This window comes from Acinonyx jubatus, chromosome X (genome assembly GCF_027475565.1).
Source record: "Acinonyx jubatus isolate Ajub_Pintada_27869175 chromosome X, VMU_Ajub_asm_v1.0, whole genome shotgun sequence".
Taxonomy (NCBI): Eukaryota; Metazoa; Chordata; class Mammalia; order Carnivora; family Felidae; genus Acinonyx; species Acinonyx jubatus.
The window spans coordinates 112,585,903-112,657,991 of record NC_069389.1 but is presented as its reverse complement, the minus strand read 5'-3'; positions in this window follow the sequence as shown (position 1 = coordinate 112,657,991).

Below are 72,089 nucleotides of genomic sequence, written 5' to 3'. Positions count from 1 at the left end.
GGACCCTGGAGAACAGTCACATTTGCTGATGTTGGAGTGAGGACATTAAGGGTGAAGCCTGGTTCCAGGTGTGTGTTGTGATTTTCCACAATCCCTGAAACGCTGCCGCTCCACGACCGCATGAACTTTTTCTGGGGTGGGCTGGCACCCAGCCGCAGTCTCTGGGCATCGGCAGCAGCACAGTCCCGTGAACGTTCCTGGGTGTGGCTGGCACTCAGCCACTGCTCGGTGAGACCCTCCCGCAGAGGGTCTGAGCAGGTCAAAGCCGCAGTCCCTCAGAGGAGAGGTGCTGGGAAACACAGCTGCATCTGAAATAAAACTCAGGAGGCAGGTGCCACCTGGCAGCCTGATGGCTTGGTCACGGACAGTGTAAAAGCAGAGAGTGGACGGAAGCTAGAGACAAAGGATGGGTGCGAGACTACTGGTCAGGGAGAGTACAGAGTTCCAATACTAGAGACTGGGTAGCTGGGTGATGCCATTGTCATCCCTCCCACCCATGTGCATACACACCTACAAGCACCACAACGATCCACCCCAGTAAGCTAAGCAGCGCCATCTAGTGGATAAGGGAGGCTTTACACTAACCCTTGCCCAACTAGGCCAACCTCACTTTTCAGGAACACCACAAGTCTCTCCACCTGCTTAGTTTACAGACTATAAAGTGCATCACAGTTCGACTTCTAGGGGAAACCAATGTAATTCAATTGTACTTCAGTCTGTTTGCTGGTCCATCTATTCAATTTCTTTTTCTTTTTCTTTTCTTATTCTTGAATACAGAAAGAGAAAAAAGTTATTTTTATTTTCCATTTTGAGTAAAAAGATATTTCTTTTTTCTACTATAATTTTTACTTTTTTGTAAATTTTTTATATTCTATTTTACCTCCATCATTTCATTTATTCTATTTTATTGTATTCATTTTTTCAAATTTTCAAACATTTTCCTTTTTTTCTTTTCTTATCTTTCCCTTTTTTTTTGAATCGATAAGTTTCTTTCAAAACAAGACCAAAACACACCTAGGATCTAGCACCCTTTATTTGATTTTTCTGTGTTGTTTTTAATTTTTCAGTTTTATTTTACTTTATTAATTCCTTTTCTTCCTTCAAAATGATGAAATGAAGGAATTCACCCCAAAAGAAAGAACAGGAAGAAATGACAGCCAGAGAATTAATCAACAGAGATACAAGCAAGATGTCTGAACCAGAATTCAGAATCACGAAAATAAGAATACTAGCTGGGGTTGAAAATAGATTAGAATCCCTTTCTGCAGAGATAAAAGAAGTAAAAGCTACTCAGGATGAAATAAAAAAATGCTATAACTGAGTTGCAATCTCAAATGGATGCCACGGTGGCAAGGATGGATGAGGCAGAACAGTGAATCGGTGATATAGAGGACAAACCTATGGGGCAAAATGAAGCAGAAAAAAAGAGGGAGACTGAGGCAAAGAACATGATATAAGAATTAGACAACTCAGTGAGTCATTAACAAGGAATATCATCAGAATCATAGGGTTCCCAGAAGATGAAGAGACAGAAAAAGGGGTAGAAGGTTTATGTGAGCAAATCATAGTGGAAAACATTCCTAACCTGGGGAAAGACACAGACATCAAAATCCAGGAAACACAGAGGTCTCCCATTAGAGTCAACAAAAACTGACCATCAACAAGGCATATCATAGTCAAATTCACAAAATACTCAGGCAAGGGGAGAATCATGAAAGCAGCAAGAGGAAAAAAGTCCCTAACCTACAAGCGAAGACAGATCAGGTTTGCAGCAGACCTTTCCACAGAAACTCGGCAGGCCAGGAAGGAGTGGCAGGATGTATTCAATGTGCTGAATCAGAAAAATATGCAGCCAGAATTCTTTATCCAGCAAGGCTGTCATTCAAAATAGAAGGAGAGATTAAAAGTTTCCCAGGCAAACAAAATTAAAGGAGTTTGTGACCAATAAACCAGCCCTGCAAGAAATTTTAAGGGGGACTCTCTGAGGGGAGAAAAGGTGAAAAAAAAAATATACCAAAAGCAACAAAGACTAGAAAGGACCAGAGAACACCACCAGAACCTCCAACTCTAAGGTGACATAATGGAAATAAATTCATATCTTTCAATACTCACTGTAAACATCAACAGACTAGAGGCACCCTGGTGGCTCAGCTGGTTAAGCATCTGACCTCAGCTCAGATCATGATCTCATGGTTCATGGGTTTGAACCCCACATCAGGCTCTGTGCTGACATCCCAGGGCTTGGAGCCTGCTTTGGATTCTGTGTCTCCCTCTCTCTCTGCCCCTCTCCCGCTTGTGCTCTGTTTCTCTCTGTCTCTCAAAAATAAATAAATGTTAAAAATTACCAAAAAAATCGATGGATTAAATGCTCCAATCAAAAGACACAGGGTAACAGTGGACTAAATGCTCCAATCAAAAGACATAGGGTAACAGAATGGATAAGAAAACCAGATCCATCTATATGCTGTTTACAAGAGACCCACTTTATACCTAAAGACACCTTCAGATTGAAAATAAGGGGATGGAGAACCATCTATCATGCTAATGGTCAACAAAAGAAAGCCGGAGTAGCCATACTTATATCAGACAATCTAGACTCTAAAATAAAGACTATACCAAGAGATGCAGAAGGGCATTATATCATAACCAAGGGATCTATCCACCAAGAAGACCTAACAATTGTAAACATGTATGCGCCAAATGTGGGAGCACCCAAATATATAAACCAATTAATTACAAACATAAAGAAACTCATTGATAGTAATACCGTAATAGTAGGAGATTTCAACACCCCACTTACAGCAATGAACAGGTCATCTAAACAGAAAATCAACAAGGAAACAATGGCTTTGAATGACACACTGGACCAGATGGACTTAACAGATATATTCAGAACATTTCATCCTAAAGCAGCAGAATATACATTCTTCTCCAGTGCACATGGAACATTCTCCAGAATAGACCACATACTGGGACACAAATCAGCCCTCAGCAAGTACAAAAAGATCGAAATCATACTGTGCATATTTCAGACCATGCTATGAAACTCGAAAGCAACCACAAGAAAAAAATTGGAAAGGTAACAAATACTTGGAGACTGAAGAACATCCTACTAAAGAATGAATGGGCTAACCAAGCAGTTAAAGAGGAAATTAAAAAGCACATGGAAGCCAATGAAAATGATAATACTACAGCCCAAAACCTCTGGGATGCAGCAAAGGAGGTCATAAGAGGAAAGTACATAGCAATCCAGGCCTTCCTAAAGAAGGAAGAAAGATCTCAGATATAACCTAATCTTATGCCTTAAAGAGCTGGAAAAAAACAACAAATAAAACCCCAAACCAGCAGAAGACAGGAAATAATAAAGATTAGAGCAGAAATCAATGATATCGAAACCAAAAAAACAGCAGAACAGATCCGTGAAACCAGAAGGTGCTTCTTTGAAAGAATTAACAAAATTCATAAGCCCCTCGCCAGTTTGATCAAAAAGAAAAAGGAAATGACCCAAATATATAAAATCAAGAATGAAAGAGGAGAGATCACAACCAATACGGCATAAATACAAACATAATATGAGAATATTATGAGCAATTATATGCCAATAAAATGGGCCATCTGGAAGAAATGGACAAATTTCTAGATACATATAAACTACCAAAACTGAAACAGGAAGAAATAGAAAATTTGAACAGACCCACAACCAGGAAGGAAATCAAATGAGTAATCAACTCCCAAAAAATAAGAGTCCAGGGCTGGATAGCTTTCCAGGGGAATTCTAGCAAACATTTAAGGAAGAGTTAACACCTATTCTCTTGATGCTGCTCCAAAAAATAGAAATGGAAGGAAAACTTCCAAACTCTTTCTATGAATCCAGCATTACCTTGATTCCAAAGCCAGACAGAGATCCCACTAAAAAGGAGAACTACAGACCAATTTCCCTGATGAACATGGATACAAAAATCCTCAACAAGATACTAGCCGACCAGATTCAACAACACATTAAAAAAATTATTCACCACGACCAAGTGGGATTTATACCCGGGATGCAGGGCTGGTTCAATATCTACAAAACAATTAACGTGATTCATCACATCAATAAAAGAAAAGACAAGAGCCATATGATCCTCTCAATAGATGCAGAGAATGTATTTAACAAAATACAGCATCCTTTCTTGGTAAAAACCCTCAAGAAAGTAGGGATAGAAGGATCATACCTCAAGATCATAAAAGCCATGTATGAACAACCCACCATTAATATCATCCTCAAAGAGGAAAACCTGAGCGCTTTCCCCCTAAGGTCAGGAACGCCACAGGGATGTCCACTCTTGCCACTGTTATTCAACATAATATTGGAAGTCTTAGCCTCAGCAAACAGACAACACAAAGAAATAAAAGGCATCCAACTCAGAAAATAGGAATTCAAACTTTCACTCTTTGCAGATGACATGATACTCTATATGGAAAAACCAAAAGATTCTACCAAAAAACTGCTAGAACTGATCCATGAATTCAGCAAAGCCACAGGATATAAAATCAATGCACAGAAATCGGTTGCATTCCTATACATCAATAATGAAGCAACAGAAAGGGAAATCAAGGAATTGATCCCATTCACAATTGCACCAAAAACCATAAAATACCTAGGAATAAATCTAACCAAAGAAGTGAAAAATCTATACACTGAAAACTAGAAAGCTTAGGAAGGAAATTGAAGACACAAAAAAATGGAAAAATATTCCATGTTCCTGGATAGGAAGAACAAATATTGTTAAAATGTCAATACTACCCAAAGCAATCTACATATTCAATGCAATACCTATCAAAATAACACCAGCATTCTTCATGGAGCTAGAACAAACAATCCTAAAATTTGTATGGAACCAGAAAAGACCCCAGATAGCCAAAGCAATCTTGAAAAAGAAAACCAAAGCTGGAGGCATCACAATCCCGGACTTCAAGATGTATCACAAAGCTGTAATCATCAAGACAGTATGGTACTGGCACAAAAACAGACACTCAGATCAATGGAACAGAATAGAAAACCCAGAAATGGACCCATAAACATATAGCCAACTCATCTTTGACAAAGCAGGAAAGAATATTCAATGGAATAAAGACCGCAAAAGGTGCTGGAAAAACTGGACAGCAACATGCAGAAAAATGAACCTGGACCACTTTCTTACACCATATACAAAAATAAACTCAAAATGGATGAAATACCTAAAGGTAAGACAGGAAGCCATCGAAATCCTTGAGGAGAAAGCAGGCAAAAACCTCTTTCACCTCAGCCGCAGCAACTTCTTACTTAACACGTCTCCAGAAGCAAGGGAAAGAAAAGCAAAAATGAACTACTGGGACCTCATCAAAATAAAAAGCTTCTGCACAGCGAAGGAAACCATCAGCAAAACCAAAAGGCAACCGACAGAATGGGAGAAGATATTTGCAAATGACATATCAGATAAAGGGTTATATCCAAAATCTATAAAAAACTTATCAAACTCAACACCCAAAAAGCAAATAATCCAGTGAAGAAATGGTCAAAAGACATGAATAGACACTTGCCCAAAAAGGACATCCAGATGGCCAACAGACACAAGAAAAGATGCTCATCATCAGGGAAATACAAATCAAAACCACAACGAGATATCACCTCACACCTGTCAAAATGGCTAAAATTAACAACTCAGGCAACAACAGATGTTGGCAAGGATGCGGAGAAAGAGCATCTCTTTTGCATTGTTGGTGGGAATGCAAACTGGTGCAGCCACTCTAGAAAAAAGGATGGAGGTTCCTCAAAAAACTAAAAATAGAATACCCCACGGCCCAGAAATTGCACTACTAGGCATTTATCCAAGGGATACAGGTATGCTGTTTCGAAGGGACACATGCACCCCCATGTTTATAGCAGCACTATCAACAATAGTCAAAGTATGGAAAGATCCAAATGTCCATTGACGGCTGAAGGGATAAAGAAGATGTGGTATATATATACAGTGGAGTATTACTCAGCAATCAAAAAGAAGGAAATCTTGCCATTTGCAGCTACATGGATGGAACTAGAGGGTATTATGCTAAGTGAAATTAGTCAGAGAAAGACAAGTATCGTATGACTTCACTCATATGAGGACTTAAAGATACGAAACAGATGAACATGAGGGAAGGGAAGCAAAAATAATATAAAAAAAGGGAGGGGGACAAAACATAAAAGACTCTTAAATATACAGAACAAATGGAGGGTTGCTGGAGGGGTTGTGGGAGGGGGGATGGGCTAAATGGGGAAGGGGCATGAAGGAATGTACTCCTGAAATCACTGTTGCACTAGATGCTTAGATGAAAAATTTTTAATTAATTAATTTTTAAAAAAGAATATCAAAGCAAAAATAAAAGATGATGATTCCCAGTTAAAATTTATTCCCAAATCCATATATAGTAATGTAAAAGAGCCCAACTGGTTCTATCAAAATGTTAAAACACCATTATTGGTGGTGGAAAAAGATATCCAGGAAGACAAAGATGTGTTCTTTCAGGGAGTAAATCTACCAGTTTAATCTATCAGGTTCAGGTTTACATGAAAGCTAACCTAGCAATGACAATATGACTTTCAAGGACAATGCTAAATGGGATTTAATTCCATTAAAGATAATCAAGATGAATATCCAGGGCCAAAGCTACAGAAATAGGGCAGTTTTCATCAAATTATACTGAGGGTCAAACAGCTTATTTGGTTGCTTCAATTTGCAGGGAAATTCTAAGCATCTAAAACACGGTTCTGTGAACAAACTGTTTTCTTAGACAAAACATGTCCCATAAACATACATATGGAACCTGTGTTATTCCAACACACAGAAATACACAGACAGGGATCTCTTCCACCCATGCCAACTGCTTTGATCTGATGAAGAAATGTGACCCACACCCACTTAATTGTGTCCCTAACATCAGAGAATGTTAGGGAAAAAGTTCACCCCAGTGAAAGATCCCTATTTTAGAGGCGTGTCTATAATAAAAGTATTCTGCATTATACTAATAATAGGAATGCAACATATATGATCATATAAACCTGATTTTGTAAAGTTCTAAGATTTCTGGTTACTTCTTTTCTTTTTTTTTTTTTTTTTTTTGAGAGAGAGGGAGGGAGGGAGAGAGAGAATGAATAGGGAAGGGGGGGGGAGAGAGAGAAAGAATCCCAAGAATCCCAATCAGGCTGCACGCTCAGCACAGAGCCCAGTGTGGGGCTCAGTCCCACGACCCTGGGATCATGGCCTGAGCAGAAATGAAGAGTCGGGCATTCAACCCACTGAGAAGTCCAGGAGCCCCTGCTTACCTGCTTAAGAAAATACAAAGCGAAAACATTTAGGTAGTAGTTATGTACAGGTTGCCTCTGACGATTCAAGGCATACACAGAAAGGCATTCAAAAGGACTAAGGGGCCCAAGAGACATAGAGATAATGGACAGTTACTACAGTAGATGGGCAGCGTCATACTCTATGGAAAACAAAACTTTAATATTATTTCTAGCAGAGGTTAAAAACTTCTCTATATTCTTTATAAACTTTAAGGGGTGTGGGAAAACAATTTTAAACTGCAATTTTCAGCATCCTTTTGTGGCAACTAGCATATATCCCCTTGGAATTCCACTGTTCCCACTTTTATCTTCCCATACTTTTTTCTGACTCTTTTTGCTTCTACTTTTACTCTTCAACAATTAGGAACTCAATGACACCTTGCCTAAATATGAATTATGAAATGCAGAGGGAGATTAGTATTGGAAAGAAGAGACTAAGGAAAAATGAAAATCTGGAAAAGCTGTTTCAGGGAAGACACAGAATGAATGTCAGTAGTCACGAAATCTCTCTTTACTGGGCCTTTCAGAACTCCCGACACTCAGGAGTACATTTCCCTGATGGGCCCAGCGGCTGCGCTCTGTGATCTATCCCTGAATTTACACCGAAGCCACGCTTCCCATGAGCTGCTCATAGGCAGTGACTGAACAAGGCCAGGATGGTGACGCAGGCCCGTTCCTGCCTGACGCAGAACACCTCTGCAGCCAGCTTCAGTTCAGAGACCCCCGGCCCTGCCCATTGGCCTTGCCACACTTGCTCAGAATGGCTCTTAGTCTAAGATTCTTTCACGCATCCCTCCCACTCCATTTCCTTCATAAGGATTAAACTGCATTGTGATCTTTCAGCTCTCCCAGCCTCCTCTGGCAACCTTCACGTTTTCCCAGAAAGCATTCTTCCTAATAATTCTCGGCACGTCTGAACCCACCTGAGCATCTGCTTCTTGGGGACCAGAACTTGCACAAAAGGTACTGAGCGTGGGCCGAGAAAACAGGCAAGAAGAATCATATCTGGGGACTGGCTCACCCACGACCCAGTAGAGGAAGAGGACGGCATCCTGGTTGGTAGACGGAACACGGATGGTCTCTGGCACCCAGTGGTTGTAGAAGTGCTGAGGGTTCCCCAGTGCTGACCTGAGGAATGTCCCTAGTGGAGGGAAATGCTGTTGCAGGCGTGACGGTTGAGGCATTTGAGAGACGAGGGTGTAATAGTGCCTCCAAAAACAGAGAAGTTGGCCAGTTGCCGGTAAGTTGTACTGATGCCCTTGAGAGGGATAAGGAGACTCTGTGGGCCTCTAACGAGTAGTTCATGGCCAAGTGTGAGAGCAAAGCGTCAGGGTAGCTCACAAAGAGGCTGTTATCTCCCGCAGTGAAGAGCAAACACAACTAAAACCTTAACTGTTAAAGATGCAGGGTTAGAGATGCTTGGCCAAGGTAAGATGAGTTATAGAAATCTTAGGGCCCTGGTGGAGGAAACGTGGGACACCGAACGATGAAAACAGAACATCTATCTGAATGAAAGTCCCTGAAGATGGTAGTTCTGCAGCCCCTGCCTTGAACACACAGGATCCCAGAAGTGGCCCAACCTTCCCTAGTAAGTACAAGCACTTCCCCTATACTAGAAAATGCTGCCAGATAACAGACGCCAGGGCAAGGAGCTGCCTTAACCCCCTCTCCCGAGTACCTCCTAAGACCAATAGCTGAGGTGAAACTCCAGCGTAACCCAGATGATGATGTGCTGGGCCTGATAAGTGAGGAATGTGACCGTATGCCGAAAAAACTGTAAACATTACCCTGTGTGTGTCTGTAGGATCCACAGGATCCATGGGAGCATTCTTGAGATGGGATTCTGAGGCTATTCGCTGCAGGGGGCTGGAACATAAGACTTAATAATCAGGAGCTCATTGACTTGGGAGTACTTTCTTCAGACACAAGATTTAACACCCTAGTGAGGACCTCGTGGGTGCACATATGTCACTGGGGGTATTTTAGTAGCCTGGAGAAAGCTATGGCCAATATTCACCAAGAAAAAAATATTCAGGACGGTAGAAAAAGGAATAAAGGGGCTGTCAGAGGGAGCAGGAGTGTGGGAATAGTACAGCGGAGAGTCCGGCAAATCCTCTCCCCAAAGGAAATGAGAAAACCGGCCAAAGTTGTCAAAAACAGTTATTTCAGAACTCTGTAAATTGACCAAAGGCACACAACAGATTGAAAAGCTTTTATACAAGAGAATGCACTGAACTTGTGTGTCTTTGATGTTGAGCTCCTATCCCCAAACTGCTCTGGTAGAATTATTGCCCTGTGGCCAGAGGGCCCTGACTCGAGAAAAAGCCCAAAGCCAAGGGGCAGCAACAAAAACAACAGACCTCAGTGTTAAACAACTGGGAAAGGCTGTTGTCACAGCTGCTTGGAGCTGCAGTCCTACATGGGACAAGCAACATACCAGCCAGAAATTTAAAGAGAAACAAAATAGCCATAGTGAGCCCTGACAGGCTACCAGATATTTCTGGTGTCCTGGAAGGCTTTACACACACATGAGGCTGCTTGCCCTCAGAAGATGCATATCCACAAAGCTCAGCAAACTCCAAAGAGATAAACGCAGAGATTTATGCCTAAATGCTTCGTAATCTAAGTGTTAAAAGCAGTTAAAAAAAAAAAACAGACTCATCACATATAGGGAAACGCAGAAAACTAACAGTCGAATTCTCGTCAAAAGCAATGGAGGCCAGGAAGCATTGGGAGACATACCAAATTATAGAAAAAGGGAAAAAAATCATCAATCAATAATCCTATATCTAGAAAAACTATCCTTCAAAAATGAAGGGGAAATCGTTCTAGAAAAACAGACTGAGAGAATCCATCACTAGCACACCTGCCCTAGAAGAAATAATTAAGAGAAATCCTTCAAGTTTAAAGAAGGGACACCAGATGGTAACTTGAATTCACATGAAGAAAACTATTATCTGGTAAAGGTAATGACATAGTTAATTATAAACATGGTATACACTTCACTTTTATCCTCTTACCTTAAGATACAACTGCATAAAATAATAATTATAAAATTGAATGACTGGACTTATATAAAGATGGAATATACATGAAAAAATAGCACAAAGGAGAGATGAGGGAATGGAACAATATTAAAGAAAATTTTTATATTTTACCAGAATTAAGTTAGCATTCACTAAAGTAGGTTGTGATATGTTAAGATACGTGCCGTAAGGACACCTGGATGGCTCAGTCAGTTAAGCATCCAACTTCAGCTCAGGTCATGATCTCACAGTTCATGGGTTCGAGCCCTGCATCAGGCTCTCTGCTGTCAGTGTAGAGCCTGCTTCTGATCCTCTGTCCCTCCATCTCTCTCTGCCCCTGCCCTGCTTGCTCGCTCTCTCTCTCTCTCTCAAAAATAAACATTAAAAAAAAAAAGATGTATACTGTAATCCCCAGAGAAACTATTAAGAAAATAATATAGTAAAAAATCAATAAATGAAGTAAAATGGTATATTAGAAAATATTTAACACAAAAAATTAGTAAAGGAGGAACAGAAGAACAAAAAAGATATGTAACATATGGAAAATAGTAGCGCAATGGCAGTGGTAAATCCAATCATATGAATAATTACGTTAAATGCAGAATGATTAAAAACAAATTAAAAGGCATATTCTCAGACTGAATTTTAAAAATATAGTCCAGGGATGCCTGGGTGGCTCAGTCGGTTAAGCGACAGACTCTTGACTTTGGCTCAAATCATGATCTCATGGTTCACGAGACCAAACTCCACACTGGGTTCTGCACTGACAACATGGGGCCTGCTTGGGATTCTTTCTCTCCCGCTCTGTCTCTGCCCCTCCCCAACTAGTACACATGCATGTGCTCACTCTGTCTCTCAAAATAAAAATAAATAAACTTTAAAAAATAAAAATACAGTCCAATTGTATTCTATCTATAAGACATGCACTTTAGATTCAAAGACACAAACAGATTGAAAGTAAAAGATAGAAAAAGATATACCATATATAGAGTAACCAAAAAAGAACTGGAGTGGCTATTCTAATATCATACAAAAGCAACTTTAAGACAAAATTTGGTAGAAATAAAGAAGAATGTCTTACAATAATAAAATGTCCATTTATCAGGAAGCTATAACAATTAAACGTAATACACAACCCAAAATATATGACAGAATTGAAGGGAAAAATAGACAATTCAATAGTAATAGAGACTTCAATACCTTCCTCTCCTCTCCATAATTGATAGAAAATTAGCAAGGATAAAGAAGACTAGAAAAACACTATCAACAAACTCGACCTGATTATCTATAGAACACCACATCTAATGATAGCAGTATATTCGAATGAAATGAAAACCTCATTTTCAAGTGCACACAGTACATTCTCAAGAACAGTTCATATTCTAGGCCATGACACAAATCTCAATAAATTTAAAAAGACTGAAATTTAACAAAGTATGTTCTCCATCCAAATTTAATTTAAATTAAATTAAAAACCAACAACAGAAGGAAATTCGGGAAAACAAGAAAAATTTGGAAATTAGATAATACACTTAAAAATAACCCATGGGTCACAAGCACTGCGTGTTATATGTAAGTGATCACTAAATTCCACTCCTAAAACCAATATTATACTATAGGTTAACTTATATTTTTTCAATTTTTTATGTTTATTTCTTTGAGAAAGAGAAAGCATGCACATGTGTGTGTGCACGTGTGCACACGCGTGCACACAAAACACACACACACGAGCGGGGGAGGGGCAGTGAGAAGGAGAGACAGAATCCCAAGTATCAGTACAGAGCCCAATGTGGGGCTCAAACTCCCAAACTGACCTGAGCCAAGATCAAGACTCAGACATTTAACCAACTGTGCCACCCAGGCACCCCCTAACTTGGATTTAAAAAAAAAACAAAAAAACACAGGTTAAATGTCAAATAATAAATCCTAAGGGAACATGGGATATATTTTTAATTGAGCAAGAACAAAAACACAACATAACAAAATGTGTGGGATTTGGGCAAAAAAGTGCTTAGAGGAACATTTATAGCTTTAAACACTCATATTAGAAAAGGAGAAATCTCAAAACATTAACCTAAGCTTCCACCCTGACAAATTAGAAGAATAGGGCAGAGAACCTGGACAGACATTTCTCCAAAGAAAACATACAAATGGCCAAGAGACACATCAAAAGAGGTTCAACATCAGTCATCATCAGGGAAATGCAAAAAATTTACAATGAGATATCACCTCACACCTGCCAGAATGGCCAAAATCAAAAACACAAGAAACAACAAGTGTTGGCAAGGATGTGGAGAAAAAGGAACCTTTGCACTGTTGGTGGGAATGCAAACTGGTACAGCCACTGTGGAAAACTGTAGAGGTTCCTCAAAAAATTAAATAGAGAATTACCATAGGACCCAGTAATTCCAATACTGGGCATTTACCCAAAGAAAACAAAAACACTAATTCAAAAAGGTATATGTACCCCTATATTCACTGCAGCATTATTTACAATAACCAACATATGGAAGCAACTAAGTGTCTATCCATAGATGAATAGATCAAGATGTGGTATATACATACACAATGGAATATTAGTTGGCCCTTAAAAAGAATGAGATCTTGCCATTTGCAAAAACATGGATGGACCTAGAAGGTATAATGCTGAATGAAATAAGTCATTCAGAGAAAGACAAATACCGTATGATCTCACTCATACATGGGATTTAAGAAACAAAACAAATGAGAAAAAAAAAGAGAGAGAGACAAGAAAACAGACTCCAGAAGGGAGGTAAGTGGGAATGGGTGAAATAGGTGAAGGGGATCAAGAGTACATTCATCATGATGAGCACTGACTAATGTATAGGATCGATGAACCATTATGTTGTACACCTCAAACTAATATAACACTGTATGTTAATTATACTTCACTTAAAAAAAGAGAGAAGAGAAAACCAAACTCAAAGGATGCAGAAAGAAGGAAATAATAAGGAGGAAAGTGGAAATCAATGAAATAGAAAACAGAAAAACAATAGAGAAAATCAGTGTCACCAAAACTGGTTCTTTGAGATGATGAACAATAATTGGCCACCATTAGCAAGACTAAACACGGAATGAAAGAGAGGCCATCACCTGTGACCTTATAGAAATTACAAGGATTATGAGAAAATATTATAAGAAACTATATGTAATCAAATTAGAAAATTTAGATGGAATGGAAAAATTCCTAGAAAGATGCAAAATACTGAAATTGACTAAGGAACGAATAGGACGTTTGAATCAACCTATAACTAGCAAAGAGATTGAATCAGTAATTCCAAAACTTCCCACAAAAGAAGTCCAGTCCCAAATGGCTTCACCTGTGAATTTCACCAAACATTTGAAAAGAATTAACACTGATTCTGCACAAACTTCCAAAAAATAGAAGAGGAGGAAACACTTCCTAACTCATTCTACAAGGCCAATATTACTCTGAAACCAAAACCAAAGACATCGTAAGAAAAGAATACAACAGACCAATACCCTTTATAAATATGCGTGCAAAAATCCTCAACAAAATACTCGCAAACTGAATCTAGAAGCATACAAAAAGGACTATACACCATGGCCATGGGATTTATCCCAGATATGAAAACTGGTTGAAAATACAAAAATCAGTCAATGTAATATACTGCATTAGTTGAATAAAGGGGAAAAAAACTGGGACGCCTGGGTGGCTCAGTTGGTTAAGTGTCTGACTCTTGATTTCGGCTCAGGTCATGATCTCACGGGTTCATCAGGTCGAGCTCTGCATCCGGGCTCCGTGCTGACAGCGTGGAGCCTGCTTGGGGATTCTCCCTCCTCTCTCTCTGACCCTCCCCCACTTGCACTCTCTCCCTCCCTCTTTCAAAATAAATAAATATTTTTTAAAAATCACATCATGTCAACAGACATAAGAAAAACATCTAACGAAATCCAAAACACTTTCATGACCATAAAAAACCTCATGATAAAAACACTTGTACAAACATAAGACCTGCAAGTTAAAAACTACAAAAGACTGCTGAGAGAAATTACAGAAGATCTAAATAAATGGAGTAACATTCAATCTTCATGGATTGGAAGACACAATATCATTAAATGGAAATTCTCCCCAAATTGACTAATAGATTCAATGCGCTATCAAAATGTCAGTAGGGTTTTTTTTAATACAGAAATTGACAAGCTGACCCTAAAATTTATATGAAAATGCAACAGACCCATAATGGGCAAAGCAGTCTTGAACAAAACTGGAGAACTTCTACTTCTCAATTTAAACATTGACTAAGAAGCTACACTTACTAAGTAGAAAAATAACTTGACCAGTTGACATTAGCTATCCATTGTCACCAGCCAGCCCAGAACCATCAGGATGGGCACAGAAATGAAATGACCACAGTGCAAAGATAGAGTCTGTATATGGGCCCAGCAGCATGAACTCCCACTTACAAAGGCCAAACTAGCTATCACTGCCTCTCAATATCCACATTGTCAGCAACAGAGACCAACCCTGCGCTCCTGATATGACACTGTTCTTCAAAGAGAGCAACTAGCCACTTGTTTTTAAATAGACTATAACCTGACCCTCCCATTCTGGATGGGCTGACAATTCACATTCACAGGGATAGATACTTATTCTGGCAATGAGTTTTCCTTTCCTGGTAGCAGAACCTCAGCCAGCACCACTATCCTGGGGCCTACAGAAGGCACAAGCATGGACAGAAGACCCAATTCACAATGAAGGAGGTGTGGGAGTGGACTCCTAACCATGGGACCTACCAGTTATATAGCTGCAGCCAGCCCAGAGAGCGCTGGAATCACTTTCTAAAGGGCATTTTTAAAGTGTTTATTTATTTATTTTGAGAGGGAGGTGGAGAGAGGGAGAGAAAGGGGGGGAGAGAGAGAGAGAGGGAGAGAGGGAGAGAGGGAAAGAGAGAAAGAGAGAAGGGGGGGGAGAGAGAGAATCCCAATCAGGATCCATGCTGTCAATGCAGAGCCCGACATGGGGCTCAATCCCACAAACTGTGAGATCATGACCTGAGCTGAAATCAAGAGTTGGATGCTTAACTGACTGAGCCACCAGGTGCCCCTGGAATGGCTTTCTAAAGACACAGCTGAAACACTAGCTTGGAGACAACACTCTGAAAGGATAGGAAGCCACCCAGAGAAACGCAGTGTATGTGTTCATTAAAGACCTCAATACAGTGCTGTGTCCTCAACTAGGAAGAATAAATGGATCAAGAACTGAGGAAGCAGGTCTGGCCCCACTGAATATGACTGCCAGTGATCAACTAGGGAATACAGTCCTTTCTGTCCCCTCAACTCTGAACTCTGCAGGGATGGGGGTCCTGTTTCCCAAAGGGGACACACTCCAGGGAACATAGCAAAGGTTCTGTTGAACTCCAATGAGGGCTGATGCCCCAGCACTTTGGTCCCTTGTGCCAAAGGACCAGAAGACAAGAGGAGTCATGATACTAGCAGAGATAACTGCCCCTTATTGGCGGGAAAAAAAGGTAGGACTACTTTTACACAAGGGGGCCCGGAGGAATTATGTGTGGAACTCGCCTGATCCACTTGGGTACCCATGCCCATGGTAACTGTGAATGGACAAGTGCAGATTAAGAAGGGATGATTTCTAAGGTTTCGGTGCACTCATGAGTGTAGCTTTGGGTCATACCACCAGGCAAGCCACCTGTTGAGGAGATAACTTAGGATGGATAGCGGAGGAGGGAGAAGATGTGCGACAGTTATGGCCACAACATCAACTGCAATGTGTAGGGCTGAAGGTCATCCCACTAACCTCCCTCTTCTGCGTTCCCAGACAAAAGTACATGGGAACCATGGAGCAGGTGCTCCCTAAACCTGTGAGGAGAAAAACAGATCTGTGCAAAGCAACAGGAGGACTCCAACAGTCATGGAAATAAATCATTCGGAGCTCCAGGGAGTGAAACTGACCAATGGCCCCAGATGCTATGCTCTGAAGCCAATGCTACATTTAGGCTAAGAATACACTCCCAATGACTGAGAGCAGCAGGCATACTAAGACCCATTCCTGGAAGATGTAGACCTCCTTAAGGAAAACCTGTGAATAGCCTAAAAAATATACTAGGTCCTTGATGCTCAAAGCGCTGTGTAGACCCACTGCACTGAGCCACAGTGCCTAAGTCTTTTAGGGGTTACAATTGGGCCAGCTTTCAGAACACCCAGAAACCAGCCCTACTTCTCCCTCTCACGCTCAGAAAACACCCCCAACACATACACACATAAATTATTTAAATTCCTCAGAGATGACATCAAAATTACATAAAGATATATCTCTGAGATTTAAAATTATAATAATTTTATTTTAGATCCCTTTTTCCTACAAGTGTAGGAAATCAGCAAAAGGAACATGATATAGTAAAAAGAGTAACAGGTCAGAAAAACTGATCCCAGCTCTGTCACTAGGCAGCTGTGTGAGCTTAGGCGGAGCCCCTTCTCTCTCTGGGCTTCACTTTTTCTCATGTGTAAAACAAGAAAATTGGATTAGATTACCTCTAAACCTCTCCTTTAGCTCTAAATGTGATTCTGTGGACGATCCATGTGCCTTCAATTCCACCAACGGAATTACAACATCACACATACCCCTAAATGACCACAAGGTGTCAGAATGTGCTCATCTAACACTTCAATAGTCCTCAATTAACAATTCTGCTAATTTTTCATTAGACTAGAAGACTAATTTTTATGTACCTCAAGAACCTTCATAAATGCCGTATCAAGGAGGTAAGAGAAGTATTATCAGTAAAACCTATCCTGGAGATAATAGGGACCCACCCATATAGCTGCTACCATCCAATAATTAACCCTTAACTTCTCCCAGTCACTACATGCTTATTTTCTTCACTAAGCCTTCAGTTATGCTAGTTTCGTTTCCCAAATCCAAATTTTACCCATCATCCAAAAGCTATCTCTACCTATTCACAATAGCGATAATAATCTTCTCTAGAAATAAACCTAACACAAAATGCGTAAGATTCACATGAATGCAACAATAATACTTTACTGAAGGATATGAATGATGAGGACAGATGAAGCCATCTACCACAGTCTGGAAAAGTCCGTTCTCCACAAATTAATTTAATCCAATGCATTTTTTCCCGTTAAACATGAACATCTCAGACTTATTTATCCAGAAGGGAAAATGGGCAAAAATGGTGTGAATTTTTTAACCTCTAGAAGTGTTAAGAAAAAATAAGGAAATTACACATGCCTTACAAAGTATCAAAACATCTTAAGCCAGTCATTGAAACAGTGAAATGCCACAGGACTATGATGACAGATCAATGGACCAGTAGAGTCCAGAAGCAGATCCTGTATATATAGGAATTTAAGCATATGATAAACGTTGACTTTAATAATTATTAGTTTTTTAATGTTTACTTTTTGAGAGAGAGAGACACACAGAGCACAAGCAGAGAAGGGGCAGAGAGAGAGGGGGACACAGAATCCGAGGCAGGCACCAGGCTCTGAGCTGTCAGCACAGAACTGGACTCAGGGCTCGAACTCACAAGCCATGAGATCATGACTGAGCCGAAGTCAGACACTTAACAGACCGAGCCACCCAGGTGTCCTAAGGTTGACTTTAAAATAAGTTATAAAAGGATTCAGTCAACAGTAATCACAAAGTCAGTTTTACTTGGGGCCGCCTGGGTGGCTCATCGGTTGAGTGTCCGACTCTTGATTTCAGCTCAGGTCATGATCTCACAGTTCATGAGACTGAGCCCTGTGTCGAGGCTCTGTGCTGATAGCAGGGATTCTCTTTCTCTCTCTCTCTCTCTTTCTCTCTCTCTCCCCGCCCCCTCTGCCTCCCCACCCCCCAGTTCGTACAAGTGCACACGTGCGTGTACAGGCTCTTTTTCTCTCTCAAAATAAATAAATAAACATTTTAAAATAAATAAATAAATAAATAAATAAAATAATAGGGAAGAACCAATACCTTCTCTATGTACCTCTTTTTCCTTTTCTGAAAGAAGACGTAACAGTACCTACCTTACAGGCCACTAAGAATGTTAAAAAGGCTGATAAATGACATATTGATATGTTAGCAGTATAACAGAATCTCAATAAATATTAATAATGAATTGTTTTAATTAGACTGGGAAAACACAGGACTAGAGAACAACTCACTTGTTCCAAATCACTCAGTATATAATGGATCCAGAATTTATAATTGAGCCACAATTAGAACCCAAGTCCTGTAAACTCCAGGTCAGTTCTTTTTGCTATAGATTATCTATCTATCTATCTATCTATCTATCTATCTATCTACCTATCTCTTAATATTGGGATACTATTTTAATATTGAAATGTTTCATTGTCTCCCACATAATAGTAGCATTGGTTCATTTAGAAACTTTTAACTCATAAAGTGCTACTATAAGGTCAATAATATTTTAAAGTCAATTTGCATTAAGCATAACAGTACTTACATACATTTAAAAAAACTACAATATATTTGTTTTCTGAGATATTATTTATTCAGTCCACAGTAAATGCCTGGTATAACTCAGAGGGTAAGAACCACTGACCTACTGACAGTGCTCTGGTTTATTACTGCAGAGAAAGTACGCAATCAGCAGAATCAAAAAACTGCAACATGTCGAGGCACAACCTAAGAGCCTACATTCCTATGCCACCTCTCAATAGAGATCTTAATCCTGCAGGTAGAGAGGAAGCTGAGAGCCATTAGGCAAAGGGGGCTAAATTTTACAGACAAAAGTAGTTTTGCTTACGGCACCAGCAGAGCAATTTAATTATCAAGAGAGTCATTTGTCGGGGCGCCTGGGTGGCTCAGTCGGTTAAGCGTCTGACTTCAGCCAGGTCACGATCTCGCGGTCCGTGAGTTTGAGCCCTGCGTTGGGCTCTGGGCTGATGGCTCAGAGCCTGGAGCCTGTTTCGGATTCTGTGTCTCCCTCTCTCTGACCCTCCCCTGTTCATGCTCTGTCTCTCTCTGTCTCAAAAATAAATAAACGTTGAAAAAAAAAATTAAAAAAATAAAATAAAAGGAGAGTCATTTGTCATAGGATAAGCAAGTCCTTGAATTTCCCCCTCAGAAGAGGAAGAGTATGGACCCAAACCTGGAAGGGGCATGTCGTGGCTCCTTGGGCTTTGAGTAGTTAGAGTCAAGGCAAGAACTGGTGGTGGCTGCCACAGGAGAAGCAGGATGAAAGGCACTGGCCAGGAATTTGGGGGACAGGGTAGCAGGGTGGTAAGGGAAGAACGGAAGGAAGGGATTGGGGATGCCAGGGAAAGAGACGGTGTTAGTGCATGATGTGCATTTCACGAGGATTGCTGTGTTTTTAATCTTTATTTATTTTTGAGAGAGAGACAGAGTGTGAGTGGGGGTGGGGCAGACAGAGGGGGGACACAGAATCCGAAGCAGGCTCCAGGCTCCGAGCGGTCGGCACAGACCCTGATGCGGAGCTTGAACTCACGAACTGTGAGATCATGACCTGAGCCGAAGTCGGACGCTTAACCGACTGAGCCACCCAGGCGCCCCTTTTTAAAATTTTCTCTAATGTTTATTTAGTTTTGAGAGAGAGACACAGAGTGTGAGCAGGGAAGGGGCAGAGAGAGAGACGGACACAGAATCTGAAGCAGGCTCCAGGCTCTGAGCTGTCAGCACAGAGCCTGACACGGGGCTCAAACCCATGAGCCGTGAGATCATGGCCTGAGCCGAAGTCGGACGCTCAACCGACTGAGCCACCCAGGCGCTCCTCACAAGGATTTCTTCTTTCAGAATCCTGCCAGGGCTAAATGCTTTTTTGAAACCTTCGAAGTCAGGAGTTCAGGTTCTATTCTATGTCTATCATGGTTTACATCTAGTGACTTTTACCCATGTCGTGCAATTTCCATACCTGTTTGCTCACCTGTGAAATAGGCAAATAATAACTGCTGCCAACAACTGTTGGCAGTCTCCCCGGGTTATTTGGGAGACCTAGAATATCACTCCAATAGAAGGGACTGCTGTGATTCAAGGCATTTTTCCAGCTTGGGTTAGGTAGAAACAGGAAACAGAACCACACCCATCTATACCCTATGAGAGGATTGCTTTTGTGGATAAGAAAAATTAACAACTGTCCTTAGTCCTACTTCTTGGTATCTGGAAATGTGGGGATACTGACATGATGGAGGCTACAGAGAGTTCATCTAAGAACAATGCCTTGACTTTCCATCACCCCAATTTAGGATTGCTTCTGAGTTTCACAAGCAGGTAGACGACAGCCAGAAAAAAACTTCACCCGGAGAATTTTGGAGAGAAAGGAAAATACAATTTCCTGGGATCATAAATATAAGGAAATATACTTTTCACCTTTGTCAGATGAAAATCAGAAGTCTCCTGGGGCGCCTGGGTGGCTCAGTCAGTTAAGCAATCAACTCTTGATTTCGGCTCGGGTCATGATCTCATGGTTCGTGAGTTCGAGCCCCATATCAGGCTCTGCACTGCCAGTATGGAGCCTGCTTGGGATTCTCTCTGTCCCTCCCCTGCTTGTGCACACTTGCTGGCTCTCTCTCTCTCTCTCTCTCTCTCTCTCTCTTTCTCTCTCTCTCAAAGTCGATAAAAATAAAACATTTTAAAAAATAGGAGGGGCACCTGGGTGGCTCAGTCGGTTGAGCATCCAACTTTGGCTCAGATCATGATCTTGCGGTTCATGAGTCCAAGCCCCATGTCAGGCTTGCTGCTGTCAGCCAGGAGCCTGCTTCGGATCCTCTGTCCCTCCCTCATTTGCACTCTCTCAAAAATAAACAAACATTTTTTTAAAAAAGAAATTGGAAGTCTCCCATTCACCCAGCTAGTCTATCCGAATAATCACCCAAACCACTCCCACAACTTATACTTCTATTTCCACCTGTTCTCTTTGAGAGTTACTTTTACCAGGAGGACCCTCTCATCATAAAACCATCCCGGCATATATATTATTTTTAAACCAATGAGCTATTAGGACATTTTCTGACAAAGATTTTGAAAAAAAAAAATGCAACAAAAAGATAACATTGCATGCATGAAAATTCCTGGCTGCAAATTTTGAGTGATATTTGTTAAAGGTGTATGGGCTTGGCTCTCAAGTGAGACAGGCACAGACCATATCCTTTTGGTACACACACTTGCTATCCCAACAGCACTTTTTCATTTCCACTGCTCCCCACGCTGTGATCAGCAGCCTCTCTGTACAATGAGACACCCAACAGTGCCTCGAAACAACTCTGCAGCAAGAAAACCCACCGTTGCCTTTTAAAACAGACAGCAGAGGTCAGCAAAGCCCAGTCCACTCATCTACTCCTGGGAAGACTTGCAGACTCTGACATTCATATTGCAAATTTCAGGTCCGTTAGCAACCAAACCGCTCTTATAAGGATCCACAAGATAATCGAGAGGTTTTCCTAGATGTATAAAGTGAACACTACTGATTGTTTCAGTATTGGTATAATGAGGATGAACAAAGCCATGGCTCTCGTGATGATGCAGTAAACACAAACAACATAACGGGCTTCAGGAGACATTATTTTCAAATGAATAGGCTCCGCTCAGAATTGGTCAGGAGCAGGTGATATAATATACAAATAAACACAAAGCATACATATGATATGTATCACAGTTGAATAAGAAGGCTGCAATTAAGGAAAGCCATTTAAAACTATAATTGATCATTTTTAAGTAAATATACCCTTGTAACCGAATGCAGATGGCAAACCCACTATACAGCTGACCCCTGGGCATGAAGAAGAAATAAACAGGAGGTGCATTACATGCTATTAATTATTTTCACTGCTACAGTTGTTTGCTATATAATACAGGTCAAGGGGTTAGCCTGAAGCTTCTCCTAATATATTAGTAAATAAATTTGAACAGATTTTAATTTGCTAATGGAAAGGTCTGGGCCAGTTGCAAATAAGAGTGAGGCTACTTTGTCTCCCTCATTAGCATGCAACCAGGCTTATCCTCCCCATTCACACAAAATGTTACATTTCCATAAAGTGTAGTGTAATTTGTCAGGAAAAAAACTCTGTAAACTATATTAGAATAAAGATAAATTTCTATCATGTGGTCATCCTCCTCATAGAGTCTTTATGATAATTGCACGTCTAACACCTGCCTCCAAATAATGCCACTCTGAATCTTCACAGTATGGAAAAAATGACAGGGAACAGAGTAGCCTCTGCTCTAACTTATTTCTAAGCGTCTACGCTTATAGCTATGGCCTTTCTTGCTGTTCCACGAGAGCGTCCCGGGTTATGTTTGTTGTGTTGTGTTGTTCAGAAGGTTCTCCCTGCTTAGCAATTTTGAATAGGTAGTCAACACTGTGGATTTACGATGTTTTCAGAAAGCTGACATGAAAATAACGACACAGATCATTGTCTGCTACGTGACGAAAGCCACAGTCTGAAATGAAATGACTGTGTCAAGTTATGTATTGTAGGCAATTTGATCTAGTCGTAGTTCATACTTTTCAGTGCCTCAATGCCCACACGCCCCAATCCTTTATCTGACCCCCTGAAAACAAGCACTGAAATCTGTGGGATTTAAGTCCCAAATAAGGAAGAACCCAAATCTGCAGTTTTAATTCTCCACTCTCATTTTCAGTGGGGTGGAGTCTCTGCCACTGTTACTCAAGAATGATTAGGAGTTCCAGCCCCCCTTTGGGACCTATGCGTCCCTGGTGCCCCACTGTGCTGTGCATGTCCTTTGAGTCATCAGGGCAGAGGAGGCCAACTGGGCTAACTGGTTCCTCAGCTTAACTTTGGAGGCTCAAGAAGAGATATCTCATGCAGTAAAAGGACAGAGTGGCAGGGCTTAACAGCAGAAGTCTCTTTTTGAACAGATAAATGTAGAGTCTCCCAGCCAGGATTATGGCTTTGTAAAGAAAGGGTCCAAATTCACCGTCAAGGGGAAAGACTCTTAAGAAAAAGGTCAACAACACGAGAAGCAAAATTGATAGGAGAAATCTGGCTTTATAAAAAATGATCATCTAAAGCACGGAAATGGACAAACAAAAGCTCTGGTTTTTCTTTCTTACATTTGTATTCATGGCTCAAATCAACACTTCCAGTCCTAAGCTCTCACACAAAAAAACTATATTGGTTTAGTGTTTTGTGGTTTTAGAAAATGTGTTGAGGGGGTGGCTGGCTGGCTCAGTCAGTAGAGCGCGCAACTCTTGATCTCGAGCCCCGCGACGGGTGTAGAGATCACTGAAAAATAAAATCTTTAAAAAATGCGTTTGAGGTTTATTGTTGGGTTAGGTGTTCACCACAGCCCACGGGGTGAGCAGGGTGCAGACAGAAGCAGTGACTTGCTTCAGGTGACCCAGGAGGGATTCAGACACTGGCCCGGTGACCCCAGATCCCAAGCCCTTTCCACAACCCCATGTGGCTTTCCCCCAACCGTAAGTGCGTAAGGGCTGTGGCCACGCTCCACACCGAGTGCCAGGGGAGCGGCCTGGCCGAGTGCAGGGTGACTTATTGAAATCCTTCACTGCGTTTTCCCCCGCGCCTTCCTCCCTCTTCTCAGGATCCTTGGCTGAGTCTTGAAACAGAATGCTCGGGTAATCTTGACCCAGGCATGACCTCCCGCCCCCACCACTCACTCTCTCTCAGGTAGTGCCGAGTGTCTTTGGCACCCGGGATGGGACGGGGCACTGTTGTTCACAGGGCTTGAGTGTGGGAAGCAGACTGTAGGCTGGCAGGTAGCGATCTGACTGATTGATCCCTCACCTTTTGGGACTAGAGCTATGTAGACACGGCCAATGCTAAGAAAGCATTCTACGCTCACGCTCCAGAGTTACTTACGGCCGAAGTGAGTTCAACTCATTTCGAGACTTGGATGGCACAACAGACCACAAGATTCCCTGCTACAGATCGGGCAACCCACCCTCCCTCGCCCCGTCAAAGTGAAGAGAAAGGAAATCGTGACTGAAGTCCGTGTCTGGAATCTCCTAATGGGATGCGGAAGTTCCGGACAAGCCACCTCACCCACCTCACTCTACAGTTCAGGTGTCTGAATTAGGGACAAAGCAGATTTTGCCCAAAATATTTGGACTAAATTTGGGTGGGGTGAGAAAGAAAAAATAACACAATGACTCTACCGGGTAATAATTGCAACAGAGACAGAAAAATTACACCAGTCCAGGTAACAAGATGCTATTCTGCTCAACAAGCACAGGGCCCGTTCATCCCTGAACACCCATCTCCTCACTTGATATTCCACACAAGGATAGAGGCCCTTATGCTGAATACTCTCCACATCTTTCCAGGAACACCGTCATCTTCATATGGAAACAGTACCATCCCCTTTAAAAAGAAATGATGACAAGGCTACCTCTGTTTGCAGTACTGGAATCCCTCAGTGGCAGTCCCTTCTCTATTCTCGACTGTCACTCGTGACATTTCAAATTAAAACAACACGAGGAAGGGCGCCTGGGTGGCTCAGTCGGTTGAGTGTCTGACTTCAGCTCAGGTCGTGATCTCGCGGTTTGTGAGTTCGAGCCCAGCCTTGGACTCGCTGCTGTCAGCACAGTGCCCGCTTCGGATCCTCTGTTCTTGTTCTCTCTCTCTCTCTTTCAAAAATAAACAAACATTTTTTAAAAATTAAAAAAATAAAAAATAACATGAGGAAATACTTCTCAGACAGCATGAGCTGATAGCTCTGTTCCCAAAGCTACTGACTGTGTGTAGAATGGACTCTTCCATGCTTCATACTTCACTTTAGAGTTCAGAAGAAGTATACTTGGCCTTGATCAAGGGAGCCCAGATCATGAAGCTCAAGGAAGGAAGTTAGCCAGCCTTTCAACAAAACAACTGAGGTAAATACGGGACTTCCACACGCTTAAATAGTTGTCTCAACTCCACCTCACTTTACGTAGAAAGATGAAAGTTATGTCATCATTTAAAAAAAATTTTTAATGTTTATTCATTTTTGAGAGACAGAGCGTGAGCAGGGGAGGGGAGAGAGAGAGGGAGACACAGAATCCGAAGCAGGCTTCAGGCTATGAGCTGTCAGCGCAGAGCCCGACGTGGGGCTCGAACCTACAGACCGCGAGATCATGACCTGAGCTGAAGTCGGACACCTCACTGACTGAGCCACCCAGGCGCCCCATATGCCATCATTTTAATAACCAGCACATGGAGTTCTAAGTCTCCACCCCATTTTTTTGCCTTTGTAAACTATGGATGAATTCTCTGCCTTTTATTGTCTCCCTTGCAAGAGCTATGGAAAGTTTGAAAATCCAAGAAGTTCTCGGTCTGGAAGGAAAAAAAAATACAGGGTCACATAGTCAATTTGACACCTTGGTTGTTCATTTACATTATTCAAAACCTAAAGAATTGCTCTCAAATCCAATAAAATTAAAGATAGTTGGAATGTAAGCCAAGTGAATTTTGCCAGTAGTTTGCCTAATACAATTCAGTAATGATACAAAAACACAGAGAATAGGTTGTGATTCAAAATACCACACATAACCGGGGTGCCTGGGTGGCTCCGTCAGTTAAGCGTCCACTTCAGGACGCTCAGGTCATGATCTCATGGTTCGTGAGTTCAAGCCCTACATCGGGCTCTGCGCTGACAGCTTGGAGCCTGGAGCCTGCTTCGGATTCTGTGTCTCCCTCTCTCTCTCCCCTTCCCTGCTCGCACTCTGTCTCTCTCTCTCTCTCAAAAATAGATAAAGATTTAAAAAAAACTTTTTTAATACCACACATAACCAAACAACATTCTAACTGCTTTTATTAGGAGGAGAGAAAAAAAGCTTAGAAAACTCTATTGCTGGAAAAAGTGAGAAGATAAACCCTCCTAAGGTCACTCTTGTCAAAACGTCCTTGTGCCCACTTCCACTTTAAATGTAATCTGCTGTTGGGGCACCTGGGTGGCTCAGTTGGTTAAGTGTCCGACTTCAGCTCAGGTCATGATCTCGTGGTTCGTGAGTTCGAGCCCCATGTAGGGCTCTGTGCTGACAGCTCACAGCCTGGAACCTGCTTCAGATTCTGTGTCTCCCTCTCTCTGCCCCTCCCTCACTCGTGCTGTTTCTCTCTCTTTCTCTCTCTCTCTCTCTCAAAAAAATGTTAAATTTTTTTCAAAAATAAAAAATAAAAATAAATGTTATCTGCCATATAAATCCAAAGGGGCATATTTACCAACTGTCTTTCTAGATCTAACAACTATTTGCCAGCAAAGGAAATTTACAGATATTAGTGACAAGGTAGGCCTAATGGTTCTTCTATTTTACTGTAGCATGTCAGAAGTTGTGGGTTTTATACAACTCCCAGCACACTAGCTGCTACCCCACTCTTTATCTTCCCCTGATGCTCGGCATTTCCAAAGTGACAACTCTTGACTTATTCAACAAATGCCTCTAGACCTTCTAGAGATATTTTCAACATTTAGCCAGTTGAATGGAATGCCTACTTTTTAAGGGGAAAATGCATTCTGTGTGCTCTCTTTCTTGAGGCTTTTTAAATTGGGAAAAATATGGGCATGTTATTTTCTTTTCAAAATACAAATATTAAATATAAGGTTCTTGGTTAATGGAAACCATCAAAATTATGGTCATCGTTTCCACTAATTTTTCTTTTTTCTTTTTTTTTAAATATGAAATTTACTGTCAAGTTGGTTTCCATACAACACCCAGTGCTCATCCCAACAGGTGCCCCCCTCAATGCCTGTCACCCACTTTCCCCTCCCTCCCACCCCCCATCAACCCTCAGTTTATTCTCAGTTTTTAAGTCTCTTATGGTTTGCCTCCTTCCCTCTCTGTAACTTTTTTTTCCCCTTCCCCTCCCCCATGGTCTTCTGTTAAGTTTCTCAGGATCCACCTAAGAGTGAAAACATATGGTATCTGCCTTTCTCTCTCTGACTTATTTCACTTAGCATAACACTCTCCGGTTCCATCCATGTTGCTACAAAAGGCCATATTTCATTCTTTCTCATTGCCAAGTAGTATTCCATTGTGTATATAAACCACAATTTCTCTATCCATTCATCAGTTGATGGACATTTAGGCTCTTTCCATACTTTGGCTATTGTTGAAAGTGCTGCTATACACACTGGGGTCCAAGTGCCCCTCTGCATGAGCACTCCTGGATCCCTTGTGTAAATTCCTAGCAGTGCTATTGCTGGGTCATAGGGTAGATCTGTTTTTAATTTTTTGAGGAGCCTCCACACTGTTTTCCAGCGCGGCTGCACCAGTTTGCATTCCCACCAACAGTGCAAGAGGGTTCCCGTTTCTCCACATCCTCGCCAGCATCTATAGGCTCCTGATTTGCTCATTTTAGCCACTCTGGCGTGAGGTGATATTCTTTTTTCTTCTTTTTATTTCTTTAACGTTTTTATTTTTGAGAGACAGAGAAAGACAGAGCATGAGTGGGGGAGGGGCAGAGAGAGAGGGAGACACAGAATCTGACGCAGGTTCCAGGCTGTGAGCTGTCAGCACAGAGCCCGACGTGGAGCTTGAACCCACAATTGTGAGATCATGACCTGAGCCAAAGTCAGATACTTAACCGACTGAGCCACCCACGTGCCCCTCCACTAATTTTTCTTATCCCTATACTTACTCTTAAAATAAAAAACAAAACTTGAACAGGCCAGTGTCCAGTGCGGCATGGGGTTAAAGCTGAATATTTATGTAACCTCACAGTTTAGAGAAAGATACAGAAAAATTCCCTTACAGCACTGGTCATCAGGGACAAGATTCCCTTCTTAGAGCTTAAACGAAATAAAAATTATTTTAAATAATAACAATAATTACATCACCACTAGTTATAATTTATTGAGAAGAGCTAAAGATATTGGGTGCTTACCAAGTTCCAGGTACCGTACTAAGGACATATACATATTATATCATTTTAGCCTCTCACTAACATAGGTGGGTATTTTATTATCCCCATTTTACAGATAAAGGAACTAAAGCTTAAAGCTAAATAGGCTAAGATCACACATCCTGCTGTGCTCTACAACCTGTCTGATAACAAACACGCACACAGCACTTGTAAAGTATGTTATACATTTAGCAAGTGTTTCACATGCACTCCGTCAATACTCACATCACCTCTGCCTGCCAAGAGGTAACTAGCCTGTTTGAGTGCTTCTGGAGACACAGAAACAAGGGTGGTGCACTGCAGAGCCCCTGGGTCTGGAGTGGGACGTACCAGAACTCACATCCCTGTTCCAGGATTTATTGGCTGTGTGACCTCAAGCAAATGGCTTAACCTCTCTGAGCTGCCTTTTCTTCACCTGCACAATGGGTTTCACTGTCCGGCTTTATTTCCCCCACAGTGTTACTACTCCTAAGATAATGTATGTGAAGGTGTTTTGTTAACTGCAAAGTGATAGAAATGGGATTCTTGATGTAGGGTCCACAAACAGGCCGCGGCACGTTTATTCAATGCCTTGAAAATATCTGCAAGCTTTGCTTGTGTGTGTGTGTGTGTGTGTGTGTGTGCGCGCGCGTGCATTTTTTTCTGGGAAGACTGACCACAGTTTTCATCGGATTGCCCCCACAAACGGTTAAAACCTGCTACAGTATACAAATATCATTTTGTCTTTAGGTGACTGAGAAGGTAAGAATTCTTTTTACTGAAGACAGCTCTGTCTCCCTATACTTTCTTTCTCCATCTATTCGGCCCTGCCTTATGATGGCCACCAGAGGGGACGAGCACATTGCCACTTTCACACCCCAGCCTTCCCAAGATTCAACAGTGGTTTTCTCTCCTCATCTACACCTCCAACCCCCCGGCTCTCATTCCCTCACTCATTCATTCAACACACATTACAGGCCAAATTTAAGCACAAGCAGTGTGCTGGGATAGAGCAGGAGACAGAACGTCCTACCTCATGAAACTTAAGAGTCTCGTGGAGAGGACAGATAAAACTCGGGTCTTGAGAGTGGAAAGAGCCTGCTAGGGGTAGATGGAGTGTGGAGTGCATGGGAGCACAGCTGATCCCTGCCTCCTTTTCATCCAGGAAATGCTGGAGTCCTTCTCTAGCCTCGCCACTTTTCTCCCACTGCACTTACTTTAGCTGGAGGGTCCTTTTGAACCAGAAAAAAACACACGGGTGTATCATGACCCGCCAAGCAAGAAACATCTCAATCCTTACAGGTAACCCTACACTTCAATTAATTCGCCCTAACATCAAGTCACATATTTCCTCAATTCCGAGGGTCACCGTTTTTACATTTTAATATGTCCGCAAGCGTGAAGTAACTGTGTACTACATTTAAGCCAGAGCACTTTATCTTTTCCAAACAGAGATCTTTCTGGATCCGTGATGCAAGCTGTCAGCAACCGACAGCATCTTTAAACAGTGGAAATATGATCAATTCTTGGGCAATCACTTCTTGCACTCTTGACTCACGTATGATGGAGTGTGAGCTCTTTAAAATGTTGGACAAGGCCCTCAACGATCAAGCCTCTGCCCATGGCCCATCTCAATTCTCACCACATGCCGTTTTGACCCCTATGCACCAGGTCTTCCTAATTGCTTTCCAGTGACAAGTGATATTTCCTACCTCTAACACCTAGCTATTAGCTTATCTTCCCCAACTAAACGGTGAGCATCCCCAGGGCACTACTATGCCTAATTCAGCTCCCCATCTCCAGGACAGTTCCCCCAATACGTGTACGGCAAAGTGTTAAGGAATAAATTAACCCCTCGGCCTCTTTTCACATGGGTTGCTAAGCCCATCTCCTCGATCCTGTACTTGTGCAATGGGTTTCAAGATGTAGCCCAGATCCCAGCCTATGAAGCCTTTCCTAATTATCCCAGCCAGAAAACACCTCTCTCGTCTCTGAATTCACTCCTGACAGTCCGTGAGGCCTCAACAGGAGTTCATCAGGCTGCAGAAGCAAGTTTCACTAGAATAGTGTTTCCCTGAGGTTCTGAGAACAGGGCACACACAAATACTATATTTTATACACACAAAGCGATAAAAAGATTCAAAACAGCCCAAAGCAGGCAGATGGTAATGACCTTACAAATCACTATTTCTCTGCATAGGAAGACATCCACAGCTACTGCCCACCCACGTAGCTGTTTGACTCAAACTATTTACTTCCCTGATCGCATATGCTCTCTCTAACACTCTCTAAGCCCAATTTGTACTTTTGGAGGAGTTTCTCCCTCCTTTGACGTTTTAAGCATTTGGGGTGCTCTGCAGAGTTCAGCAATGATGAGACACTATGCCTTGTTTTGCTCCAAGTCTTGTCAATTCCTACATTTACAAATTCAAATATAGGCATCACAATCGTTAAACGCCACAGTCTTGAAGGGTCTTCCTACTTTAGACAGTCTGTGAGCCTATGGCAGAGACCCGTGCCCTTCATCTTCTAGATCCCCATGCCTCAGCTGAGGTCTGGGGCCAAACACGTGTATGGTAAATAAATGAAGTGATTTATTTTGTATTTGACCTTGTTTTGCTTTATAAGATATGTGTGTTTAGCATTAATAACTGATCGATACAATCTTCCTTTATGAAAGTATCAGGAATAAAGGAATCATTCAAGGCCAGCTTCATTAGGTTCAGGCCTCATGAAGGATTCACACGACTCAGCTGATTTGTGAGGAAGTCATCCCATCACTGCTGAAGAAAGCCTATTCCTCCTGAAGGTCACAAGAGAACAGCGGGTGTTCAGGGAGAGCCCTGAACAGGTGCAGGGGATTCCACCTTACATTTACAGGCTCACAAATCTGTGGTTTAAGTAGCTTACTCTGAAATAGGAAGTTATTTTAAAATAACAAAAAGTTCTCTGGGACTTCAGTAACCCTAAGTGGGAATGTAGAAAGCAAAAAGGAGACTCTAGAACACTGAAGAACAAACTAAGTCTTCTTCTGACCTTATCTTCAGCCAGATATCAGCCTGACGTTATTGGGGAAGAGTTTTAATTGTATAATAGCTAGAATGGGACTTTCAGTTTTACTCAATTAAGAAAAAAATGTGTTGGTTTTTGGAAAACAATGCAGAGTGGTCCAACTTATCTACCCCTCTCTGAAAAATAGTCCTGGGCTGGAATTCAAGGGCACTCCTGGTTCAAGGCCATTGTGCTTGGGCAGAGGTAACGGATCATGCTCCAAAATGGCTAAGTCACTGAACTAGGAGAGCAGAGACAGGAGCCTCTTCCTGGCAGTGTTACCTGCCCTCCCCCGACCACCCACCCCAACAATGCGATGATGCTCCTTCTTCTAGGAGAATGTGAAAATCGATGATCCCTCCCTTGGATTACAAGGACTTTGTGATATAGGATCGGACAAGAGAAGCACTTAGACTCCTTGAAGATGTGCCCTGACTTCCTGGTAAAATGAAATGACAACACCCACAGCATCGCAGAAGGCCAGTTTCAAATACAGAATTCTCAAATTCCTGGGAGTGCTGAGTCAGAATGTGGCAGTGAGAGGAGCACCAGCACCTGGTCCCCAGACCACCGCCCTCTTCACTGCCCACTCTACCCAGGCTGCCCCACTTACATGAGGATCCTCATGTCCTCCCATGTGGGGAACTCGGACTGAATGTTGAAGCTCCAGCCGTAATGATCCAGCAATCCTATTTCTAAGTATATACGTGTTGACAACATATGTCCACACAAAAATGTATATGCACGTGTCCACAGCATTACCATTCACAATAGTCAAAAGGTGGAAACAACCCAAATGTCCCTCAACCGATCGTTGGATAAACATCCAATGAATTACTGGGGCACCTGGGTGGCTCTGTCAGTTAAGCATCCGACTTCCGCTTGGGTCATGATCTCGCGGTTCGTGAGTTCGAGCCCCGCATCGGGCTCTGTGCTGACAGCTCAGAGCCTGCAGCCTACTTTGGACTCTGTCTCTCCATTTCTCTCTCTACCCCACTCACTCTCTCTCTCTCTCTCTCAAAAATAAGCCAACATTTAAAAATGTTTAAAAAATAAATAAAATAAAAGGAATGAAGTACTGATACATGCTATGACAAGAATTAGCCTTGATAACACACTAAGTGAAAGAAGACAGTCATAAAAGACCACAATATTGTATGATCCCACTTATATGAAATATCCAGAACAGGTAAATCCACAGAGACACAAACCAGATTCGTGGTTGCCAGGGATTGGGGGAAGGAGGGATTAGGAAGTGACTCGCTTAGTCAGTATGGGGTTTCCACTGGTGGCCATGAAATAGTTCTGGAATTAGATAGTGGTGATGGACGCACAACACTGTGAATGTACTAAATGCTTATCTTAGTCCATTCGGGCCGCTATGAGAAAATGCCACTGACTGGGTAACTCATAAACAACAGAAATTTATTTCTCACAGTTCTGGAGACTGGAAGGCTGAGATCAAGGCACCAGCATGGTCACGTCATCACGAGGGTCCTCTTCCTGGTTCACAGCCAATGCCTTCTCACTGTGTCCTTACACGGCAGAAGGGACTAGGGATCTCTCTGGAACCTCTTTTATGAGAGCACTGATCCCATTCAGGAAGGCTCCACCCACATGCCTGAAAACATCTCCTAAAGGCCCCGCTGCCTTATACCATCATCTTTGTGGGGTTGGGATTTCAACATCTGAATTTTGGGAGACATACTCAACACAGCAATGCCACCGAATTTTCCTCTTTAAAATGGTTAAAATAGTAAGTTTTATGTTAGGTGTGTTTTTATCACAATTAAAAAAAATAATCCCAAACTCATTTATGCAAAAGTACTGATGACTGCTATCAGCTTACATGTTAAAAATTTTAACATATGGTGAAAGCAGCTAACATTTGCTGAGTTTGAACCATATGTTAATTACTTTATAGCTCTATGAATTCTCATGACTACTTTGCAAGGTAGGGTTTTTTTTCAATTTTTTAAATGTTTATTTATTTTTGAGAGAGACAGACAGACGAGTGAGCGAGCATGAGCGGGGGAGGGGCAGAGAGAGAGAGAGAGAGAGAGAGAGAGAGAGAGACAGAGAATCTGAAGCAGGCTCCAGGCTCTGAGCTATCAGCACAGAGCCTGACGCGGGGCTCGAACTCACAAACTGTGAGATCATGACCTGAGCCAAAGTCGGGTGCTTAACCAACTGAGCCACTCAGGTGCCCCTAAGGTAGGTATTTTTATCACCATTTTTTAAAGTTTATTTATTTATTTTGAGAGAGAAAGTCAGAGACAGAGACAGAGACAGAGAAAGGCAGAGAGACAGGGAGAGAAAGAATCCCAAGTGGCTCTGTGCTGTTAGTGTGGAGCCCAACACAGGGCTTGATCCCACAAACCATAAGATCATGACCTGAGCTGAAACCTCTTAAGAGTCAGACACTTAGCTGACTGAGCCACCCAGTCACTGCTATCCCCATTTTAAAGGTGAGAAGACTGAGAAGTGAACTGTTTTGCCCAAGGCCACATAACTCTAAGTAGCAGCACTGGAATCCAAATCCACACTCCCAAGTCTATACTCCTGACTATACTAAGGAAAGAGGCGATATGGAAGAATGCAGGACATCTATCAGCAGTTCAAGAAGGTTTGGAGAGCAATGTGCCTCCCACATCAGGAAAGTAGCCTACTCGGATATTCTACAACTAAAGCAGAGGTCTCCAAACATCTGTAATCTCTACCCTTCCCAGTGATAAAATCTGAGCAGGTGCTCCTAATATGGGTATACTTCATCTTATGTATTAAACTATATGCTTGGATTACTAGCAAATCATATAACTATTACCAAACATCTGTTTATTTCTTGTTAAGATCAAAATAAATACAAGTTTTAATATTTCCATTCTACTTCCTGGATGGATTATGTTACGCACTCTGGAGACCGCTGTTCTGGAGAAAGCAATGTCCTAACTCTGGCCACATATGAAGTGATTTGATTAAAGAACCATTATTGAGGACTTACTTGTCTCAAGGCACTTCCATAGATGGTGCATAAACTGAAAACTCTCCCTGTTCTCAGGTTACTCACAGTCTAGTAAGGAGTCAGTTATGTACCTGGATTAATCTCATTTAAGGCAGACTGGGCTATGTATTATAGACAGAGGTTAAATTCCAAAGCCCTTTAAACACTGATTATTAAGTAGTTGAAAAAATAAGCTCTTATATCAATTTTGGTTATAAGATTTTTTAAAAAACTGACTGGATAGAGATAGCTCAGATGTCTAAAATAATCATTTATCCAAAATTTAAAAGCTACCACTTTTGGGCACACACTGTGTGGAATGTATGTACGTGGGTGTGTGCACGTGTGTATAAGACATCCATGAGCTATGCACTAAGTTTGGGGAAATGCTGTTCATAAGCGAGAGGATGCACGAATGAGAGAACTTGACTTTAGAAAAGGGTTGTTAGCATTCATATGATTTTTATCCTCTGGAGCTTTTGATCATAAAGTTAGGCAGTTCATTTGAGATGTGGCTTTTATTTTTCACATATCCTGGTAAATAAAACTCTTGAAAAAAATATGATTGGGCAATCACTAATGTATTTTAAGTAAATTGAACATACTCTGTCCCATTTACCACTTTATCATGGAGATAATTTATAAGACCTTAGAAATTTAGTAGACTTAAAAGGAAAAAAAAATTCCCAAATAAATACTTTCTCTGCTCTGGCTTAAAAATAAACTCCAATATGATTTATGAAATGTTCTTATTTCTGCAAGGTATTGTGATTTCTGAAATAATGAAGTGTAGTACTTGAAAATCACATTTAATTTACTCAGAGGGAAGCAAGCTAATGCCTTGTGAGGTTGCTGGGGAAACAGAAAAGCTTCTTTAGGTCAGTGTTGTAGCAGACAAGTAAGCTGATATTTCACAATTTATTCATGGTCATAGCTCTAAACTCTTTCCTGATTTTTAGCAACGTAGTCCTAATTTTACATTAAATATTCACATACCCCTTTAATCTGGTCTTATTTTTGGTAGCTGATGGAGATTTGTAAAGCAAAAAAAAAATTTTTTTTGAGAATTTAAGCTGTTCTTTATCACAATCCCTGTACATTTTAAGTTATTTTCCTAAAGCCCAATTCAATAAAAAATTACATCCGGTTTCGGCATCAGAGAAGCTCATTTTGGGCAATGGAAGCCCATTTATCATTAAACTTTTAGATGAAATAAAATAAGGGCCCTGGGCCTACAATGACTCTAATTATTCAGATAATTCACAAAAGCCCTGATTTATGCTAAATACTTAGCTTTAATTAGCCAGAGACTACATAAAGGAAGGGGGTTGGTAATAAGATAAGTGTTGGAAAAAGGACATATGTGGCAGTCACTATTAGTTGCTTTCCCAACACTCATTTCCCTCCCCCTCTCTCCTATTCAGGCAGAATTACCTCTCACTATATACCCACATTCTAATCCTCTCATGCAGCTCAGAATGAGTATGTGACTATCGCTTATCTGGCCAATGGAACCTGAGGGAAGTTGGCCAGGGAAGGGTTCCCTGCATAATAAAAGAAAAAAAATAAGAAGAAATGCCCCCTCTTTCCCTTCATCAGACATAGGTTTTTTTCTGCATATGACATCTGGAGCCGTTGCAGCCATTTTGCAACCAAGAGGGGAGACGCCATCATGCTGAGGATGACTGGGGGAAACTTTTATAATTGATGGAGTCTAATGACTGTACAGTTGGGAGGAGAATCACCTGCAGGGTTTGTTCTCCCAAGCGACACGGATCTCCCCACCTCCACGCAGGGAGACGACAGCCGCTGTAGTGAGGCACTTCACTGATGACATATGCCATCACTGGAGTATCTTAGGAAAGGCAGAGACAGAGAGCGGCAGTGAATCGTGACCAGCTGATCTACTCTCAGGCCCTCATTTTACAGAGGAGGAAACTAAAGCCCACGTGAGTTTTTGCAAGTCACTCAAAGCAGTGCTTCCTGTCAAAGTGCTCAGGGACTTTTGGAGGAAGCACAGAACACGTCATCCTCAAAGAATAACCAAAACCAACTGAGGAGACAGTCAGCAGACCGGGACTCATTATTTAATGCCCAGCTTCTCTGAGAACATCTATATGCGGGCAGAGCCCTGATGAATCCTTATCAAGCTCGAACTCCTCTGCCTGCCATTCAAGGCCCTCGGCAGTCTGGCTCCTCTCCCCAAGTCCTCCCTGCCTTTCTCCCTACTCCCCAGCATTCCCTTGTCCTCTAGTGTTTCATGAACATGCCAGGCTCACGCAGCCGGCCTCCTCCCCAACTTCAAATGCCCTCCATTTTTATGCATGTTTCATGTGGCGGTGGTGACCACAAACGATTCCTATAATTTCTGCCTTAATACGTGTACGACATGGTACTTGGCTCAAAACTTACAATTAAATGTAAACACCAAAATAAAATAGAAGGGATAGAAAGGAGGATAGAATACACTTGAAGTTGTGACCAATCTACCTAATAATGAAGCATAAAACAATTTATGGCTCTCTGATTTTAAGGGCATCAAAACTGTCTCAGAGCGAACTATATTTTGCCTGGATATATCATATTTCAGTCAAAACTTGGAACCCGATTACAGGGGGAAGTAAATGAAACGGGCAGCAACGATCTGCTCATTTGTATCAGCATACAATAGCAGAGCTGAAGGCTCTAAAATATCACTTCGTCTACACCCTTACCTTACACGTAGGGAAACTGACGTCAAGGGAGGACATGTGGTTGGCTCCTCAGCCAGCAACCTTTATTTTTTGTCGCCAAAGGTGGGATTTAGGACCTCAATAAGAACAGCTATCCACAAGTCTTAGACCTTGTCACTGGTCTAACTATTGAAACTCACTGCCTTGGCCAAGTGCACGATGCCTTGGCCAGGAGCCTCCATCTTTTTTACTAACCTGTTTTTTCTTCACAGAAACTTTTCCTATTATCGACTGTCACCCATACGTTGAATACTAATGGCATCAACATAAAAGTAAGCCATCATTCTATTGTTAACAAAAAAAGACTTCAAGTAAGAAGCGGCCAACAACAACAACGACAACAAAGGAGCGAACAACAGTAAACAGACAAAACTTCATGAGTCCCTAAATGATATAAAACTCCCAGCATCATAGGAGGTAACACAAAGTGGTGTTATTCTGGCTTTACTCTCAGATGGGATAAACTGAAAGTATACAAATACAAGCAGTTTTGCCTTGCAGAAAATTTACTGCACTAGAGGTCGAGAAACTAGGTCAGTTCTAGATTCCGGTTCCAGGTCTACTTCTGGCTTATTTGTGACTTTGATGAACAGTTCTCTTTTTGTGGAAGAAGAGGACTGGTCTAGATTGAAGTTTCTCAAACCAGGCTCTGCAGGTATATGAGGGAAAATAGTTTGTTGGTAGGAGAATATTCCAATTTTGTGTTTTCCATTACAATGATCATTTATTTTAAAGTTTCCAAAGGTACATGCTATTTTTCTACCCACTTACGTGTTTGTGTTAGCAGCTGAACGGTAACCAAGCAGAATGTTGTTGTAACTGTTAAAAGCCAGACAAAACCCCCCACAAAGGTGGACGTATTAGACAAAAGATATGTTCCTGCCAAACAAAGGCCCTATATATGATGCAGGTGTCCTTCGTTGACTAGAAGAAAGGAGTGGGAGAAGGAAATTTTCCATGTGTTCTAAGTTTATAGCTAGTTTTAGGTGCATTATTCTATTTTTATTCTAAAAATAACTTAAGCAACACGGGGTCAGTAAGAATTTTTCCCTCTTTAAAAGTGGTCTCTACATTGCCCAACTGAGAAAAACAGGTGTAGACAGTCTCTCAGCCCCTTGTGGCTGTGACATTCCATATAGATCCTATTTACAGAGCCCAAGTAAACTGAAGTGGAGAATTAAGCAACATCCGAGGAACATCCCCTCTTTGTTTTGGTATATCATCCACAAAAAACAGACTAGAAGAATGGCTTTCCAAAATTTTCCAATTAGAAACAATACCCCCAAACAAAAATAAAATGGATGGGCCAGTTTCTTGGGGTTGGTAGAAATTTCTTTAGCGGTCATCTTTGTGACATTCTGCAGGAAGGACAAATGCTTGACACGCCGTAGCTGGCAGAGAAAGCATTAAAGAAGCTGAGAAGGAAGCAAGATGAGTCCCCTCCCCTCTTCAAAATCTGCAATGCTATCTCATAAAGTACTTCTTTAATTTTAATGGAAAACTCAATATTAGAAATCATGGAAGAAACACTGTTGTTTGCGAATTACTCATTTGTGTGGGTAAGAGAGTGTCTTGCCCTTTTCTTCCTCATTCGTCACACAGAGACCCCCAGTCTGGCTACATCCTTGACGAGTAATATTTTTTTATAATGTTCTTATAAGTGATTGCTTGCAGCATCTTATAGTCTTATCTCAGCTTGTGCAGCTTCTCATTAATATTCTGTACATATGGAAGAGTTTTCTATATCATTGTCCATTAACAAGGAGAATAATCACTCATTCAGTTATCAAGCAGTCAGCAAAGACCTGGCCTTGTGCCCTTAGTGCAAAGAATCATGGGATATCAAGAAGGTTAAATGTGGTTGACATTATGATAGTTACATTTTTTTATATAATTAGAGTTCTATAACCAAGTTGATCAAAGATAAGCAAAGAAGTATTAAAGTCTTTTAGGACTTAGAGACCATATTAGGGACTCTTTACCTCTTAGTAGAATGACAAAAACCATATTTCAGCTGATACATACCAATGAGCATTCTTTTATAGCAAACAAGAAAAAGTCATAAGTTTACATATAAATGACCTATTATTACAAAATAGCTCTTAAAGAGAAGTGAGTTAAGTGATACTAAGAAAATTCAAAACTGAAATGGGACCAAAGGTTCAGAACAGTCGAACTCAAACCAAAACACTCGCTTCTGCACCTTTGTGGTCATCATTTAGCCATTCAGGCCTTTTTCACTTCCACGATCACAGAATTTCTGTATGAACATCTGGTGAACAGAAATATTACATGTATGTGTGTGCATATTCAAGTGTCAGTGATACCAGAGGGAGGAAAAAGGCATCCAGACTTTTAGGCATGATGCCTCTAGGTAGGTGATGTGAACCATTCCAAATATAGCTAAAGGGCAGATTGCAGAACAGAATGGTAGGAACTCAATTGTCACTGCTCTCCCTAAGGAGCCCCTGAGCCCAGACATTTGAGGTGGTAAGGATCTGGGAAAAGGAATGGTCACAGGACGTGGATAGGAAGGCACAAATCCAACAGTTACAGCAAAAGAAAAGGCGGGATAACTGTATCAATCTGGGGTAGGAATCAGATGAGCTAATATAAATGAAAATACTTTTTAAAGTTCATAATGTTAAGCAATGTAGGGGAGAGCATTTTGGTGACCCTACAGAGTTGAGAGTCCAGGGTAAGCTGATAAGGGGAACAGGTTTAGATATGAAAGAGACAAGATGAGTTTCAAAGCGCTGGTGGGAAAAGTGTTCTCTATCACCTACGCTCCTATTCAGAACTGGAGTTCAAGTCTTTACATTAAGGTAATAAGCTACAGAAGGGTTTTCTATGCAGGGAAGGTCTCCTTTAGTGTTTTTCTAAATTAAAAGAAATTGATATTTGCTAGAAGAGGAGAGACAGTGCCTAATTATACTGCCCGATGTCCCTGAAAACATCCCATGTGCACAAAAGCCTTCTTGACCCTGTCCCTAGGCAACGCTGGAGTTCCTGTCTCCCGACCATCTTGTTTCTGAGTCTTTGGAACTTCTTTCTGGGTTCCTTCGGTGTTACCAAAGTACAGCACGGTGTCATATCTCAGGCACAGCTTCCCCAGCAGTAACAACACAGAGAAAGACAGGGGTGGGAATTTCTGAGACTCAGGCCAGAGTTCATTTCAGTAAATATCATCTTTCTTTTTTTTTTTATTTATTTTTAATGTTTCTTTATTTTTGAGAGAGACAGAGACAGAATGTGAGTGGGTTAGGGGCAGAGAGGGAGGGAGACACAGACTCTGAAGCAGGCTCCAGGCTCTGAGCTGTCAGCACAGAGCCCGATGCAGGGCTCGAACCCACGCACTGTGAGATCATGACCTGAGCCCAAGTCGGACACTCAACTGACTGAGCCACCCAGGCGCCCCAGTATGTATCATATTTCTACAAAGCTTGTCATGTGGCAAGGGGGTGCAGCAGGAGTAGTCCACATCAATTCTCCAAAGCAAATGGACTGCAGGGCCATTTCTCCTCCAGCAAAGAGCCTCAGACTGGCCTGTGTCCTTCCACAGGGATCTATCAACCACCCTTCCCCCTTACAGCCGCATGGCACCTTCTGTGACATGAATCTCATGTATCAGAAAGTACCATGAGCCAATCTGGCTATAGCAATCACACTCTAGATGTGAAAATATGAGTGTGCACACAACATGGGCATCGCATGGAGAACATCTGAACACACACACACACACACACACACACACACACACACAAATTCTGCACTTCAGCTAGATGCTTTTGTACCCAAAAACAACTCTGTAAAGAAGCCCAGTATTATTATCCTGTGTACAAGTGAAAAAAAGAGCACTTAAGATCTTTCCTGAATCTCTGAGAAGGAAAATGATTTGCCCAAGATGATGCAGATAGAGGTACTCTAGTATCTGAATCCAAAACCATGAGGCATAGCTGTAGAATTTGGTTTGGGCTCACAAACTCTCTTCAGTTCTTCAAATATCCCTCACTCATCTACTCCCCTGAGGGGAGCCCACTAGTCCCCTCAGAATATTTCTGGGAACTATTGTCCAGAGACAGGATATGAACCTTTAGGAATGTGGTTTAGGAAAAAGCCCAAATTTCAACACTGTATGCCTCTGATTTTGTTTTTGTTTCTTTGTCTTTTAGGTTGTTTAAATTCCAGTTTGTTAGCATACAGTGTAGTGTTGGTTTCACACATACAGTTTAGAGATTCAACACTTTCATACATTACCTGGTGCTCAGCACAAGTGCCCTCCATCATCTATTTCACGCACCTCCCCTCTGGCAAACATCAGTGTGTTCTCTACAGTTAACAGCCTGTTTCTTGGTTTGCCTCTCTTTCTCTTGTCTCTCTCTCTCTCTTTTTCCCTTCGCTCGTTTTTTTTTTTTTTGTTTGTTTGCTTGTTTGTTTGTTTTTGTCTCCTAAATTCCACATATGAATGAAATCATGTGGTATTTGTCTTTTCGGACTGACTTATTTCACTTGCCATAATATTCTCTAGCTCCACCCATGTCATTGCAAATGGCAAGATTTCATTCTTTCTTATAGCCAGGATCTGTTTCTCCCCTAAACCAAGTCCCCACACTTCCTACCTTCTTTGACGTGGCCTCTTCTCTTCCTTTAGTTGTAGCATTAGTTCTACTGGTCTTCAGATCAATTTCTGGGTGATTTAGGATGATTTGACAGTTAGCTAGTTATATTCATGGGATAAGGTGAGCCTAGGGTCCTCCTACTCTGATGCCATCTTCCTAGACCTGTATCAGATTTTGTTAATTTCATGATGACAGAAATAGTCACCAAATCTGACATCACAAAGTTTCAAGAAGTTGTAAGGAATGATTTATTTTCTTCACAGATGTGAACAGAGAAAATAGTTTCCACTTTTTTGCTAAGCTGACTCTGAACTAGATTTTCAAGCATTTGCTCACTAAATATTGAGCTAAATATACACAACTTGGGATATAAGAATTATCTCTGTGTAATAAATTATGAGAGAATAGGGATGCATTTTGTGAATCAGAGTTGGATTTCATCTCCATGTGATACTCAAAATAGTTCTCAAAGATCTCAAAATATGAACAAGTCAACAATATTATTCCCATCAATCTAGGTGTTCTTTAAAAATATAATCTAAGATGAAATTGATGAAACTGGATAGCCGAATAGATCAATACTATAGTAAAATCAAAAGCTTGTCACCTGTTTAGAGACACAGAAAAAGAAGTAGAAATAGACACAGAAATAGAATCAAGGGCCCAGAAATAAACCCACACATATACAGTCAACTAATACTTGATGAGGGAGTCAAGAATACTCAATATGGAAAAGATAGTCTCTTCAATAAATGGTACTAGGACAATTGGATATCCACATGCAAAAGAATAAAAGTGGACCTCTACCCTATACTACTCACAAAAATTAGCTCAAATTGGGTTAAAGACTTAAATGCAAGACATAAAACTGTAGCACTCCTAGAAGAAAGCAAGGAAAAAGCTCCTTGACATTGGTTTTTGCAATGATTTTTCTGGATATGTCACCAAAAGTACAAGCAACTAAAGCAAAAATAAACAACCAGTACTACAGCCAACTAAAAACCTTCTGCACAGCAAAAGAAATGATCAACGAAATGAAAAGGCAACCTACAGAATGGGGGGAAATATCTGCAAATCATATATGTGGTAGTGGTTAATATCCACAATATATATGGAACTCCTCCAACTTGACAGCAAAAATTAAACAAACAAAACCCCCAAATAATCTGATTTTAAAATGTAAAATGTAGTAAAGGACTAGCGTTGCTGGGTGGCTCGGTTGGTTGAGCGTCCAACTCTTGGTTTCAGCTCAGGTCATGATCCCAGGGTTGGGGGATCAAGCCCCGCATTGGGCTCCAAGCTGAGTGTGGAGCCTGCTTGGGATCCTCTCTCTCTCTCCCTCTGCCCCCCTCCCCCGCTCATGCTTGCGTGCTCTCTCTCTAATAAAAATAATCTGTTTCTTTAAAAAAAATAAGGGGGGGGTAATAAATGCTGGTGAAGATGTGGAGAAAAGGGAACGCTTGTGCACTGTTGGTGGGAATGTAAATTAGTGCAGCCACTATGGAAAACCATATGGAAGTTCCTCAAAAAACTAGAAATAGAACTACTATATGATCTAGCAAAATTCCACTTCTGGGTATAGATCCAAAGGAAATGAAATTACTATCTTGAAGAGATACCAGCAGTCCCATGTTCACTGCAGCATTATTTACAGTAGCCAAGACATTAAGACAATCTAAGTGTCTGTCATCTGTCAAGAGATAAATGGATAAAGAAACTGTTGTATTATATATATATATATATATACTGTGCCCTGGTATATATATATATAGTGTGTGTGTGTGTGTGTGTGTATTGTGTGTATTATATATATATATATATATATACTGTGCCCTGGTATATATATATATAGTGTGTGTGTGTGTGTGTGCGTATTGTGTGTATTATTTATATATATATACATATATATATATACATATATATATGTATATATATATATAACAGACTATTATTCAGCCACAAAAATGAAGGAATTCCTGCCATTTATAACAACACGGATGGACCTTGAGGGCATTATGCTAAGTGAAATAAGTTAGACAGAGAAAGACAAATACTGTATGTCCTCACTTATATGTGGAATCTAAAATAAAATCAAACTTCCACAAATAGAGAGTAGACTGGCGGTTGCCAGGGGCATGGAGGTGATGGGTAAAAGTGGTCAAAGGGCACAAACTTCCAGTAATAAGATGAATAAATTCTGGCGATCTAAGCTACAACACAGTGACTATAGTTAACAATACTATGTTGCACACTTGAAAGGTGCTAAGAGAGTAGACTTAAAAGTTCTTATCACACAAAAAAGGTACCTATGTGAGATAATGGATGTGTTAACTAACCTTATTGTAAATACTTCTCAATATATATGCAAATCATCCTGTTGCTGGGTGCCTGGGTGGCTCAGTGGGTTGAGCCTGTGACTTAATTTCAGCTCAGGTCACGATCTTGCAGTTCGTGTGTTCGAGCCCTGCATCGGGCTCACTGCTGTCAGCGCAGGGCCTGCTTTGGATCCTCTGATCCCCTCTCTCTAGGCCCCTCCCCCGCTCACACGCTCTCTCTCAAAAATAAAAAACAAATCATCATGTTGTACACCTTATACTTACACAACATCACATATCAATTATATCTCAATAAAGCCTTAAAAAGGCATAAAGGCTGTGTCATACAGAGTCAATGACATAAAGAAAGGAAAGAGACAGAGTCACAGAAAGAGATGCCCTCAAAGGAAAAAAGAGACACGTAGACAAGAGACGCCAAGAATACCCAGCTGTTACTCCTGGCTTGGAAATGGATTTCGTCGGTAACCTGAGGAAATCATGTCCTCAGTCCTTCATCTGGGCCTGACTGTGTTTAAGAAGTGGAGCAGGGATGATAAGAGTGGGTCTAGGCAATTTCTTTTTGTTCTTTTTCATTTTTTTTCTCTGAAAGAATACACTTACTAAAGGACACTAGAGTCTGTTGAGCAGCTCAAGTTTTGTTGTTGCTACCTAAGAGCCTGTTATAAATCGTAAAAATAAGAGAACTTATTTTTTAAATACAGCATACAGAAATCCAAATGATATGACAAGTGCTGGTGAGGATGTGCAGTAACTGAAACTCTCATGCGTTGCGGGCAGAAGGGCAAAAGAGTACAGCTACTTTGCAAAACACTTTGGCAGTTTCTTATATAGTTAAGTATACACTTACCATATGATCCAGCAAGCTAATCTTCACAGTGGAAAAACTGTGCCCTGGTTCCAGCGTGGTCGAAACAGGGAACTACTCTTTCACTATCATGTCCAGCCAAAGCAGACAGTACTTGGTTTCCCCCACCAGGGTAGCACCGATGGGGTTTGGCAGCGATATAAGGATCCATCCACCCAACAGTCCATGTGGGGCAAGTCAAGTGCAAATTCGATATTCCATGAAATATTCTTTAGGAATGAAGGTGAAATAAAGACATTCTCAGAACAAGGAAAACTAAGAATTTGTTCCCCAAAAGAGTTACCGTTAAATGATGGTTTTACGAAGACGTCTGAACAAAAAGAAATTATGACAGAAGGTTTGGAGCTTTTTTCTCATTAATTCCTTAAATCATATTTTTTTCTTTAGCCTGTTGATACAGTGGATTACATTGATTGATTTTTGAATGCTGAACAAGCTTTGTATACCTGGAATAAATCCTACTGGGTCATGGTATATAATTTTTTATATACATTGGTGGATACAATTTGTTAATATTTTGTGGGAGGTTTTTGTGCTCAGGACCATTTGACACATTTGGTCTGTAGTTTTGTTTTGGCTTGCTTTTTTGTACTGTTTTTATCTGGTTTGTTATCAGGGGCCTATGACAGTGAAAATACAACATATCAAAGTATGTGGGCTGCAGCCGAAGTAGTACTGAGAGGGCAGTTTACAGAACTAAATGCTTATGTTAGAAACAAGCAAAGGACTCAAATCAATCATTTAGGTCCCTACCGCATGAAACTAGAAAAAAGAAGAACATAATAAACTCAGAGCAAACAGGAAGAATGAAATGATAAAGATAAATGCAGAAATCAATGAGATTGAACATTAGAAAATAGAGAAAATTGACTAAAAACGCTTTCTTTTATAAACCATTAAACTGATAAGCCTTTAACAAGCAAGGCTAATTAAGATTTAAAAAAAGAGAAGATACAAATCAGCAATATAAAGACTAAAACACGGGGATAGCACTACAGATCCTGCAGCCAGTAAAAGGATAATAAGGGAATATGAATGACTTCACACTCATAAATTTGGCAATTAGAACAGATGGCTTTGAAAACTCAACTGAGATGAAATAAACAATTGGAGGAGTCCTATAATCCATTAAAGGAATTAAATTCATAATTTAGAAGCTCCAGAAAAAGGAATTTCCATACAGAAAACAAACTTTGACCTAAACCACATATCTTATACAAACATTAGTTCAAAATGGATCATGTGCCTAAATGGAAAATGGAAAATTATAAAACTTAGAGAAAAAAAAAAACACAGGAGGAAAACTTTGGTACCTAGGGCTAGACAAACAATTCCTAGATTTGACATCAAAAGCATGACCAACAAAAGAAAAAATTAATAAATTTGACCTCATCAAAATTTAAAACTTACATGCCTCAAAACACCCTGAGAAGACTGTGGAAAAAAGCTACCCACTGGAAGCACATATTTATAAACCACACATCCAACAAAAGCTTGCATGAAGAATATACTTAGAACTCCCAAAACTCAACAGTAAAATAAAACAAAACCAAAAAGACAACCTAATTAGAAAAGAGGCAAAAAACACGAACACACATTTAACTGAAGAAGACAAAAGCAATGAAAAGATGTTCAACATCTTTAGCCATCAAGGAAATGCACATTCAAACCACAATAAGCTATCAGTGCACACCTATCAGAATGGCTAAAATAATAAACAGTGACATCAAACCCAGAACACAAAAATCTAAAATGGGTATGTCTTGATTAGTCAATAATAAACCTTGGGACAGCAAACAAACAGAGGTATTTGAATCAACCACAGTTAAAAGTTAAGGGTATGAAATTTGCAATGGAAGCTACAATTACTATTCTTTGAAATGATGACCTTATTAAATTATACCCAGAAAGCAAAGATGATAAGCACAGAAGTTATAAAGATGCTCTTCACTCAGGAGCCCTTGATGACTGATCTGATTTCCCTTTTATTTATAACAATGTTAGATGCAATTGTCGAGTACCTCAAGTATTATACTTTAAAAAATAATAAACTGTCAAAAAATAGGGACATCACCAAATGCTGTCAAGGATACAGAGAAACTAGACCATTCATACGTTGTTGGTAAGGACGTAAAGTGCTGCAGTCACACTGGAAAGGAACATGGCAGCTTCTTATAAAGCCGAACACGCCATTACCGTAAAATCCAGCAATTGCACTTCTGGGTATTTATCTCAGAGAACGGAATATGTGTTCACACATAACTCTTAATCACATGTTCACAGCAGCTTAAAACCACCCAGATATCCGTCAATGGGTGAATGGCTGAAGAAACTGTGGTACTGTGGAGTACTACTCAGCCATAAAAAATAAATAACTACTAGGAGATTAGGAAGTTGGCGATGGAGTAGGAGGACCCCAGGTTCACCTCATCCCAAGAATACAACTAGATAACTATCATGTCATCGTAAATACCCCAGAAATTGCCCTGAAACCAGCAGCCCAGAATCTACAACTAAATGTAGGGAAGAATCCACACTGAAGAAGTAGGAAGTGCAAAGACATGATTTCGGAGAGAAACGGACCCTGCCCTCTGCGGTAGGGAGGGAGCCGTGGTCACAGAGAGGGGCAAGAGACACGCTAGGACACGGGAGTGCATGCGGAAAACAAATCTCAGCAGCAATGGTTTAGAAAACGAAAGGGGCTGAGTTTTGTGAGTCCCTGCAACCAGCAAGGCTTCAAGCCTGACGTTTCAAAGGTCAGCTCTGGGAGAGCTCGGAGGGCGTTGGGGCTGCCCTTGGAGAAAATGCAGGGCAAACAGCCCATGGACATACAGCCTGAAAACAGAGATCTAAAGCATGCCCAGGGCACACAGTGGGGAGGTCATCCCCTCATCTCCGAGTGCATCCCGGGGAGATAGCCTTCACACCGAGACCCCTCCAAAGCAAAGGAACCGGCTGCTGGGGCCATTTCCCTCTCCTGCCCCTCAGCATAAGCACAGCGCCACCCATGGGAACCAGTGCAGTTCCAGCACTCACTACTTAACTTGTGTATACGAAGACCTGCCCCCGCTCCACTCCCCAACCACCACCACCCCTCATCTCACACTCCAGAAGAACAACCCTTCTGAATCATGCTTGCCTCAGTCCAAGCATGGCGAGCTCCCTTCCCCACAACACTGGCCCAGACCCCTGCCGACACCACGTCTCCCAAGGTGGGAGTTTTGTGGAGCATCAGTTCCAGCAGTGGCGGTGACAGGTCTCATTTCACAAACAAACCAGAGCAGACCTAGTTAACACATGCCACATTCAACAAGGACCAAACACTATCCGCACGGGCAAAGAGTCTCTGCAGATGACTGTGCCGAAGGATAAACAGGCCAGGGCGAAACAGCATAGTACACAGCACACATTGCAGACACTCCTGAAAGCACCAGGCCCTAGGAAGCAGAGGGCTACACAGCAGGACCTCATTTTCATAAGGCCATTACCTTCAAGAGCAAGAGACATAGCTAACGTTCCCAACACAGAGAAACAGGCACAGAGGCTTAGACAAAACGAGAAAACAGAGAAGCTTATCCCAAATGAAAACCAAGACAAGGCCACAGCCAGAGATCTAAGCAATAGAGATGTACGCCTCATGCCTGATAGAGAATTTAAAGTAATGATCATAAGTGTACTCCCTGGACTTGAGAAAAGAGTGGGAGACATGAGTGAGACCTTAACAAAGAGATAAGGAATAACATAGCAGAGATAAAGGGCCCAATAAACAAAATAAGAAACACACCTGATGTAATGAACAGCAAGCTGGAAGAAGCAGAGGAACGAATTAGTGACCTAGAAGACAGGGCAATAGAAAGTAATCAAATGGGAAAAGAAAGAGAGAAAAGAATTATGCAAAATGAGAACAGATTTAGGGAACTCAATGGCTCCATCAAATGTAACAACGTTTGATGTTATATATAATTCAGATTATATGAGTCCCAGAAGAAGAAGAGAGAAAAGGGGGCAGAGAATTTACTTGAAGAAATAATAGCTGAAAATTTCCCTAATCTGGGAGAGGAAACAGATATTCATATCCATGAGGCACAGAGAACTTGCATAAAAAACACCAAAACCGGGGCATCCAGGTGGCTCAGTCAGTTGGGCTTTGACTCTTGGTTTCAGCTTGGGTCGTGATCTCACGATGCGTAGGTTCAAGCCCCACATCAGGCTCTGCACTGACAGTGTGGAGCCTGTTCAGGATTCTCTAGCTCTCCCTCTCTTTCTAACCCCTCCATTGCTTTAGTTCTCATTCTCTTTCTCTCTCTCTCTCTCTCTCTGCCTCTCTCAAAATAAATTTTTAAAAAACTTTAAAAAAATTTAAAAAGAGCAACAAAAGCAGGGACGCCTGGGTGGCTCAGTTAGTTAAGCATCCGACTTTGGCTCAGGTCATGATCCCACAGTTTGTGAGTTTGAGTCCTGCATCAGGCTCTGTGCTGACAGTTTAAAGCCTAAACCCTGCTTCAGATTCTGTGTCCCCCCCCGCCCCTTCCCCACTCATGCTCTTTCAAAAATAAACATTTAAAATATTTTTTAAAAACAACAAAAGCAGACTCACACCAAGACATGTTGTAATTAAGTTGGCAAAATACAGTGATAAAGAAAAAAAATGTTAAAGCAGAAGACAAAAGAAGAAAGTAGCTTACAAGGGAAAACCCCTAGGGCTGGCAGGAGATTTTTCAACAGAAACTTTCCAAGTCAGAAGGGAGTGGCATGATGTATTCAAAGTGCTGAATGGGAAAAAACTATAGTTAGAATACTCTACCAGCAAAGCTATCATTCAGAATAGAAGGAGAGGTAAAAAAATCTCCCAAACAAAAGCTAAAGGAGTTCATGACCACTAAACTAGCCCTGCAAGAAATAATAAAGTGAACTCTTTGAGTGGCAAAGAGAGACCACTATCAGCTCAGGTCTTGATCTCAGGGTTGTGAGTTCAAGCCCCACACAAGGCTCCATGAGCCTACTTAAAAAAAAAAAAAAAAAACATAATAAATGTTTGTTCCTTTAAAACAAAGAAGGAAAAAACCAAAGTGATAGTTATAAAGGTAGGAAACACAAAAGTAGTAAAAATGAATATTTCTATAAAAAAAAATCAGTCAAGAAACACACAAAATAAAAAGACATAAAATTTAACAGCATATACCTAAAACGTGGGGTTAGAGAATATTATGAAAAACTATATTCCAACAAATTGGACAACCAAGAAGATATGGCTAAATTCCTAGAAACATATAAATTAACAAAACTGAAACAGAAAAAGTAGATAAGGGAGCCTGGGTGGCTCAGTCAGTTAAGCATCTGACTCTTAATTTCGGCTCAGGTCATGATCTCACAGCTCATGAGTTCGAGCCCCACATTGGGCTCTGTGCTGACAGTGCAGAGACTGCTTGGGATTTTCTGTCTCCCTCTGTCCACCCCTCCCTTGTTTCTCTCTCTCCCTCTCTCTCTCTCAAAAACTAAATCAGTAAACTAAAAAAAAGAAGACAATTTGAACAGACCAACAACCAGCAAAGAAACTGCAGTAATCCAAAAAGTCCCAACAAACAAAACTTAGGACTAAATGGCTTCACTGGTGAATTTTACCAAACATTTAAAGAAGTGCTTTTACCCTAAGGTCAGGAACAAAACAGCAGGATGTCCTCTCTCATTTTTATTCAACATAGGACTGGAAGTCCTAGCCACAGCACTCAGACAACAAGAAAGAAATAAAAGGCATCCAAATCAATAAGGAAGATCTAAAACTTTCAAAATTTGCAGATGACATGAAACTCTATGTAGAAAACCTGAAGGACACCACCCAAAACTGCTAGAACTGATAATAAATGCCTTCAGTAAAGTCGCAAAATACAAAATCAATGTACAGAAATATGTTGCATTTCTATACACCAATAATGAAGCAGCAGAAAGAGTAATTAAGGGATCAATCCCATTTACAAGTACACCAAAAATAATAAGGAACTTAGGAATAAACCTAAACCTGGGTGGCTCAGTCAGTTAAGCATCTGACTCTTGATTTTGGCTCTGGTCATGATCTCATAATTTGTGAGATCGAGCCCTATGTCGGGCTCTGCACTCACAGCACAGAGCCTGCTTGGGATTTTCTCTCTTCCCCTCTCCAACCCTCCCTTGCTCACGTGCTCTGTCTCTCTCAAAAGAAATAAAATAAAACTTTACAAAAAAAAAGAAATAAACCTAAACAAAGAGGTGAAAGATCTCTACTCTGGAAACTATAAAACACTGATGAAAGAAGTTGAAGAAATGGAAAGACATTCCATATTCATGAATTGGAAGAAGAAATAGTTAAAATGTTCTATACTGCCCAAAGAAATCTACACATTTAATTCAATCCCCATCAAAATACCACCAGCATTTTTCACAGAACTATAACAATTCTAAAATTTGTATGGAACCACAAAAGACCTCGTATAGCCAAAGCAATCTTGAAAAAGAAAAGCTGGAGGCATCAGAATGGTCATCAAGTTATATTTTATTTTTTCAAAATTTTTAAACGTTTATTAATTTTTGAGAGAGAGAGAGAGCACAAGCGGAGGAGGGGCAGAAAGGGAGACACAGAATCCAAAGAAGGCTCCAGGCTTTGAGGCATCAGCACAGAGCCCGACATGGGGCTCAAACTCATGAACTGCGAGATCATGACCAGAGCCAAAGTCAGATGCCTAACTGGCTGAGCCACCCAAGCACCCCTCAAGTTATATTTTAAAGCTGTGGTGATCAAAACAGCATGGTACTGGCACAAACATAGACACCAGGTCAATAGAACAGAATAGAAAGCCCCTAAATAAACCCACAACTATATAGTCAACTAATCTTTGACAAAGCAGGAAAGAATATCCAATGGGAAACAGAGAGTCTCCAACAAATGGTGTTGGAAAAACTGGTCAGCAACATGCATAAAGAGAAACTGGACCACTTTCTTATACCATACACAAAAATAAATTCAAAAAGGGTTAAAGACCTAATGTGAGACCTGAAACCATGAAAATCCTAGAAGAGATGGGAATGAAAGCTAGTGTGGCCACTCTGGAAAACAGCATGGAGGTTCCTCAAAAAACTAAAAATAGAACTACCCTACGACTCAGCAATGGCACAACTAGGCATTTATCCAAGGGATACAGGTGTGCTGTTTCGAAGGGACACATGCAGCCCCATGTTTATAGCAGCACTATCCACAATAGCCAAAGTCTGGAAAGAGCCCAAATGTCCATCGATGGATGAATGGATAAAGAAGATGTGGTATATATACACAATGGAGTATTACTCGGCAATCAAAAAGAAGGAAATCTTGTCATTTGCAACTATGTGGATGGAACTGGAGGCTTTATGCTAAGCGAACTTAGAGAAAGACAAATATCATATGACTTCACTCATATGAGGACCTTAAGAGACAAAACAGATGAACAGAAGGGAAGGGAAACAAAAATAATATAAAAACAGGGAGGGGGATAAAACATAAGAGACTCATAAATATAGAGAACAAACTGAGGGTTACTGGAGGGGTTGTGGAAGGGGGGATGGGCTAAGTGGGTAAGGGGCACTAGGGAATCTACTCCTGAAATCATTGTTGCACTAGATGCTAACTAATTTGGATGAAAACTTAAAAAAATTAAATTTAATTTTAAAAAATCCTAGAAGAGAAAACAGGCAGTAACCTCTTTGACATCGGCCATGGCAACTTTTTTCTAGATACATCTTATGAGGCAAGGGGAAAAAAAGCAAAACTAAAAAATATTGGGACTACATCAAAATAAAAAGCTTCTGCACAGTCAGGGGCGCCTGGGTGGCTCAGTCAGTTGAGTGTCCAACTTCAGCTCAGGTCATGATCTCATGGTTTGTGGGTTCAAGCACTGTGTCGGGCTCTATGCTAACAGCTCTGAGCCTGGAGCCTGCTTCAGATTCTGTTTTCCTCTCTCTCTCTGCCCCTCCTCTGTTCATGCTCTGTCTCTCTCTTTCACTATTTTAATGAAAATAACCATTAAAAAATTTTTTTTAAAAAGCTTCTGCACAGTCAAGGAAACAATTAACACAACTAAAGGGCCACCTATGTAATGAGAGAAGATATTTGCAAATGACATACCTGATATTGGCTTAGTATTCAAAATATATAAAGAATACAAATCAACACCCAGAAACCAAATAATCCAATTAAAAATGGGCAGAAGACATGAATAGACATTTCTCCGAAGAAGACACAGAGATAGCCAACAGACACATGAAAAGATGTTCATCATTACCACCAGAGAAGTGCAGATCAAAACTACAGTGAGATAGTCACCTCACCGCTGTCAGAATGGCTAAAATCAACAACAAAAGAAACAACAGGTATTGACGAGGATGCGGAGAAAAAGGAACCCTCTTGCACTGTCGGTGGGAATGCTAACTGGTACAGCCAGAGTGGAAAACAGTATAGAGGTTCCTCAGAAAGTTAAAAATAGAACTACCTAATGATCCATCAATCACACTACTGGGTATTTACCGAAAGAATACAAAACACCAATTCAAAGGAATACATGTGCCCTAATGATTATGGCAGCATTATTTATAACAGCGAAGATATGGAAGAAGCCCAGGTGCCCATTGATTGATGAATGAGAAATGGATAAAGAGGTGATGTGTTATGTGTGTGTGTATATATATGTACATACATATATGTATATACACACATATGTACACCCACACATATAGATAGGTAGATATACATATATACAATGGAGTATTACTCAGTCATCAAAAAGGATGAAATCTTGCCATTTGCAATAACGATGGAGCTAGAGAGTATCACGCTAAGTGAAACAAGTCAGTCAGAGAAAGACAAATACCATATGATTTCACTCATATGTGAAATTTAAGAAGCAAAACAAACAAGCGAAGGGAAAAATAATAGAGAAAGAGAGAAACAGAAATCGAGAAACAGATTCTTAATTATACAGAACTGATGGCTACTAGGAGAGGGTGGTGGGGAGATGGGTTGAATAGATGATGGGGATTAAGGAGTGTACTTGTGGTGGCAAGCTCCAGGTAATGTATGGAAATGTAAATCACTTCATTGTCCACCTGAAACTAATATAACACTATACGTGAACTAGAATCAAAATAAAAACTAAAACAAGAAAATGAATAACTAAGGGCACCTGGCTGGCTCAGTCAGTAGAGCAAGCGACATTTGATCTCGGAGTCATGAATTCAAGCCCCATGTTGGGCATAGAGCCTACTATAAAAAATTAATAACTACTTATAAACACAACAGCCTAGATAGATCTCCAAGGAATTATGCTTTAAAAAAATCCCTTAAGGGTTACATACAATATGATTTAATGCATAGAACTTTCTTGAACCACCAAAAATCTAGAGATGTAGGTTAATGTTTGTGAGAGGTTACAAAATTGGGAGGAGAGGGAAATGAATGTCGATATAAAGGGGCAACAGGAAGGATCCTTGTGGTGATGGCACTCTTCTATATCTTGATTGTGGTGGTCCTCATGTGAATCTACACATATGGTAAAATGCATGTAACTCAATACATACACATGCATATACACCACATGTAAAACTGGTAAAATCTGAATATTGTAGATGTATCAATGTCAATTTCTTGACTGTGATATTGTACCAAATTTTTGTAAATTATTATCATTGGGGTAACAAGATATACTGGGATCTCTCTGTGTTTCTTACAACTGCATATGAAGCTACAATTGTATCAAAATAAGACCTGTACACTAAAAACTACAAACATTGCAGAGAGAAATTAATGAGATAATGAATAAATGGAGATATACACCTTGCTCACGGATTGGAAGATTCAATATTGTTAAGATGTCAAGTCTTCCTAAATCCATTGACAGATTCAACACAATCTCAGTCAAAATTCTAGAATGCATGGGTGACTCAGTCAGTTAAGCAGGGAACTCCTGATCTTGGTGCAGATCATGATCTCACAGTTCACGGGATCGAGCCCGCATCAGGCTCCGTGCTGACAGCACAGACCTGCTTGGGATTCTCTCTCTCCCGATCTCTCTGCCCCCCCAACCTGCTCACGTGTGCACACTCTCTCTTAAGCTTTTCTTATATTTATTTATTTTGAGAGACACAGAGAGAAACCCAGAGAGGGACAGAGAGAGGGCAGGGGGAGAGAGAATCGCAAGCAGGCTCCGTGCTGTCAGTGCAGAGACTGACCCAGGACTCGAATTTAGGAACCATGAGATTATGACCTGAGCTGAAACCAAGAGTCAGACACTAAACCAACTGAGCCACACAGGCACCCCTAAATAAATAAACTTGAAAAAAATTCCAGAGAAACTTTGTAAATAGAAATCGATAGCATGAAAGAATCTAGAATATTCAGAAAAGCTTTAAAAAAATAAGAACAGGGGCAATGGGTGGCTCAGTTGGTTAAGCAACCAACTTCGGCTCAGGTCATGATCTCGCGGTTTGCGAGTTCAAGCCCTGTGTCAGGCTCTGTGCTCACGGCTCAGAGCCGGAAGCCATCTTCAGATTCTGTGTCTCCCTGTGTCTCCCTCTCTCTGTGCCCCTCCCCACCCCCACTCACACACACACTCTCTCTCTCTCAAAAATAAACATTAAAAAAATAAATAAGTAAAAAATAAGAACAAAGGTGGAAAGTGTACTTCATTTCAAGGCTTATAATAAAGCAACAATAATCAAGATAGTGTGGCATTGGCATAATGACAGAAATATAACAATGGGGGGCGCGTGGCTACTTCAGTCAGTAGAGCATGCGATTCTTGATCTCAGGATTGTAAGTTCGAGTCCCACACTGGGTGCAGCCATTATTTAAAAATAAAATCTTTTTTAAAAAAGAAATACACAAATGGAACAAAATAGAGACCCACACGTTATGTATATATAGACAACTTATTATAGACAAAGATTTAAAGGAGGATTATAGGAGAAAAAAACTTCTTTTGACAATTGAATTTTGAAAAATTAGATACCCCTATATAAAAACAAATAAATGAATAAATTTTGATCTATACCCCACATGATATAAAAAGTTAAACCGGGGGGAGCTAAGATGGCAAAACAGCATGGAAGTTTTTTATGTGTCTCGCCTCCATGAAATACAGCCAGACCAACACTAAACCATCCTGCACACCTAGAAAACTGATCCGATGATTAACGCAACAATCTGCACAACCTAAACCACAGGATTCAGGAGGTACGTGGGGTGGAGAGGTGAATTTGGGGAGCAAGAAGCTGCGGCGGGCGGAGAGAGGAAGGAGACTGGGGAGGGAGGGAGAATACGGGAAAAGCACCCCGACCCCAAAAGCAGCTGGAGAGAAAGTGGAAAATTGGAAACAGCCACAGGGACTAAACTAAAAAGGGAGAAAGGAGAAAGGAGAGGGTTTAAATCCCATCGAGCCTTAAACAAGGGGAGCGCAAAGGCTGCAACTCCGCAGCTCCCTACCTGGCGGTGCTCTGGTGGGAAGGGCCACACGGAGAAAAGCGGTGCCACTGCCGGAAGGACATTTGGTAGAGACTGTTGAGGCCACCCGGTCCCGGCAGACCCCGGAAAACGGCCACATTCGCTGGTGCTGGAACAGGGTCGTTGGGGGGGAAGCCTGGTGCCAGGTGTGTGTTGTGATTTTCCATCATCCCCGAGACGCCGCTGCTACACTGCCTCGCGGACTTTTTCTGGGGCGGGCTGGCACCTGGCCGCAGTCTCGGGGCTCCGGCAGCGGCGGGGTCCAGCGGGCGTTCCTGGGTGCGGCCGGCATTCGGCCGTCCCTTGGTGAGACCCTCCCGCAGAGGGGCGGAGCGGGTCAAGGCCCCAGTCCTTCGGAAGTAAGGGGCGGGGAAAACAGCCGCATCTGAGACAGGACTCGGGAGAGAGGTGCCGCCTGGGGCTCGGTCACGGACAGTGAAGAAGCCGGAAGTGGACGAAAGCTGAAGACAGAGGACGGGTGCGAGACTGCTGATCGGAGAGAAAAGTTCCCAGGCCAGAGACTGGGGAGCCCGGAGGACGCCATTTTCACCGCTCCGGCGCATGCGCATAGGCACCTACCAGCGCGGCAGCAATCCACCCCAGTGGGCTAGCAGCGCCATCTAGTGGAGGACAGAGTCATTACACTAAGCTCAGCCCAAAGGGGCCAAACTCACTTTACAAGAACAGAAGTCTCACCGCCTGCTTAGTATATGGACTGTAAAGTGCTTTATAGCCTGACTTCTACGGGAAAACGAAGCAATTTCAGTCTCTTAGCCAGTCCACTATTCAATTTTCTTTCTTTCTTTTCTTTTTCTCTTTCTCATTTATTTTCTTTTTCTTGAATACAGAAAAATTCATTTTTATTTTCAATGTTTATTAAAAATATTTTTCTTTAATTTTTTACTATATTTTTTACCCTTGTGTAAATTTTTTCAAATTCTATTTTACTTCCATCATTTCATTTTAGTCTACTTCAGTGTATTCATTTTTTCAAATTTTCGAACAATTCCCTTTTTTCTTTTTTTCTTTGTTTTTCCCTTTTTTCTCTAATCTATCAAGCCACTTTCAACACTCAGACCAAAACATGCCTAGGATCCAGCATCATTTATTCGATTTTGTGTGTGTGTGTGTGTGTGTGTGTGTGTTTAATTTTTTAATTTTAATATTTTTAATTTTAATTTTTTCTACCTCAATAATTATTTCTCTCCCTTCAAAATGATGAAACAAAGGAATTCACCCCAAAAGAAAGAGGAGGAAGAAACGACAGCCAGGGACTTAATCAACACAGACACAAGCAAGATGTCTGAACCAGAATTCAGAATCACGATAATAAGAATACTAGCTGGAGTCGAAAATACATTAGAATCCCTTTCTGCGGAGATAAAAGAAGTAAAAACTAGTCAGGATGAAATAAAAAATGCTAAAACTGAGCTGCGATCACGAATGGTTGCTGTGGCAGCAAGGATGGATGAGGCAGAACAGAGAATCAGCAATATAGAGGACAAACGTATGGAGAATAATGAAGCAGAGAAACAGAGGGAGATGAAGGCAAAAGAGCACAATTTAAGAATTAGAGAAATCAGTGACTCATTAAAAAGGAACAACATCAGATTCATAGGGGTCCCAGAAAAGGAAGAGAGAGAAATAGGGGTAGAAGGGTTATGTGAGCAAATCATAGCAGAAAACTTTCCTAACCTCGGGAAAGACACAGACATCAAAATCCAGGAAGCAAAGAGGACCCCTCCCCCATGAGATTCAACAAAAACCGATCATCAACAAGGCATCATCATAGTCAAATTCACAAAATACTCAGGCAAGGAGAGAATCATGAAAGCAGCAAGGGAAAAAAGTCCCTAACCTACAAGCGAAGACAGTTCAGGTTTGCAGCAGGCCAGAAAGGGGTGGCAGGATGTATTCAATGTGCTGAATCAGAAAACTATGCAGCCAAGAATTCTTTATCCAGCAAGGCTGTCATTCAAAATAGAAGGACAGATAAAAAGTTTCCCAGACAAAAATTAAAGGAGTTTGTGACCAATAAAACAGCCCTGCAAGAAATTTTAAGGGGGACTCTCTGAGGGGATAAAAGATGAAAATATAAATAAATAAATAAATAAATAAATAAATAAATACCAAAAGCAACAAAGATTAGAAAGGACCAGAGAACACCACCAGAAACTCCAACTGTACAAGCAACATAATGGCAATAAATTCATATCTTTTAATACTCACTCTGAACACCAGTGGACTCAATACTCCAATCAAAAGACGAAGGGTAACAGAATGGAAAAGAAAACAAGATCCCTCTATATGCTGTTTACAAGAGACCCACTTTATACCTAAAGACACCTTCAGATTGAAAATAAGGGGATGGAGAACCATCTATCATGCTAATGGTCAATAAAAGAAAGCCGGAGTAGCCATACTTATATCAGACAATCTAGACTCTAAAATAAAGACTATATCAAGAGATGCAGAAGGGCATTATATCATAATCAAGGGGTCTATCCACCAAGAAGATCTAACAATTATAAACATGTATGCGCCAAATGTGGGAGCACCCAAATATGCAAATCAATTAATTACAAACATAAAGAAACTCATTGATAATAATACCATAATAGTAGGAGACTTCAACACCCCACTCACAGCAATGGACAGATCATCTAATCAAAAAATCAACAAGGAAACAATGGCTTTGAATGACACACTGGACCAGATGGACTTAACAGATATATTCAGAACATTTCATTCTAGAGAATATACATTCTTCTCCACTGCACATGGAACGTTCTCCAGAATAGACCACATACTGGGACACAAATCAGCCCTCAGCAAGTACAAAAACATCGAGATCATACCGTGCATATTTTCAGACCACAACACTATGAAACTCGAAATCAACCAGAAGAAAAAATTTGGAAAGGAAACAAATACTTGGAGACTGAGGAACATCCTACTAAAGAATGAATGGGCTACCCAAGAAGTTAAAGAGGAAATTAAAAAGCACATGGAAGCCAATGAAAATGATAACACCACAACCCAAAACCTCTGGGATGCAGCAAAGGCGGTCATAAGAGGAAAGTATATAGCAATCCAGGCCTTCCTAAAGAAGGAAGAAAGATCTCAGATATAGCCTAATCTTACGCCTTAAAGAGCTGGGAAAAGAACAGCAAATAAAACCCAAAACCAGCAGAAGACAGAAAATAATAAAGATTAGGGAAGAAATCAATGATATCGAAACCAAAAAAACAGTAGAACAGATCCATGAAACCAAAAGCTGGTTCTTTGAAAGAATTAACAAAATTGACAAACCACTAGCCAGTCTGATCAAAAGGAAAAAGGAAAGGACCCAAATAAATAAAATCAAGAACGAGGAGAGATTACAACTAACACAGCAGAAATAAAAACAATAATAAGAGAATATTATGAGCAATTATATGCCAATAAAATGGGCAATCTGGAAGAAATGGACAATTTCCTAGAAACATATACACTACCAAAACTGAAACAGGAAGAAACAGAAAATTTGAACAGACCCATAACCAGGAAGGAAATTGAATTAGTAATCAAAAATCTGCCAAAAAACAAGAGTCCAGGGCCAGGTGGCTTTCCAGGGGAATTCTAGCAAACATTTAAGGAAGAGTTAACACCTATTCTCTTGAAGCTGTTCCAAAAAATAGAAATGGAAGGAAAACTTCCAAACTCTTTCTATGAAGCCAGCATTACCTTGAATCCAAAACCAGACAGAGATCCCACTAAAAAGGAGAACTATAGACCAATTTCTCTGATAAACATGGTTGCAAAAATCCTCAACAAGATATTAGCCAACCGGATCCAACAATACATTACAAAAATCATTCACCACGACCAAGTGGGATTTATACCTGGGATGCAGAGCTGGTTCAATATCCACAAAACAACATGATTCATCACATCAGTGAAAGAAAGGACAAGAACCATACGATCCTCTCAATAGATGCACAGAAAGCATTTAACAAAATACAGCATCATTTCTTGATAAAAACCCTCAAGACAGTAGGGATAGAAATACCTCGAAATTATAAAAGCCGTATATGAATGACCCAATGCTAATATCATCCTCAATCGGGAAAAACTGAGAGCTTTCCCCCTAAGGTCAGGAACAAGACAGGGATGTCCACTCTCACCACTGTTATTCAACACAGTATTGGGAGTCTTAGCCTCTGCAATCAGACAACACAAAGAAATAAAAGGCATCCAAATCGGCCAGGAGGAGGTCAAACTTTCACTCCTCGCAGATGACATGATACTCTATCTGGAAAACCCAAAAGATTTCACCAAAACACTGCTAGAATTGATTCCTGGATTCAGCAAAGTTGCAGGATATAAAATCAATGCACAGAAATCGGTTGCATTTCTATATACCAACAATAAAGCCACAGAAAGAGAAATCAAGGAATCTATCCCATTTACAGTTGCACCAAAACCACAAAATACCCAGGAATAAATCTAAACAAAGAGGTGAAAAATCTATACACTGAAAATTATAGAAAGATTATGAAAGAAATTGAAGAAGACACACAAAAATGGAAAAAGATTCCATGCTCATGGATTGGAAGAACAAATATTGTTAAAATGTCGATACTACCCAAAGCAATCCACATTTTCAATCCAATCCCTATCAAAATAACACCAGCATTCTTTACAGAGCTAGAACAAATACTCCTAAAATGTGTATGGAATCAGAAAAGACTGTGAATAGCCAAAGCAATCTTGAAAAAGAAAACCCAAGCAGGAGGCATCACAATCCCAGACTTCAAGCTACACTACAGAGCTGTAATCATCAAGACGGTATGGTACTGGCACAAAAACAGACACTCAGATCAATGGAACAGAATAGAGAACCCAGAAATGGACCCACAAACGTATGGCTAACTAATCTTTGACAAAGCAGGAAAGAATATCCAATGGAATAAAGACAGTCTCTTCAGCAAGTGGTGCTGGGAAAAGTGGACAGCGACATGCAGAAGAATGAACCTGGACCACTCCCTTACACTGTACATAAAAATAAACTCAAAATGGATGAAAGACCTCAATGTAAGACAGGAAGCCATCAAAATCCTCGAGGAGAAAGCAGGCAAAAAACCTCTTTGACCTCAACTACAGCAACTTCTTACTCAACATGTCTCCGGAGGCAAGGGAAACAAAAGCAAAAATGAACTACTGGGACCTCATCAAAATAAAAAGCTTCTGCACAGCAAAGGACACAATCATCAAAACTAAAAGGCAACTGACTGAATGAGAGAAGGTATTTGCAAACAACATATCAGATAAAGCATTAGTATCCAAAATCTATAAAGAACTTACCAAACTCAACACCCAAAAAACAAATAATCCAGTGAAGACATGGGCAAAAGACATGAATAGACACTTCTCCAAAGAAGACATCCAGATGGCCAACCGACACATGAAAAAATGCTCCACATCACTCATCATCAGGGAAATACAAATCAAAACCACAATGAGATACCACCTGACACCTGTCAGAATGGCTAACATTCACAACTCAGGCAACAACAGATGTTGGTGAGGATGCGGAGAAAGAGGATCTCTTTTGCATTGTTGGTGGGAATGCAAGCTGGTGTGGCCACTCTGGAAAACAGCATGGAGGTTCCTCAAAAAACTAAAAATAGAACTACCCTTCGACCCAGCAATTACACTACTAGGCATTCATCTAAGTGATAGAGGTGTGCTGTTTTGAAGGGACACATGCACCCCCATGTTTATAGCAGCACTGTCCACAATAGCCAAAGTCTGGAAAGAGCCCAAATGTCCATCGATGGATGAATGGATAAAGGAGATGTGGTATATATATATACAATGGAGTATTACTCGGCAATCAAAAAGAAGGAAATCTTGCCATTTGCAATTACGTGGATGGAACTGGAGGGTATTATACTAAGTGAAATTAGTTAGAGAAAGACAAATATCACATGACTTCACTCCTATGAGGACTTTAAGAGGCAAAACAGATGCACATAAGGGAAGGGAAACAAAAATAATATAAAAACAGGGAGGGGGACAAAAGGTAAGAGACTCTTAAATATGGAGAACAAACAGAGGGTTACTGGAGGGGTTGTGGGAGGGGGGGATGGGCTAAATGGGTCAGAGGCATTAAGGAATCTATTCCTGAAATCATTGTTGCACTATATGCTAACTAATTTGGATGTAAAATTAAAAAAAATAAAATTAAATTAATTTAAAAAAAAACTTAAACCAAAATGGATCACAAAACTAAATGTAAAACCTACAAGTATAAAACGTCTAGAAAAAGGAGAAAATATTTATTAACTTGAGTTATTCATCAATTTTTTAGAAACAATAAAAAAACCACAATCTAGTAATGAAACAAAACTGATAATTTGACTTCATCCAAATTAATCTGACCTTTGATAGACACTGTTAACAGAGTTACAAGACAAGCTACAATCTAGGAGAAAATATTTGCCAGTCGCATATCTGATAAAGGACTTGTACTCATAATGTATACAGAATTCTCAAACTCAATAATAAGGAATCAAACAACCCAATAAAAAATAGGAAAATGATTTAAACAATCACATAAACAAGAAATACATACAAAAAATAGCAAAAAATAGCAAAAAAAATCACATAAATAGATGCTCTACATAATTTGTCAATAGGAAAATGCAAATTAAAACCACAATGAGGGGCACCTGGGTGGCTCAGTGAGTTGGAGGTCCAGCTTTGGCTGAGGGCATGATCTCACGGCTCATGAGTTCGAGCCCCGTGTCGGGCTCGGTGCCAACAGCTCAGAGTCTGGAGCCTGCTTCGGATTCTGTGTCTTCCTCTCTCTCTGCCCCTCCCCTGCTCATGCTCTATCTCTCTCTCTCTCTTTCAAAAACAAACATTAAAAAAAATTTTAAACCACAACGAGACACTACAAGTCTTTAAGAATGCCTAAAGTTGAAAAGGCGGACGTATCAAGTGTTGGTGAGGACGCAGACCACTGTAACTTTCATGCACCACTGGTGAGAATACGAAACGATACAATCTTCTTGGAAAATAGTTGAGAATTTCTGAAGTTAAGCAGACACCTACCATATGATCCAGCCATTCTACTTGTAGAGTTTTACCAAAGAGAAAGGAAAATATATGTCCACACAAAGACTTCTACATAAATGTTGAAAGAAGCTTTACTTATAAAGCCCAAAACTGGTGACAATCCAAAAAGGAGGTGTATGGGCCCATTGTGGTATGTCCACATGATGTAATACTACTCGGAAATAAAAAGGAATGAAGTACTGATGTACCTACTAAAGACTTAGCTCCCCGTATGCTGATGACTTTCACCTCTCCTTAGAAAATGTCTTCCTTAACTCAATCTGAAATCAATTATTCCTTTACTCTGGATCTCCCAGCGCTTGTATATTACACGCGCACTTTTTAAAAACTTGCACACAGTAATGTATTGCGTATGCATTCAGTGTAAAGTCACAATTCTGTACTATTCTCTCATGTATACTGATGGCACAAAAGAACAATATTAGAAGCTAACATCAGAATAAATACAGAATTGATTCTGCCTTATAATAGCATTCAGCTGACAGCTGTTTATATGGCTTCTCCCAATGTTCCACCAAAATAACAATTGCCCTTACGGGATGTCAAATATAAATCTAGAGTAACTATATATAGGCAGAAAAAATAATTGAGGAAATAATGCCCCTAAATTTTCCAAATTTGATAAAAACCATAGGTCTATAGTTGCAAGAAGCTCAATGAGTCCAAGCAAGATAAACACACAACAAAATCCACATCAAACACATCATAATAAAATTCCTGAAAACCAATGATAATAAAAACATTAAATGCAGGCACACACCAAAAAAGCTCATTTAGGCACAGAGGAACAAAGATAACAATACAAACAACCTTCTCATCATAGAACGTTCCACCTAACAACTGCAGACTATATATCCCTTCCAAATATTCCAGGAACATGCATCTAGGCAAACCGTATTATAGGTTGTAAAACAATTCTCGATAAACTTTAAATGATTCATATCATACAGAGTATTTTCTCTGACCAAAAAATGAATTTATATTAGAAATAAAAAACAGAACAACTATGTAGAACAGTAAATATTCAGAAGTTAAGCGACACAGATTTACTAAATCGTGGGTCAAAGAAGAAATCACATAAGATATTAGGAAATATTTGAAATGAATGAAAATGAAAACATAACATGCCAAAATTTAGGGATTTCAGGTAAGGCACTATTTGATGGAAGATATATTGTTTTAAATGTTTATATTAGAAAATTTTAAAAAGGCTTAAAAGTAAATGACTTAAGTTTTGACCTTAAGAAGCTAGAAAAAAAAAGAAGAGCAAATTAAATCCAAATTAAGTGGAACCAAGGAGATAATAAGAATCGGTATATAAATCTATGAATGAGAAAATCATTTCTTTAAAAAAGAAAATTCAGATGGCAAAAAAATTGGTTCTTTGCAAAAAATACTCAAACGTATAAGTATTTAGCAAAAGTGATCCAGGAAAAAAAGAGGAAACACAAATTTCCAATAAAGGAATTAAATAGGAGGCATCACTCTAGAATTTATAGACATTCAAAGGCTAGTAATTCAAAATTACAAGCACCTTTATACTAATAAGTTCAATAACAAAAGAAATGGACAAATTCTTTAAAAAAACACAACTTCCCAAAACAGACTCAAATATAAAATCTGAATACCCCTATATTCATGAAAATGATAGAATTTGTATTAAAAAAAAAAAAAAAAGGTCTCTCCATAAGAAAAAAGCTCAGGCCCAGATAGTTTCCCTGATAAATTCCATCATTTAAGTAAGAAATAATATCAATCTTACACAAACTATCAGAAAATAGAAGAGGGAACACTACTGAACTCATTTTATGAGGCCAATATAATGCTAATTTCAACACCTGACAAAGACATTCCAAGAAAGGGAATGTTCCCTCTTGAAAATAGATGTAAATATCACTAACAAAACATCACCATATCACAGAGGTTGGCAATCTATGGCCCACGGGCCAAATCTGGCCTGCCACTTGTTTCGGGAAATAAAAGTTGTATTTGAATACAGCCATACCCATTCAATTATGTATGGTCTCTGACTACAGAGACAGAGTTGTACAGGCAGACAGCTGCTGCAAGTAGGCCACATGGCCTACAAAACTGAAAATATTTACTATCTGATCCTTCACAGAAAAAGAGCTGGCTGACCCCTGGCATACTGAATCCAGTGATATATAAGAAAGATAATACATCACCACCAATTGAATGCAAGACTGGTTTTACTTAAAATGTTAAATAATATAATTTACCACAACAAAGGAGAAAACACATATGGTCGTTTCAATAGATACAGAAAATTATTTAACAAAACCCAGTATCCATTAATGATAAAAATTCTCAGTAAACTAGAAATGAAAGGAAACTCCCGCATTCAGATAAACAATATAAAAAAAAAGCTTTACATCTAACATCATATTTAATGGTAAATATTGAACATCAATCCCCTGATACCACAAAGAAGATAAGGAGGTATGCTCCCACCACTTCTATTCAAAATCATACTGGACATTCCAGACATTTCAATAAAGCAAGTAAAAGAAATAAATGGCAGACAACATAATTGCTTATGTAGAAAACCTCAAGGAATCTAGAAAAATAAATAAATGAACTTAGAAGTAAATTCTTTAAGATCATAGTATACCAGGTCAATATACAGAAATCAATTGGTTTTTTATATAATATAATGGCAGCACACAATTAAAAATTGAAAAAAATTCCATTTAACATAATTCCAAACATTGAACATTTAGGAGTAAATTTAACAAAAGATATGCAAGATCTCGACACTGAAAATTACTAAGATTAGGATAAATGAATGAAGACTTAATTACATAGAGAGGTACAGGATAGTCATGAATTTGAAGATTCCATATCATTATGGTGTCAATTCTCCTCAAATTCATCTATAAGTTCAATGCAATCCCCATGAAATCTTCATAAACTTTTCTGTAGAAATTGACAAAATTGATCATAAATCTATAGGAACTTGCAAGGGCTTAGAATAACCAAAATAATCTTATGGAGGGAAAAAGAATAAAGTTAGAGGACTTAAATTATCTGATTTCAAACTTACTCTAAACTATGATAATCCATATAGTATGGTAGTAACTTTTAAGTTACTTGTCTTTAGATCGACAAATAGGTTAATGCAACAGAATAGAAGGACCACAAATAGACCAATGCATATATGTTCAATTGATTTTCGACAAAAAGGTCCAAGTATTCAATGTGGGAAATGTAGCCTATTCAACAAATGGTGCTAGAAAAGCTTCATAGCCACATAAAAATGGTAAAGTTTGACCTTTATCTCACATCCACACAAAAACTCAAAATGGATTAGAGGAGCTAAATGTAACAGAGTTCAAACTATAAAACTTCTTAAAGAAAACACAGGTGAAAATCTTTGCAATCTTGCGGCAGGCAGAGATTTCTCAGACAGGACATATAAAACACAAACTACAAATGGAAAAATAAAATTTGTTATTTATTTATAAAATAAAATAAGATTTGTCAAAATCCAAATCTCCTGCTCTTAAAAGCACTATTAAGAAAATGAAAAGGAGGGCACCTGGCTGGCTCAGTCGGCAAAGCGTGACTCTTGATCTTGGGGTTGTGAGTTTGAGCCCCACATTGGGGGTAGAGGTTACCTAAAAAATGCATTAAAAAAAGAAAATGAAAAGGTAAGCCGTAGGCTGGAAAAAATATATTCAATGTATGTATCTCACCAAGGACTTACATCAAGAACATGTAACAAATGCTTTTACCTCAAATATAAAAGACAACCCATTAAGATGGCAAAGCCAAATAAACGGAGAGAAATACTGTGTTCGTAGATTGCAAGACTCAGCACACTAAAGATATCAATTCTCAAATTAATATATAGGTTTAATGCAAGTCCGTAAAAATTTCAGCAAGGTTTTTTGTAGATAATAGACACACTTACTGTAAAATTTATGTGGAGAGGCACAAGACTTAGAACAGAAACTTTTCAAAATGTCTAAAAACCTCTGCACATCTTCTCAAAACTTTGAGAACAAAGAAAGGGGAGGAAATCTTCAGGATCCAGGGCTGGGCAAAGTGTTCTTACACTTAACACCAAAAGCATGATTCATAAAAGGCAACACTAATAAATCGGACTTCATCAAAATTAAAAATTTTTGCTCCATGAAAGCCCATGTTGAAAGGATGAAAAGACAACTTGTGGAATGGGGCGACATATTGCAAACCACATATCCAACAAAGGACCAGAATCTAGAATACAGAAAGAACTTTCAAAAGTTAGCAGTGAAAAACAGACAATCCAACTAGAAAATGGTATATCTCTGTGGTATACTTCTAATCAAAAGACATGAAGATGGGCGCGTGGCTGGCTCGGTCGAAAGAGCATGTGATTCTTGATCTTGGGGCCATGAGTTTGAGTCCCACGCTGGGCGTAGGGATTACTACAGACAATAAATAATAATAATAAATTAACAAATAAAGACTGTGCTTTATTTTTATACAAGGCACGAAGAGACAGTTCACTGAAGAGGCGATGTCGATGGTAAGTCAGCACATGAAAGATGTTCAACAGCCTGTGACAGGACGTGACAGTGAGACTGTGGCCATGCAGGTCACCTAGGACCCCGCTGAGGCCCCACTGCTCTGGTAAGGAGTACTAGAGGAACAAGTGGTGTTCTTAGCTTCGATTATAGGAGGCAGGATCACAGAGAGGGAAGGTCGATGAAAGACTCCTAAAAAGCCAAAGAGGCTGCATTTACTGTCTAGACTTCAACTCACGAGAAACGATATTCCCACTTTATTCCGGCCGGTCAGATCACGTCTGGAGGAGTGGATTTATTTCTGAGCTTCAGTATAAAGGGCATTATAAAACAAGAGAACGGACAGAGGAGAGTGGCCATGGCATGTGAGGCAAATTGCTTAGAAAACTAGGGGAAAGCAGATACTCAGAGGGCTCCGAGGGGTGTTTTCAAATGTCTTTAAGGACTATCAGAAGGGAAACAGCCTATTTTCTCTGGCTACGGAGGATACAAGCTAGGATCAAGTGTTAGGGAAATGGATTTCAGCTTTAAACAGGGAAAAACTGGCACCCGGGTGGCTCAGTCGGTTGAGCGTCTGACTTGGGCTCGGGTCAGGATCTCACGGTTCAGTTCGTGAGTTCGAGCCCCACATCGGGATCGCTCTTGTCGGCGCTGAGGCTACTTCAAATCCTCTGTCCCCCTCTCTCTGCCCCTCTGCTGCTTGTGCTCTCTCAAAAATAATAATTAACATTTTTTAAAAAATCAATCAGTAATAAAGAAACAAATAAATAAATGGGGGGGGGACCTCTAATGATTTAAACTCTTCTACAGTGGAAAGGCCTTCTTTGAAACACTGATGAGGATCCAGGCAGAGGTCAGATGACCACCCAGCAGGAGTATGGCCTCAGAGATTCCTAACTGGGGCTGCTTGTTGAGCCACATCATCTCAAACACTATTTTGAAGGCTCCTTCAAAACAGATTTCGTGTCTGATTCCTCACAGCGTCTTCACAGTGGCTCCACCTAGCCTCCGCTCTGGAAATCCACAGTGAACAACACAACCCGGGGAGGCATGCTAGGCCAGCGAGCCAAGGGTTTCTCATTGTGCATGCCATGAGGGGTCCTGAGAGAACCCCAGTCATGGGAATAGATTTTTCTGGGCCCACAATGATGATATTTTAGTGCAGGCCTAAGAAGACAGACAAGTGGATGGACATCAGGCAGAGAAAGACAGATACCATACGATTTCACTTATATGTGGAATCTAAAAAAGCTGAACTCATAAAAACAGAGAATAGAATAGTCCCAGTTGCCAGGGACTGGGGATAAGAGGAAATGGGGAGATGTTGGTCAAACTGTACATACTTCCAGTTATAAGATGAATAACTTCTGGGGATCTACTGTAAAGCATGGTGACTACAGTTAAAAATACTATATTGTATGGGCGCCCGGGTGGCTCGGTTGCTTGAGCATGTGACTCTTGATTTAGGCTCGCGTCATGATCCCAGGGTTGTGGGATCGAGCCCCATGTCAGGCTCTGTGTCGAGCATGGAGCCTGCTTAAGATTCTCTCTCTCCCTCCCTCTCCCCCTCAACCCTGCTCGTGTGCTCTCTGTTAAAAAAAATTCATAAAACTTCATTTAAAAATTAATAAAAATACTGAACCGTATACCCGGAAGTTAGCAGAGTAGATCTTAAATGTTCTCACCACACACACACACACACACACACACACACACACAAGAGGTAACTAGGTGAGGTGGTGGGTATGTTAACTAACCTTATTGTGATAATCATTTCACAATGCATACGCATATCAAATCAACACATAAACCTGAAGCTTACACAATGTTGTATGTCAAGTATATCTCAATAAAGCTGGGGGGAGAAAACCAAAAACTTGCTGTTTTTCAATGGCATTGAATCTATACATCAACTATTATGTTTAGCTATTCACTTCTCCAATCCACGACCATATTATATCAGTTGGAATCTTCTTTATTTGGATATTCTTGAATACACTTGAATAAATTTTTATATTAAAAAAAGAAGTTCATGCGCCTTCCTCCACACTGGTGGCACAGGGTCAGAGCTTGGCAGCTTCGGCCTGTCTAGAGGACCCTATAACCCAGAAATAGCACTACTAGGAATTTACCCAAGGGATACAGGAGTGCTGATGCATAGGGGCACTTGTACCCCAATGTGTATAGCAGCACTCTCAACAATAGCCAAATTATGGAAAGAGCCTACGTGTCCATCAACTGATGAATGGATAAAGAAATTGTGGTTTATATACACAACGGAATACTACGTGGCAATGAGAAAGAATGAAATGTGGCCTTTTGTAGCAATGTGGATGGAACTGGAGAGTGTTATGCTAAGTGAAATAAGTCATACAGAGAAAGACAGATACCATATGTTTTCACTCTTATGTGGATCCTGAGAAACTTCACAGAAGACCGTGGGGGAGGGGAAGGAAAAAAAAAGTTAGGGAGAGAGCCAAACCATAAGAGACTCTTAAAAACTGAGGATAAACTGAGGGTTGATGGGGGTTGGGAGGGAGGGGAAAGTGGGTGATGGGCACGGAGGAGGGCACCTGTTGGGATGAGCACTGGGTGTTGTATGGAAACCAATTTGACAATAAATTTCATATTTTAAAAAAAAGGACCAACAGGGCCTGGGCCACCAAGGGTTGACTGAGGTACTCAGTAGCCTCTTGGTAAAGAACTGTTCCACTAGAAGGAGAGTTGGTATGCTAAAATTTGGTTCAAATTTAGTAGGTCAGTTTGGAAGAGAAGGGTATTATTCTAAGAATATCACTGTGCCTGCCACTCAGACTATCCCAAGGCCTAGCCCCTGCAGACTTGAGCCACGGAGTGATGGGACTACCATAATGGGAGATTCAGGAGGAAAAGGAAGAGAAGGAAGAGGAGGAAGAAGAGGAGGAGGTGAGGAAGAGGATGGGGGAGGGGCAAGTGAGATTAAGAGAGAGTGAGACTCTAAAGTTCCCACCTGGAATGGAAAAGGAGGGGAGAAGGAGCAGAGACCATCAGTCCTTGGTAGCTTGCCCACAGCTTTGGTGGCTTCAATGATGGCCTTGTTGCGACGGGCAGGTAAAGCACTAAAGCCATTTCAGCTATAGGGATCACTATAGTCATTGGCTCAGGACGGAAGACAAGGAAACGGCAGTTGCCACGCACTTGTTGGAAGAAGTAGTTCACAGGCACACATCAAACACCCCCTGACAATTCCTGGAACACTGGAGAAGGAATTCAGTGGGGATTGGAATCCCATTTTTTAAAAAAAAAAAAAAGGTGGAATCTAAGCCAAATAAATACTACATCATTTTCATCGGTGCAAGCAAATTTTTACTCTCAGCCACCATGATCGGAGAGACACTGGATGCAAAAATTCTACATCCGTAGGACCAAAAGGTTAGGAGACTGTCCATCCCTAGGAAACAAATCACACAAAGTACACACTCAAAGACCTCAGGGGAGAAAGGAAGAAAGCAGAAATTCGCCATCGATTTTCACTTCTTAGCAGCACACTGCTAAGTGATCTTTTTCCTCAGTCCCTCTAAAGACAGAAAACCGTAAGTGCAAGTTTTACAGAGTGGCCAGACAGAGTGTGGTGTCGCCATGGTATCAGGCCACAGGAGGCAAAGCCGACTGAATGGTGGTCCAGCTTAGTTAATGATGTTGCTAGGAAACCCACACTTGCCAAGGTGCTACCCACTCTGCTTTCTGTGCATCATTGACTCCCCACAAATGACACAGCAGCATCACCCACAAAGTTGGAAGGACGCCCATCACAAAGCAGATCGGGCAAATCCCCTGCAACCAAGGCAGGAGACAGACTATTGCTACTCCCTGAACACTGGCCATGCAGCGAGCTGTCCTTCAAGGGAGCTCGCCCATCTCCCCAGGATCCCCACCACCGGGCTGCATACCAGAACTGCTCCCGGGCCTGCTGTGCTCCAGCTCAGCCAGCCTATACCACAAACGAGGCAGGAGTCATCCCAACAGTTACAGTGAGAATCTGGCTGCAAGCGAGGTAAAGGAGAGCCCTGGGTGAAATCTCACCAGAGAAACCGGAAGTCATGCAACACTAGGACAGGACTGCTGGGGGCAACTGGCAGTAGGAGACACAGCCGG